This window comes from Hemitrygon akajei, chromosome 10 (assembly GCF_048418815.1).
Source record: "Hemitrygon akajei chromosome 10, sHemAka1.3, whole genome shotgun sequence".
Classification (NCBI taxonomy): Eukaryota; Metazoa; Chordata; class Chondrichthyes; order Myliobatiformes; family Dasyatidae; genus Hemitrygon; species Hemitrygon akajei.
This window is the reverse complement of record NC_133133.1, coordinates 159,966,337-160,038,425: the sequence shown is the minus strand read 5'-3', so window position 1 is coordinate 160,038,425 and position 72,089 is coordinate 159,966,337. Positions and strand designations below refer to the sequence as shown.

The 72,089-nt window shown below is 40.5% G+C and overlaps 1 long non-coding RNA gene across 1 annotated transcript; it reads right to left on the bottom strand.

The window, feature by feature from the left end:
* Positions 1–36,788: 36,788 nt before the first annotated feature.
* On the bottom strand, positions 36,789–56,481 carry LOC140734127 (uncharacterized). The gene is made up of 3 exons (XR_012100485.1): positions 56,381–56,481; positions 47,946–48,046; positions 36,789–37,304 (listed from the first exon to the last, which is right to left on the bottom strand). It is a non-coding gene; the product is annotated as an uncharacterized lncRNA (long non-coding RNA).
* Between the last annotated feature and the right edge of the window lie 15,608 nt (positions 56,482–72,089).

The window sequence follows — 72,089 nt, the reverse complement described above, 5'->3', positions numbered from 1 at the left end:
TACTTAGCAACTTCCCACTGATGTCAATGTGACCAGATCTACATAATCCCATAAAAATGATTTAGATAGTAAAATGCTGTTCCTGATTTAGTGACTAGAAATCAGTAAGTTGTTAATTTGAGGGGAAAATATTGATCAAGGCATAAAAAGTCATAAGCTGATTATCTGTTTTACTATAATGGTCATTCCAGATTACAGCTGAATATAACTCTAGCATGTAACAACAGGGATAATGTGTGAATTCCAACTATAAATTTGCTGATGATACAACTACTGTTGGTAGAATCTCAGGTGGTGACGAGAGGGCGTGCAGGAGCAAGATATGCCAACTAGTGGAGTGGTGTCGCAGCAACAACCTGGCACTCAACGCCAGTAAGACAAAAGAGCTGATTGTGGACTTCAATCCTCATAGAGGGATCAGAAGTGAAGAGAGTGAGCAGTTTCAAATTCGTTGGTGTCAAGATCTCTGAGGATCTAACCTGGTCGCAACATATCGCTACTGTTATAAAGAAGGCAAGTCAGCGACTATACTTCATTCGGAGTTTGAAGAGATTTGGCATGTCAACAAATACACTCAAAAACTTCTATAGATGTACCATGGGGAGCATTCTGACAGGCTGCATTATTGTCTGGTTTGAGGGGGGGGGGTGCGGGGTGGGAGGCTACTGCACAGGACTGAAAGGAGCTACAGAGGCTTGTAAATGCAGCCGGCTCCATCTCAGGTACTAGCCTACAAAGTACCCAAGACATCTTCAAGGAGCGATGTCTCAGGAAGGCAGCTACCATTATTAAGGACCCCCAGCACCCAGGGCATTCCCTTTTCTCATGTTTTCATCAGGTAGGAGGTACAGAAGCCTGAAGGCACACACTCACACTCACACACAGCTTCTTCCCCTCTGTCATCTGATTCCTAAGTGGACATTGAACACTTGGACACTACCTCACTTTTTTTAATATATAGTATTTCTATTTTTTGCACAATTTTTAATCTATTCAATATATGTACGCTGTAATTGATTTACTTATTTATTTATAATTATTACTATTTTATATTTTTTTCTTTCTTCTATATTATACATTGCATTGAACTGCTGCTAAGTTAACAAATTTGACATCACATCCCAGTGATAAGAAACCTGATTTTGATTGTTTCTGATTGTGTGTGCGCGCGCGCGTGCGTGTGTGTGTGGTTTTCATATGCTGCTTGCACTATTGTTCTGCATTGCCTCTGAGACGAACAGCAAATAAACTTGGCATCAGAGCAATGCCTTCTTGTAAAATATTTCAACAAATCAATACATACTACTGAACAATTTTTGTCCTTGTGTTAAATTCAAATCTAAAACCCAAAGGGACACAGCAATGACTGGAAAAGCTGCTGGGGGAATATAAATGATTACCCAGCACATTGCTTTTAAACTTTGGGACTAGCCAGATGGACTGCACATCCCACATTGAATCTTCCTTTTGTTGAATACCCAAATGAGTTTGCTTGTTTGAATGAATTAGAAATACAAAGATAGCATTACTGAACTGTTCAGGAATGCAGAAAGTACGAGCTGCAGTGAGAATCCCTTGCATGCAAACAGAATACACAAAAAAAACTCAGTCCTGAAATGATGTTAGTTTAACCCATCAAATAAATAAAATACCATATTGCCTATTTAAAATATTGTACATATAAAAACGATTCTCATTCATTTCTCTATTCTCATCTTTAAAATACGGAAATGTAAACCCTCATAGGAAATGAACACTGAAATTTACTTAGAAAAAATATCTGCTCTATTTATCTTTATTGTCCATTTATACACAGAGAATTTACTGTATTTTTACTGATTTTGTTTTGAATCTTGTACTCCTGCTTGTTATTTCCTTGTGTCTTCATTCAAGAAATCAGTGACATAATGCAAGTTACTGGAGTGCAAAAGCATTTGTACACAAACTGTATGTACAATGAGATGTATATTTAAAGTTCAAAGTAAACTTATTATCGAAGTACATATCTGTTCCCCTGGGATTCATTCTCTTCAAGTCAAGTTTATTGTCATTTCGACCATAAACTGCTGGTACAGTACAGAATAAAAACAAAACAACGTTCCTCCAGGACCATGGTGCTACATGAAACAACACAAAACTACACTGGACTATGTGAGACAGCACAAGGCTACACTAGACTATGTAAAACAACATAAAAACTGCACTAGACTACAGACCTGCACAGACCTACATAAAGTGCACAAAACAGTGTAGACCAGTACAATAATTAATAAAAAAGACAATAGGCACAGTAGAGGACAAATTACAATATAATAATAAATTATATAGATGCCAGTATAGACCCTGAGTATTGAGGAGTTCTTGCAAACATACTCAATATATCTATGGAATAATAACCATAACAGAATCAATGAAAAGCCACACCAACTTGGGCAATCAGTGTACAAAGGACAACAAACTGTGCAAGTACAAAGAGAAATAAATAATAAATAAACAAACAAACAAACAAATAAATAAATAAATATTGAGAACATTAGATGAAGAGTCCTTAAAAGTGAGTCAATTGTGCAAGTGAACATTTCAATGATGGGGCAGTGAAGTTGAGTGATTTGCAGTTATTCTCTTTGGTTCAACAGTCTGATGGTTGAGGGATAACAACTGTTCCTGAACTTGCTGGTGTGAGTCCTGAGACTCCTGTACCTACTACTGATGGCAGCAGTGAGAAGAGAACATGTCCTGGGTGGGTGGAGATCCCTGATGATGAATGTTGCTTTTCTGCAACAGCACTTCAGGGAGATGTGCTCAGTGTTTGATAGATAGATAGATAGATACTTTATTCATCCCCATGGGGAAATTCAACTTTTTTCCAATGTCCCATACACTTGTTGTAGCAAAACTAATTACATACAATACTTAACTCAGTAAAAAATATGATATGCATCTAAATCGCTATCTCAAAAAGCATTAATAATAGCTTTAAAAAGTTCTTAAGTCCTGGCGGTAGAATTGTAAAGCCTAATGGCATTGGGGAGTATTGACCTCTTCATCCTGTCTGAGGAGCATTGCATCGATAGTAACCTGTCGCTGAAACTGCTTCTCTGTCTCTGGATGGTGCTATGTAGAGGATGTTCAGAGTTATCCATAATTGACCGTAGCCTACTCAGCGCCCTTCGCTCAGCTACCGATGTTAAACTCTCCAGTACTTTGCCCACGACAGAGCCCGCCTTCCTTACCAGCTTATTAAGACGTGAGGCGTCCCTCTTCTTAATGCTTCCTCCCCAACATGCCACCACAAAGAAGAGGGCGCTCTCCACAACTGACCTATAGAACATCTTCAGCATCTCACTACAGACATTGAATGACGCCAACCTTCTTAGGAAGTACAGTCGACTCTGTGCCTTCCTGCACAAGGCATCTGTGTTGGCAGTCCAGTCTAGCTTCTCGTCTAACTGTACTCCCAGATACTTGTAGGTCTTAACCTGCTCCACACATTCTCCATTAATGATCACTGGCTCCATATGAGGCCTAGATCTCCTAAAGTCCACCACCATCTCCTTGGTCTTGGTGATATTGAGACTCAGGTAGTTTGAGTTGCACCATATCACAAAGTCCTGTATCAGTTTCCTATACTCCTCCTCCTGTCCATTCCTGACACACCCCACTATGGCCGTGTCATCAGCAAACTTCTGCACATGGCAGGACTCCGAGTTATATTGGAAGTCTGATGTGTACAGGGTGAACAGGACCGGAGAGAGTACGGTTCCCTGCGGCGCCCCTGTGCTGCTGACCACCGTGTCAGACCTACAGTCTCCCAACCGCACATACTGAGGTCTATCTGTCAAGTAGTCCACTATCCAATCCACCATGTGAGAGTCTACTCCCATCTCCGTTAGCTTGTGCCTTAAGATCTTGGGCTGGATGGTGTTAAAGGCACTAGAGAAGTCAAGGAATGTAATCCACACAGCACAACTGACCCCCTCTAGGTGAGAGAGTGATTTGTGCAGCAAATACGTGATAGCATCCTCCACTCCCACCTTCTCCTTATACGCAAACTGAAGAGGATCCTGGGCGTGCCTGGTTTGTGGCCTCAGATTCTGTATTGTCAGCCACTCCATGGTCTTCATCACGTGCGACGTCAAGGCAACAGGTCTGAAGTCATTCAACTCCTTTGGTTGTGGTTTCTTCAGTACTGGGACAATACAGGATGTTTTCCACTGTCTGGGTACTCTTCTCTGCTCCAGGCTCATGTTGAAGATGCGCTGTAGTGGTTCTCCCAGCTCAGTCGCACAGGCCCTCAGTAATCGGCTTTACCCGTGATGGGCCGTATTCACTACTTTTTGAAGAATTTTCCATTTAAGGACATTGGTGTTTCCATTCCAGGCTGTGCTGCAGCTAGTCAATATACTCTCCACTACATATCTATAGAAGTTTTTCAGATTTTTAGACATCATGCTAAATCTTCACAAACTCTTAGAGAAGTAAATGCGCTCCCATACTTTCTTTGTAATTACACTTACGTGCTGGGCCCGGGACAGCTCCTCTAAAATAATAACACTGAGGAGTTTAAAGTTGTTGACCCTCTCTACCTTTATTCCTCCAATGAACACTGGCTAATGAACCTTTAGTTTCTTTCCCCTGAAGTTAGCTTCTGGGTCTTGCTGACATTGAGTAAGAGGTTGTTTCTGAAAAATCCAGTTCCAGGAATTACTTAATGAGAAAGTGATAAATCTGATAAAATGGAAGTAATTATTATTTAATGGTGAAAATTAGAAATGTCACCTTCTCTATAATAAAATAAGATAACTCTCTTAAATGTGACTTTAATAATTATTAAATAATTTGAAAAAGAATAATGTAATTTACTAGGAATAGTACCTGAACACAGTTTTGTATGAAGAGAACTATAGAATCTCTGTTTACAATGGAGGAATTACCGTACGGTCCTTCAAAGATTAATTACATTTCAAGAATCTCACTTTATTTAGAAAATGTCAAGTCGGTCTAATGATACATCAAATGAAGATTGAATTATTTGCAGAGTAACAGAATATAGGAGTAAAAGCAAATGACTGTGTAAGCAGGTTTGACACAGCCCAGTGTTCATACACCAGTGATGTTGATGACTTACAGTAATTCTCTTAAGGCTATCTCTTTCCTGCCACAGTATGCAAAATTATGTATAATGTAGCTCGAGGAGTATATTAAAAAAAAACACCACGAGGTGACCCATTGTAGGATCAAATCCGATCAGAATAAAGAAGAAATTGGAAGAGGTGACAAAGACTTTAATGAAAATTTAGTATGTTAAAACTTTCAGAATCCCATGAAAGATGACCTTTATAGGGTTCTAGTGCTTTAGGAAAGCAAATTTTTCACTGAGAGAATTTTATTTGCACCAATAGAACATAGAACAGGCTTTATGGCCCTTGATGTCTGTGCAGACCATGATACCAATTTAAACTGAACATGTGGCCTTTATCCTGCAATTACCTGACTGATCATGCGTTAGTCCAAATGCCTCTTAAATGTTGTTATTGAATCTGTTTCCACCACCTCTGCTAGCAGCACATTCCATGCACCTATCGCTCTCTGTGTAAAATAAAACTTGCCTGATGAATCTCCTTTAAATTCTCCCCTTCTCACCATAAATCTATGTCCTCTAGTATTTAGCAGAGCTAATAGGACTTGATGTTTCAATCCCAATGGTAAAGTTGGCACTCTCGATGTTGGCAGTAGGCTTGGAATGGTGACGAGGAGGGTAGCTACGTCATCGGGGTCATCAGGTGGGCGAGGCTCCTTCTTTGACATTTCATTGATAAGCCCATGACGTCTCCAGAGGGCTCAACGGTGCTACCTGGCGTCCCAGATACACCCCCCTCAGTTCCGTACCCTCCTGTCTTCATCTTGCAGCCCAGTTGTTGTCTTTCCTTTTAATCCAAATCCAGTTGCTGCTTTCTTCTGCTGCATTTGACAAGGACTTGATTGCTTGTTGGAGGGAGACACCCCTCACCCCCATCTTCTTCAATAGACTGGTCGTAGATGTAGCAACGGATCCCCTGCATCCCACTTCTACAGGGAAAATCTTGGACTTCCAGCCGTTCTGAGCAGCTTCAGTTGCCAGTTCAGAGTTCTTGGTCTTTTTGCTCTCATAAGTTTCTTCAACACCATCTTCCCATGGTACTGTCAATTCCACAACATATGCCAGCTTGGCTGTTGTGGACCACACGACTATGTCTGGCCAGAGTGTTGTAGCCGCAATGTCTGGGGGAAACACAAGCTTTTTCTCCAAGTCCATGTCCATTTTCCAATCCCGAGCAACATGCAGAATGCTTATATCCTTCAATGTTAGTTGGTGCTCTGGAGGTTGGCCTGCTGGTACAAATCGTGTAATGTGGACATCTCCTGCCGATGTTTGTGGGAGAGCGTTTACGGTGGTTTGCCTCTGTTCCAAGATTGATGCCAGCTGTCTGAGAACTTGGTTATGCCGCCAAGTATACCACCCCTGGCTGAGGCTCATGGTGCATCCTGTTAAAATGTGCCTTAGTGATCCAGGTGCTTGACAAAGAGAGCAAATGGGGTCTTCTCCCCACCTCTGGTTCAGGTTCTGAGGTGTTGGTAGGAGGTCATAAGTGGCTCTGCTGACAAAACTTAGCTGAGATCCCTCCATCTCCCAGATGTCACGCCAACTGAGTTTCCTCTTTTGCAGGCTCTCCCAATTAGTCCATTGGCCCTGCTTGGCCATTGAGACGGCTCTGGTGTGTCGCTCTGCCTCCTCCTGTCTCCTCACCTCCTCCACCATGAGCCGTCTCTTCTGCACTAATGTTGCCTTGTGCCATTGAGGAGCCTTTGGGACGAGCCTGAGACCGGCTCTCCCATGTTGGACTTGGCCAACCACATCCCTGAAGTGAAGAGCAGACTTAGCACTCTGAACGGCTTCAGGTGGGGTCCACTTCCTCCCCGTTGCCACACGGGGGGCCGCAGTTTAAATAACAGTATCTTCAGATTCAGTGAGGGTAATGACCAACCTTGCTTTGGTACATTTGTATTCTTCCACAAGACTTGTAATTGGTAATTCCAATTTGCCATTCCCGTACAGTCCAACAGGACTTAAGCATCATGGAAGTCCAAGCCACTGTTTCACATACGTGCTGATCACTCTTTTGAGCTTTTCCACCTTGTTGATGGGGATTTCATACACTGTTGAAGGCCACATGAGTCTTGGGAGTATGCCGAACTGGAAGAACCACAGTTTGAGTTTTCCTGGCAGCAAGGTCTTGTTGATGCGAGCTATGTACGTGATGGTATCCTTTTTGAGTTGTTTAAATTGCTCGGTGTCCTTGAGCTTAGCATCATACCGTCGACCCAAGCTCTTCACTGGCATTTCTGACACAGTTGAGACAGGTGTTCCATCAATATGAAATCTTTGATCCGTGGCTTGACCTTTGACAATGGAGATGCTTCTGCACTTGCTGGGCTTGATCTTCATCCTCGTCCATGTGATGTTTTGACGAAGCTTTTGCAGAAGTCTCTTGGTGCAGGGGACAGTTGTCGTCAGTATTGTTATATCGTCCATATAGGCTTGTATTGATGGTAATCTTTGACCAAACTGTAGCCATTTTCCTCCTGCAACCCATTTTGAGGCTCTGAAAAAATATTGCCATCATCTATTCTAACTATGACTCTGGTAATTTTGTCCATTTCTATTGCCCCTAAGTTTCCTACACTCCAGCAAAAACAATCCACGTTTTTCCAACTTCTTATAGCAGATAATCTCTACTCCAGCCAACATTTCAGTGAACTTTATCCACACACTCTCCAAAGCCTTCATATTCATACTGTAACATGTTGATCACAGCTGCAGACAATTCCCCAAGGGTAGCGTAACCAAAGCTTTATACAAATACAATATGACTTGCTAACTTTTATATTCAATGTCCCAGTCAGTGAAGGCAAGTTTCCTTGCACCTTCATTACAACCCAATCCACTAGATTGACACTTTCAAGGAGGTGTGGATTTACAACCAATAGATTCAATAGTATAAGTGTCTTGCCATTTACTGAGTACTTAACTTTTCATTCGACCTCCCGAAATGCACCACCCCACACTTCTCCAGATTAAACTGCATCTTCCATTTTTCTGCCAAGAGTTTCAACTAAACTATATTCTGATGGTCCTCACTATCCACAATTCCATGAATGTTTGTCATCAAGTTTATCAATCAGACAATAAACATCTTATTTTAAATTATTTATTAATATTAAAAATAACAATGGCCCTGGCACTAATCCTTGCAGAACACTGCTGGTAACAGACCTCCGGTTAGAATAACTCTTTCACCACTACCCTCTGCTTTCTATGACCAAGCTCATTTTGAATCTGTCCTACTAAGTCATTGTGGATCCTATGTGACATCATCTGCTCGATTGGTCTTCTGAAACAAAGGAAGCATATTGGCTGTTCTCCAGTCAATGCTAGAGGAATGGAAGGAATTCACTGTGAACCCCTATTTAGAAAGTCCAGAGCGAATATGTGGACTGCTTTTGAATTATTGAATATTATTTTGATTAGTGGACATGTGATAAAGTTTAGAAATAATTAACTCAAGTGCTAACAGTCTATCAAGTTAATTGTAATATATTATCACTCAGCCAAGCATAGCCAAAGGTTTGAGGAAGTGATTTTTTTCGTGACAGTCATAAAGAATGGAAACGGAGTGGAGCCAAATTAGCTTCTGAACACGAATTCCAGGATGTGTATTTACAACTGAATGTATAATCACCAAAGATAAAGAGCTCCAAACTCTTTGGATTTTTATTGTCCTGAATTATTTTACACAATTTAAGGAGAGGTGGATTCATAACAAAACTGGAATACTTTAAAAATTAATGTATTTAAATATATTAAGATATCAAGAGATTTAAATGATTTCAACAGCCCAAAATACTTTGAGAACCATATAGTTCATACAATCAGTGCATAATTTAATTGCAAGGACTTTGTGCATGTTAGTTAGTGGAGAGGAATATTGATTACCATTATTATGACATTTACTATCATTGCAACACCCTCATCTATGGAAGTAAAAGTGAAATCAATAGGTGGATTATTTTTAATTAAAATCCAAATCTTTCAAAAATTAGCATTTAAATGAAGTTCCCCATTTTCCAGGCTGTTTTTAACAGTGCAATTCACATTTTTTCTGCTTGTTTTATTGACTGAACAAGCATATTGCAGTCACAAGAAGAGGTTGACTGGACTTGTGCAAACATGGACATTGCATTTTGTATTTATTGTTGGAGAACTGCTGTATCTGTATGTTGTACATGAACATTTGACATGGACAATATGAGTCCTCTCAGTTTCTGTCAGGTTCAGCTGTATTTCAAGAAACAAGCACTCACCTTTTAAGACAGAACCTTTTATATGTCATTGACTCCCACTATTAACCATGGGATCTGGGAACCCCTGTTTTAAGATAACAGAGGACATGAAAGGAGAGTCATTAAAATTAGGAGAGCCAAGTTGGTGGATAAAACAGTTATGTCTAAAAAAGCGGATTATGCATTTAAAAAATATTCTGAGGGTATTTTTATCCACTCCCTTAAAAATACATAGAAATGGCCAGAGGCTATGATAACTCAATTTCTCCCTACCATTGGAAATATCATCATTCAGGAAATACTGGAGCTGCAGTAATTTTAAATTCACCGCAAACTTTGATATTCTGACTTATCGTAAGGAAATACTTCTGAACATCCAACTTCCTGTCTCAAATAAGTTAATTATTTTATAGTTCCCTTATCTCCCACTGCCCACTACTTACTGTCGTAATCTAATGCAAATGACCTGTTCTAATAAGCAGAACTGTCATTTATTTTTGTATCTTACTAAACCGGATTGGCCAGCATTTACTGTCAATTGCAAGTTGTCCAGTGTTCACCAGTGATCTGTAACCTAGATCTATATTTAACGTTTGTATCTATTTGTTGACATCCACCTAAAGAAAGCTTTTGGCACAAAACCTTTCATACATCAAAGTACTGAGTACAGGAGTTGGGATGCTTTGGTGAAGTTGTATAAGATGTTGGTGAGACATAACTTGGAGTATTGTGTCTAGTTTTGGTCACCTACCCACAGGAGATATCTAAATAAGATTGGAAGAGCACAGTGAAAATTTACAAGGATGTTGCCAGGATGTGAGCACCTGAGTTATGGGGAAAGGTTGAATAGGTTAGGACTTTATTCACTAGAGCGTAGGAGATAGAGAGGAAATTTGATAGAGGAATACAAAACTATTTGGGGTATAGGCAAAGTAAAGGTAAAGTTCCTCCCCATGCCTTCTTTGCCATTTCTTTAGTGTCTGTTTTATGAGACCAAGTTGTAGCTCGACGCTCAACCCAGCATGGATGGAAAGCGTGCAGGGAGCTGGACAAATTCGAACCCTGGACCTCTTGTTCCGAAGTCCCAGTGCGAACACCACTACACTTCCTGCACAGAGGGGGGTATATTAGGGGTATAAATGCAAGCAGGCTTGGGTGAGACAAGAACTATAGGTTAAGGGTGAAAGGTAAAATGTTTAAGGGGAACATGAGGGGGAGTTTATTCACTCAGAAGGTGGTGAAAGTGTGGATCAAGATGCCAGTGGAAGTGATGGATGTGGGTTCGATTTTGATGGGAAATTTTGGTGGGAGTAGAATGGAGGACTATGATCCGAATACAGATCGATGGGACTAGACATATAAATAGCTCAGCATAGACTAGATTGGCCATAGGACTGATTCTGTGCTGTAGAGTTCTATAGTTCCATGACTCTATGACCTGCACCGAAGTAACGAGGCCTTTTGTAATATCTGGTCCTTGTTATACTTATCCATGAAACAACTGAATGATCTGACAGCCAGATAAAATACTTAGAATATACCATATCAAAGCTAATTAAAATAAAATAAAGCATTAAAAAATACCAAAAACTTAAAAAATAGAAATCCTACTTCAAAAATCAATTACAAACATTGAGCTAGAATCATTTCATTCAAAGACATATAAAGTAGCTCACACTTACAAAGGTCTGAGACAGAGCCTCAGAATCAAGGCATGTCCCTTTAAGACAGAAATGAGGAATTCTTTCAGCCAAAGTTTGGTGAATCTGTGGCATTCACTGTCACAAAGGACTGTGTAGGCCAAGTCCTTGGGTGTACCTGAGACAGAACTTGATAGGTTCTTGATTGGCAAAGGAGAAAAAATGGGAGAATAGGATTGAAAAATTATCAATCATGTCTTGATCTGCTGAATTGCCTAATTCTCCTCCTGTATCTTACAGCTTTATTAAGATGAATGAAAGGCAACACAAGTCAATCTGCAGATGCTGGAAATAAATAAAAACACAAAATGCTGGCAGAACTCAGCAGACCAGACAGCATCTATGTCTGAAACCCAGGGTTTTGGCCCAAAACGTCGTCACTACCTCCTCCCATAGATGCTGTCTGACCTGCTGAGTTCTGCCAGCATTTTGTGTTTTTATTAAAATGAATGAATATGCTTTCCTTAAAAAAGCTAACATGGGGTAAGTATAACAGGGAAATTCCTCAACAAAGATGCCGGAGAAATTCAAACTTGCACTGTGTTCTGCATAAAACATCCAACATCAACCATTGTCATGAAAACACAGACGAAATAAGAATCAGGTTTAATATCACCAGCATATGTTGTGAAATGTGTTAACTTTGTGGCAGCAGTACAATGTAATCCATGATAATAGATATATATATATAAAATAGTTAAATTAAATAAGTAATGCATGAAAATAGAAATTAAAAAAGTAATGAGGTAGTGTTCATGGGTTCAATGTCCATTCAGAAATCAAATGGCAGAGGGAAAGAAGCTGTTCCTGAATCGCTGAGTGTGTGCCTTCAGGTTTCTGTGCCTCTTTCCTGATGGTAGCAGTGAGAAGAGGGCATGTCCTGGGTGATTGGGGTCCTTAATGATGGACATTGCCTTTGAGGTATCTCTCATTGAAGATGTCCTGGATACTACAGAGGCTTTGCCCATGATGGAGCTGACAAAATTTACAGCTCTCTGCAGCTTACTTTGACCCTGTGCAGTCGTCCCTACTCCCACACCAGATGGTGATACAGCCAGTTACGTCCTCTGTAGAAAGCTGCAAGTGTTTTAGGTGACATGCCAAACCTCCTCAAACTCCTAATGAATTCTAGCCACTGTTGCACCTTCTTCGTAGCTGCATCGATATGTTGATAGAATCTCAGAGATATTGACACCCAGAAACTTGAAATTGCTCACTCTTTCAACTTCTGATTCATCTTTGAGGACTGGTGTGTGCTTGCTCATCTTACCCTTTCTGAAGTCTTCAGTCAGTTCTTTGGTCTTACTAATGTTGAGTGCAAGGTTGTTGTTGTGACACCACTCAACTAGATGGTATACTGCACTCCTGTACGTCCTCTTGTCACCGTCTGAGATTCTACCAACAATGGTTGTATCATCAGTAAATTTATAGATGGCATCTTTGCTGTGCCTAGCCACACAGCCATGAGTGTAGAATGAACAGAGCATCCCACTGTTGATTGTCTGCGACGTGGAGATGTTATTTCCAATCCGCACAGATTGTGGTCTTCAGTTAGGAATTCGAGGGTCCAGTGTCAGAGGGAGGTACAGAGGACCAGGTTCTAGAGCTTTTCAATCAGGACTGTAGGAATGATGAGACCAATTCTCAATCTGTGTAGAAACTGCATATTTGGTAGCAATAATCTTGAGAAATACTGGCAGTTCAGTACAGAATTGATGATATTGCCCATTCTGACCTATTAATATCTTTATCAAAATAAAGGAATTTTACATAGATACATTAATTCAATTGTAACAACTCTAATACATACAGTTTCAATATCTTTAACCAAAGTTATTTGGGAAAGACTAAATCTGAAATACTGTCCCTAACATGTTGAGAAAGGCCTCAACAGTTGACAACAAATATATTTGCCTTCTTTCCATCTCTCTAGAAAAGGCTGCCCTGTCCAATTGCAAAATGAAAGACTACATAACACTATTGGCTTCATTGGTAAAATATCAAAGTGGAAAGCAAGAATAACATTAAATATTTAACTTACCATTCAATATTTTCTTTAATTTTCCAACGCTCAGAGCAAGTCTGCATTAGGGATCCACAGAATTCTTAGAAAACTGGCAAAAGCACTGAGGTGCTAAAATTGTTCTTGATACATTTCTTGCTTGGAGAAACAGGTTTATAGCTTTTCCTGTAGTGTATTTGTGAAATTGAGAGCATCTAGATGCACATGATGGACTAAATGATGCCATTGTTGAATCAGAAAGACTTATCACATCATTTAGAATGATCTTGCAGTGGTTCTCACAACAGCATAGGGAAGATAAGATGATACTAATGGTACATGTGGACTGAGATCCAGTATCTTTTTACAATTCTTGGCCATGCTGATGTGTTGTTCATGATCCCATTGTGCTAATATGATTATTTTTCTCTGCACTTTAAAGTTGCTGACTAGGCTAGACGTCTCCCAGATCATAGCACAGAAGTAATTTCACTTTACTGCAAACAAACATGTTAGTTATTACTTATTTGAGATCTGTTGCCAGAATCTATTAGTACTATCAGTGTACCCCCAGTAAAATTCCAGCAATATCATTGATACTGTTTAAATAATTGATTAATTTACTGTTTATCTGACTCTTTTTAAAAACATTTACTATATGAAATGCATTCTTTGCCTCAAGACCTTCCGTCTGTTCTGCAGCTTCTAATTACATCCTAAGCCCTCTCATTGTTCCTGATACTGCTGCAGTCATGTGGTAAATATTGTGCTTTGAAATCTCCAATTATTAATTTGAATATCATTTATAAGAACTACACAGATGCTGTTTGAAATTGTATTGAGATTTGTTTGTAATAAACATGTTAACACATTTGCATAGATCGACAAATTAATGAGGCAATATGGCATTTACTTAAAATAGACTAATAAGCAAATTAACATCTCTGTCAAAAGAATTTCATACAAATAATTCAATAGTTGATTTGATGATCTTTTCTTGCAATTGCCTCACTCTGACTTCTAAAGAACAGCAATAAAGTCAGATAATCTGGAAACACTCAGCAGGTCAGGCAGCATCTGTAGATCAAGAAGTAGACTTTATATTTCAAGTCAAAGGATTCTGGGAGGAACTGATGGCCCAACTTTAGCCCATTTGTTTGTGAATCTGGTTGCGCATGGTGATAAGAAATGTTGCCTTGCCACAGTTTCTGAATTAGCTTCACTATTACATTAGAGTCATAGAAAAGTACAGCACAGAAGTAGGCCGTTCAGCCCATCTAGTCTTCGTCAAACCATCTAAACTGCCTACTCCTATCAACCTGCATCCGGGCCATAGCCCTCCATACCCCTGCTATCCACATACCTAACCTAGCTTCTCTTAAACATTGAGATCAAGCTTACAGGCAACACTTGCACTGGCAGCTCATTCCACACTCTCATGACCCTCAGAATGAAAAAGCTTCCCCTCATGTTCCTCTTTAACTTCTGACCTTTAACCAATGACTTTAGTTGTAGTCCTACCCAACCTCAAAGGAAAAAGCCTGCTTGTATTTATACTATCTATACCCCTCATAATTTTGTAGACCTCTATCAAATCTCCCCTCAGTCTTCTACATTCCAAACCTGTTCAATCTTTCCTTATAACTCAGATCTTCCAGTCCCAGCAATATCTTGTAACTTTTCGCAGTACTGTTTCAACCTTACTTACACCTTTCTTGTAAGTGACCAAAACTACACACAATACACTGAATTATGCCTCACCAACATCTTATACAACTTCAACATAAATCCCATCTCCTGTACCAAATACTTCTGAGTTATGAAGATCAATGTGCCAAGAGCTTTCTTTACGACCCTATCTGTGTGTGCTGCCACTTTGAATGAATTATTCCTAGATCAGTTTGTTCGACTGCAGTTTTCAATGCCCCGATATTCACTGTGTAACATCTATAGTGACTGGTCCCACCATAGTGCAACACCTCCCACTTGTCTGCAGTAAGTTCCACCTGCCATTTTTAAGTCCATTTTTCCAGCTGCTCTGATAGCCTTGCTTGTGTCCACTACACCCCCAATTTTGGTGTCATCTGCTTACTTGCTGATCCAGTTAACCACATTATAATCCATATCATTGATATAGATAAGAAACAACATCAGACCCAGCACCGGTTCCTGTGGCACTCCACTAGTCACAGGTCTCCAGTCAGAGAGGCAACCATCTACAACCACTCCCACAAAGCCAACGTCTAATCAAATTTACTACCTCATCTTGAATGCAAAGAGACTGAACCTTCTTGACCAACCTCCCATGTTTGACCTTGCCAAAAGTTCACGTAGACAACGTTCACTGCCTTGCCTTCATCAACTTTCCTGGTAACTTCCTCGAAAGACTCTGTAAGTTCGGTTAGACATGACCTACTATGCACGAAGCCATCCTGATGATCCCTAATCAGTGCCTGCATGTCCAAATACTCATATCTGGTCCCTTTGAATACCTTCCAATAACTTTCCCTCTACTGATGCCAGGTACACTTGTCTATAATTTCCTGATTTATTTTTAGAGGCTTTCTTAAACAGCAGAGCAACATTAGTTATCCTCCAATCTTTTAGTACATGACCTGTCACTAAGGATAATTTAAATAACTCTGCTAGGGCCTCTGAAATTTCTGCACTTGCCTCCCACAAGGTTCAAGGCAACGTTCTTCAGGCCCTGGAGATTTATCCACACTAATTTGACTTACGACAGCAAACACCTCCTACTCTGTAATCTGGATTAGGTCCATCTACAGACTATGTGTCCATCTCCAAAGTAAATACAGATGCAAAAAATCCATTTAAGATCTCACCCATCTCTTTTGGCTGCATGTAGAGATTACCATTCCAATGAGCCAGAGGACTAATTTTGTCCCTTGCTATCCATTTGCTTTTAACATATCTGTAGAATCTCTCAGGATTCTGCTTCACCTTGTCTGCCAGGGAACCACATGCCTTCTTTAAGCCCTCCTGTTTACTTTCTTAATTTTCTTATGCTCCATAAGTACTTCATTTGCTCTTACCTGCCTGTACCTGCATGCACCTCCTTTTTTTTCTTAACCAGAGCTCAATATCTCTTGAAAACCAAGGTTCTATTATCCTTACTTTTTATTCTGACAGGCACATGCAAGCTTTGTACTCTCAAATTTCACTTTTGAAGGCTTCCAACTTACCAAATACACCTGTGCCAGAAAACAGCCTGTCCCATTCCACACTTGCCAGATCCTTTCTGATACCATCAAAGTTGGCCTTTCTCCAATTTAGAATCTCGACCCATGGACCAGATCTATCTCTTTTCCATATTTGCTTTGAAACTAATGGCATTGTGATCACTGCATGAAAAGTGTTCCCCTACACAATCTTCTGTCACCTGCCCTGTCTCACTCCCTAATAGCAGATCAAGAATTGGAGACTCTCTCGTTGGGACTTCTATGTACTGATTAAGGAAACTTTCCTGAACACATTTGACAAATTATCCCATCTATTCCTACAGTATTGGAATCCCAGTCAACATGTGTCAAGTTAAAATCACCCACTATAACAACCTTATATTTCTTGCAACAGTCTACAATCTTTCTATAAATTTGTTCTTCTGAACTGCTGGGTCCTCTATAATATAGCCCCATTAACGTGGTCATTCCTTTTTTGTTTCTCAGTTTAGCCCATAAAGCCTCACTAGATGAGTTCTCTAGTCTGTCTGACGGAGCACTGCCGTGACATTTTTCTTGACTAGTAATGCCACCCCTTCCCCTTTAATCCCTCACACTCTGTCACACCTAAAACAGCAGAACCTCGCAATATTGGGCAGCCAGTCCCACCCCTCCTGCAACCAAGTTTCACTAATGGTTACAATATCGTAACTCCATGTGTCGATCCATGCGCTGAGCTCATCTGCCTTTTCTAAAATACTTCTTCGATTGAAATACATGCAGCTCAGGATATTAGTCGCACCATGCTCAACCTTTTGACCTATGACTTTGCCAGAGGTATTAAAACATTTGGCTCCACAGACTCTCCACTATCTGTTCTGGTAGTCTGGTTTCCATCCCCCTGAAACTCTAATTTAACCTGCCGATTGCAGCACTAGCAAACCTTGCTGCTAGGATATTGGTCCCCTTCCAGTTTGCTATAGAAATCACCATAGAGGAGTATTGCAATCACAAACAAGAGAACATCTGCAGATGCTGGAAATTGAAGCCACTGCTGGAGGTCCTAGCGAAGGGTTTCAGCCCGAAATGTTGCCAGTTAACTCTTTTCCATAGATGCTGCCTGGTCTGCTGAGTTCCACCAGCATCTTGTGTGTTGCATAGAGGTGTATAGCTCCCCATGATTGTTGAAAAATAAACTATGCCCTGCAGTACTTATATCTAGCATCTACAGAGAACTGAATTGCATCCTGCAAGCTTCCATATTTCATAAGGACAAGCCCCAAATCTGCTTTACAATGCAAGTCTTGAAAGAATCCAGCTAAATGTAATTCATGGACCCTATTATATCTCTGCATTTGGATTGAAGCATAAATATTATGCAGTGAAAATATATCATTTTCCAAAGGTGACGCAGGCCAAATGAAACTAGTGCAAAGTCACTGTATAGAGAGAACTATGTTTCTAAAATAAATACTTGGTTTCCATGAAAATGGTATTTATAGGCACATGAATAATGCAGTCATTACAATATAAAAGTAACTACATGATGCAAGTTGACAAGAAATTCAAAAGTATTTTTGATGTTTTACAAAGTAAGTCACATGCTTTAAGATGAATCAGGCTTTCTGAATGGCTGCAACAAAATCTAAATTACAAATGCCCTTTCAATCTAGACAAACATTGGGAATACTATAATCACATGATTCTGATACTAACTTACTAGGGTACAAAAAGGAATAGCTGTACATAAATGTAGAACACTTGGTTTAAAATGTGCATATGATATTAAATTCTTTGCCTCAATCATCTCCCTGAGAAATGATGAGCAGCAGTGAGCTGAAAATAGGCTGGAACTGGCACCAGCAGTGAAATATGACAGCTTGGTACATGCCTGTTCTAATTAGAGAAAACCTTGGTGTGCATTAATTACACTGTTATAATCACCTTCAAGCATATAAAGAAACTTCAGATGGCACTGCAGCTGACCTCCATTTTGTGTGGAGTCACAAAAATAGACTTTGACCTTAAATGCCAAGTCTCTTCAGAGAAATATTTAAGCGTACAAATGTCAGCAACCTGACTGTGCCTGCTGTGGTGCTGATTCCCCTACTGTAGCCATCAATTGTGATTTACACATCGGCTCATTCTTCCTTTCACAAAGTCATGTTCAAACATTTTCCTGATACCTTCAGATGTCGCAATTGATTTAGTTTCTGCGTCTGCTCGTGATAAAGTATATCATATTCTGAAGCCACTTCGCATGAAGGCATTTATTTTAATCGTTCTTCTACTCTTGCAAAACAATAACTCACCTTTGTTACTGGTTCTACTAATGGAAACAATCTTTCACCCCCTCCTTTCAAACCCTTCATAATTTTAGACACTTTTGATTCATTACCTCCTTAACCTTGTGCATTGTTTAAGTTTCTTGCACTAACTGTTCCTTTTTGTGCCATATACATCCTAGTGGATCTGCATGGCATCTTTGCATTGATTCCAATGCCTATTCAATCCCACTTATCTTTAGATTCATTGCTTATCGACTATTTTGACCCTTGCTCCAGAAGGAGCCTTAGTAGCTTATTGTAAGGTGACTAATATCTCATTAAGATGGTCACAAAAGCTGATTGACTATTACATCAACTTGTAGACCTTTGGATGTACTGTATTTTAGCTGGTCCATATTACCCTAGCATTCATGAGAATTAGGTCTGCAATCAGCCTCCAGCCATGATAATTTCTTCCAGTTGATCTACAAAACAGTTATTCTTCCCCTTTGTTCATGTTTCTCTTTGCTTTTCAAGGTGGCTGGTGTCCTGTCTGTATCTGTGATCTTTAGCTGCAGCTCAAGCCGCAGTTCTTGTTTTCAGACTCACTGTGCGGCCTAGTGTTTTGGTATCTCCAATTGCAGCCTGGCAGATGTGTGCCTTCATGGTGTGGCTTCGTGAATGACCTGGTCCATCAGCGATGTCACCGACTGAAGTGTCATGGGAAATTGAAACATCAGGACAACAGGCTATTAGAAGGCCCCCGCACTCGAGCAACATCTCTCTCTCTCCCTCGATGGTCTGTGAGAGTCTGTTGGTACTGAAGTCGGTGAAGTTGGACAAGCAATGCAGCAGATGTAACATCAAAGCAGCGAGCTGTTGGTCTCTCTCTCTCTCCCTCACTAATGAGAGACACAGAGTGTTGGGATGGACTCTAGATCATGGTCTCTTTGGGGGGGGGGCTTTACTATTGCTTCCATTGTGGGTGATGGGGGTGGGGGGAGTTGATGCTTTTGCTGGAGCAAGTAGAGGTGGGGAAAGGTGGCTTTTACTGCTGTTTGTGCATGGGGAGAGGGTGCTTTGGGGTTCTAACATTTTTCTGTCATTTATTCTTCAGGATTTTTTCTGTTTCGTGGAGGTCTGTGAAGAGTAAGGATTTCAGATTGTATACTGTATATATTCTTTAATAATAAATCATTGAACCATTGATTACTCTGTGAAGAATAGGCAGAATAATCAGCAAATTTAATCTATACTTTTTCATATTGATGTTATGGTGCCAATGTTGATAGCATTTGCACTTGTCTGCACACTGCCCAAGAGATTTCCAGTTAGATGGGTTGGCAATCAATAGATCTGTCTTCTTTGATATATAATTATTCATGCCCAGGAATGTTGCTGAGACTGATCTTTACTGCACTTTCCCTCCACAACCATTTGTAACTTCAATCTATATTCAAACAGGTGTTTGTTCTTTGGGCACTGATAGGATTCCAACCTCTGAAAAAGGATTTTGTGCTTTCCTGGTGCATATGGTGAATAAACCCTCTCGGGCTTCCAGCTGGGTACAGGCATCAATTTTAACTGACATTTCGACAACAAAGTCTGCTATCTTCATCAGGGATGATGCCTGGTAATGTCTAGTCTGATGGTGTTTATAACCCCCGTCATCCACCCCTCCTGATTGGTTAGTCCTCATTCAATCATTGCAAACAAGGTGAGACAGCAGAAAACTGACTGGATGAGAACTAACCAATTAGGAGGGATGGATGACGGGGGTTATAAACACCATCAGACTAGACATGCCCAGGCATCACCCCTGATGAAGATGGCAAAGTTTCTCACTGATACCTGTACCCAACTGGAAGCCTGAGAAGAGTTTATTCCACTTTCGGTTTATTTTCAGAGATTATACAATATAATTGTAATGCATTTATAGTTATAGATTTGCCCAATCTCACAAAATGTCTGCAATCTCTTGCCTTTTTAGCTCAGTAAACCTGCTTCCTAAACATTTTCTTCCTTTCCTTTCGATCCTTCCCACAATCGTAGAACATATAACATAGAAAACCTACAGCACAATACAGGCCCTTTTGACCACAAAGCTGTGCTGAACATGCCCTTACCTTAGAAATTACCTAGGGTTATCCATAGCTCTCTATTTTTCTAAGCTCCATGTACCTATCCAGGAGTCACTTAAAAGACCCTATCGTATCCGTCTCCACCACCGTTGCTGGCAGCCCATTCCACACACTCACCACTCTCTGCATAAAAAAGACTTACCCTTAATATCTCCTCTGTATCTACTTCCAAGCAGCTTGAAACTGTGCCCTCTCGTGTTAGCCACCTCAGTCCTGGGGAAAAAGCCTCTGACTATCCACACAATCAGTGCCTCTCATCGTCTTGTACACCTCTATCAGGTTACATGTCATCCACCGTCGCTCCAAGGAGAAAAGGCCGAGTTCATTCAACCTATTCTCATAAGGCATGCTCCCCAATTCAGGTAACATTCTGTCCTGATAAACCCCAAAAGTGTAATTTGTTAAACAGTTAAGAATTTTTTTACTACCCGTTTTGAAATGCATTGAATTAAAATATCTCAAGCAATGACAACTATTTAAATAGATTTAAAATACCATAAAAGGACATAAGTAAAGGCCTTAAACAGAGAAATTGATAATTAATTGATAAAAGCCTGGCTTGCTTATTAGTTAGGAAACCTCATTACTTCCCTTGTCTTAAATATTGATAAGCCAGACAGGTCCAAATTAATTTGTTTTTCCTCTGAATCATTCCCATTTTACTCAGACAATTTTATCCATCCTTTCTTTTAAAATTTGTAGCTTTGACACCTGGATTTAACAGCTCCAACTGGTAATTGAAGATAGCTGTTAGATTTAAGAGCTTTTTTCCCGTGAATCCAATCCTAACTTCTTTATATTTGCTCTTACCTGTTTCAGCTTTGAAGAATAGTTATTTGCTGTTAAGCCTCTTTCCCTTCATTATTTCCATTCTGCTTGCTACAGCCGGACTCTCCAAAACCTGAGTCTACTGGGCTGATATTGAAATCATATGTAACTGACTTGAGGTACAAGATTTAGTTCTTTATTTAATATTCATTACACAATGATTAAAATATAATGACAAGGCTCGAAGAATCAGCATTAAGCTAATTCTGAACATCATGGAAGGGTTACAGAAGTGATTGTGCATCACAGTAATTCATGATGTGTGCATGGCAATGTTAGATCGTGCCAGGTCTACCAGAATAAAATTCCTCAATACAGCATAACAACTCATCATGTAGCTTCAGCAAATATAATGAAGAAGATCATTATATATTTATTAAGCAGTGAATTTGTTAACAAATAAATTGATCTTCCTGCAGCATTGTTGATGGTCTCAAATGTTATGACTCTCTGTCTATCTCAATTACAACTAATCACAAGCATCCAATATGAATTTGATTCTTTCAGCATACGATAATTTGAGGCATCAGGTCCAAGATACCCATGATAGAAAGCAACAATGATGTTATTAAATAGACTATTCAGTTTACATTCATACATTGTTAAGTTGACAGAGTTAAAAGCTATTGTGAGACCAAAAATAATCATGCAGTGGATGGTGTTGCTCTCTGCATTTTTCTTGGAGTTGTTGGGTGGTGAGATCCCATCCACTTTTCTTCTAGATGGATGGATTCCACACTGTGTTAGGGGAATTGGGAAATCTTCAGCTCCTGAGAGGAAGCAGCTGAGGATGACACTGGGAATGATTTTTGCTGCAACATACAACAGAGAGATTCCTCTGTGATGACCACAGTCAGATTTATCTCCTTTCATGAAGGTGGTCATAATTATGGCATTTCTGATGTCAGCACTGTGATTCGGGCTTGTTGTTATAAATGCATCCCATGTTTACTTCATAATGGTTTGCAAACATTAAAACTAATCAGCGGGTCTACAGCCAATCTCAGCAATAATTGGTGTCAAAGGTGACCGCAGAATTGCCCCATTATTTCTCTCAGCCTTTGTTACTGCAATGTTTTCTGCAATCAAAGTTCAGAACTATCCTTCAGAACTAGTGGGAAACTTATCAACCAATAATGACCACACACCAGAACCGAGGTTATTGAACATCAGTAATTAAGCTACGATGCACTGATGACTGTTGTGTTTTTGTATGTGTTTGGTAACTAAGCTCCAAGGCACCAACAAATTGTTCACCAAAGTACACAAGAGGATAGGCCTTATACTCATCTAATGGGCTGGGTTGATCAGGCCCAAACTATTCAAGTGTCCAGGAGATGTGGTAATAAGCGTACAAGCAAAACAAAGTAATTAAGCCTAATTTATCATAAAAATAGAAAGCATAAATAAACCATACAAAATACTACATAGTAAGTCACAAAGGTTTCCACAAAGAATTCAGGACTCATATTCTTAGTCACCAGACTGAGTTAGTGGCATGAGAACAAAGGTTCAGAGAGTTTGTGTCTCTTTGTGTGGCGGTTGTTGGTGGACCTCCCAAATTCCAATTCACACATGAAACCACTCTGGGTCTTAGGCACCTATCAGAATTCCCTGGCCTAGTCCAAAGTACTGAGAGAAAGGTACCCCAACAAATACGAGTTCCACAAGCTTAGAGCAAAACAGAGACAGACAAACTTGTCATGAGCCCTGCAGCTTGCCATAGAGCATTGTGCTTCTGGGATTTTTGAACACTAGCATTGTACTTGTATTTACTAATCAGTATCTTAACTGGTGTTGGTAAGCCTTTGTGTTTTCAGTTTAATCGCTCTTTGACTCTTTGACCACATGATCAACGTGTTTGTCCCTCCCCTCCCCCACCTTCTAACTCTGACTCCTCAGCTTTTTATTTCTCCAGTGAAGGATGAATTACCCAGTGGTGTCACTCACTCACTCCTCTGAGGCTCATTTTCTGACATTTATCTTCTTGTTCCTGTATCTTCCTGGGGATACTGCCATTTCTCCGCAGTCCTTTGTAGGTGCACCATGACACAAACCCTCTGAACCTTTGTTCTCATGCCATTAATTCAGCCTGGTTTCTTTCATTCAAACAACTCATATTCTTTAATAGTGTTCATCATACCTTTATAAATCAATTAGATACTTTAATAGTCACTCCCTATCCATCAATGATTTGGACTTAACATTCCATTAGTACAGGGATTCCTAACCTGGGGTCCATAGATTCTTTCGGTAATGGTAGGGTGCATGGCATAAAAAGTTTGGGAACCCCTGCTTTACTTACAAACATTACTATTATATACAAGTGATAAGCTCAAATCCAAAAAGAATCCATCAAGCCAATTTGACAGACAGAATCCATCAACCTAGCTCTCAAAGTGACCAACAGTCATTTAGTCATTCATAGACTTCCTCATGTTAATGGTGCCTAAGACCAAGAAAGTATCCAGTATCAACAAACATTAGCTATTAACAAATCTACAGAGTTTAACTTGTACAGACACGCTCCATACTGTGCCCAAGCTCAAAGAATTAAACCGTCATTTTCAACTGTTCAGACATTCAGTGTTTTACAAAATTTAATTCAACACAACTCAACAACAAACAAGCCAAGGTCTTGAATCAATCTGCTACTGCAATATCACTCTAACCATCAACAATAAAAGTTCCAAGTAAGTCCAGGAAAAGTTGGACCACTTCCCATACCTTGGTAGCCACCTCTCGGCAAAGGCAGTTATTGATGATAAAATTCACTATTGTTTTCAGTACAAAAACATATCTTTTGAGCAACTGAGAAAAAGGATATTAAAATATCAAGACCTTATGCATGACACAAAATTCATGGTGTATTGGGTAACATGAATACCTATGAGCTTCCAAGAGGTTAATAAACTATAGCAGACACCAGGAAAATGCCAGCAATGTTGTCTCTACAAAACCTTCAAGATTCTTTGAAAGGGTAAATAAAGCCAAGTCAGCATCCTCTTCCAGGCCAAAATCTCCTGCAATGAGGCCCTAGTTAATCTGGGTCACCACACTGGGTGGGCCTCATAATCTGTATGCACACAAGCATAGACCTCAAACAGACACAGAGGCAGGAGATTACTTGGAGGGAAGAACAAAGGTTTCAAGGCTGTACTCAAATCTTCCTTGAAGATGGTGAACAGCCTCAAAAATTCCTGGACCCTCTATCCCATAACCATTCAAATTGGAGTTATTGTTACAAGTACCTATACACAGTATAAGCTTGCCTTGCATCCTGTTCTTGCATGTCAAATTATTATATGGTGCATTGAGCTAGAAAGGATAGAATAATAAGGCAGAAAAAACAGTGTAGAAGCTACAGAGAAAGTACAGTTCAGGTAAACATTAAGGTGCAAGTTCACACCTATCTTGTTAGGTCAAGGGTACATCTTATTATACTAAGGAATCATTTAGTAGTCTTATAACAATGGGGTAGAAAATGTAATTGAGCCTGGTGCTACGTACTTTCAGGATTTTTTATCTTCTGCCCAATGGAAGAAGGAAGAAAGAATGTTTAGGGTGAATTGGGTCTTTGAATATGCTGACTGCTTTACTGAGGCAGAGAGAAGTATAGATTGTCTGTAAATGGGTGACTGATCTCCATAATGTGCTGAGTTGTATCCACAACTCTCCGCAGTTCCTCGTGGTCACATGCCAAGCAGTTGTTACACCAAGCCATTAAACATCCAAATATTATACTTTCTGTGGTACATTGATAAATATTAGTAAGGGTCAACAGGAACATGCCAAATTTCTTGAGCCTCCTGAGGAAGTAGAGGCTATGGAGAACATTTGGGATAGTATTGAGAACCTTGCAGCCATGCTGTGGGACAATTCAGATGTCCTATGTAAGTAGCAGAAAGACTGCATCACTCACATTTATATGTAAGAATTTGTCAGAAATGCATATTTAACAAGCTATCATTACACATCTTCTGTCTGTTGCAACAAATTCTTTTAAGATACTTCATTGTCTGTTGAGAGACACTAAAAAGCTGATAAAATTGGTTGCAAGTTGTCTTTTCATCCTGAGAAAAATAACAAGTCTAAAAATTAAGTAAATCCATAACTCTACATCCTTCAAATGGAAGATTTAAATTAAGAGCATTATTTTGGTTTTTTTCAGTTCTATTACAATAAATTGCAAGCACTATAAATCACAAATTACCCAATATTAGTTTGTAAATACATTATCATTTTTTATAAAATTGGGCACATTAGGGCAATAAAATGGCAATTAAATCCTTGATCCACAAAGGAAGAAACATCATTTTTGTTAACCTATTAAGAGAATTTTTCAGTGAAAATAAGTTATCATCTCCAGTAGATGCTCCAGGTAACTATATAAATATTGTATCTTATGACAAGAAGCAATTTAATGACGCTAACCCAGAGACATCACAGATAAATCTGTTACAGTAGTACAAACTTCTGGATACAAATTACAGTAGAATTCTGTCAAGTCCAATTGATCAGCAGGGGAAAAAAAAGTACGTAATTGATTACAAGTCAAATCAATGTACAACAGAGCAGATTTTATTAACAGCGACTAAGCCCAGAGTGATTTAAAAATTGATAGTGATCTGAATATGTCTGACTTTGCAAATAATTGGTTCAACTCAGATATTCATGAAAAGGTATTTGTCTGGTGAAAAATATGCAAAGCATAAAACGTACATCCTTATAGCTTGGTAAGTTGTTTACAGAATAAGTAAACAGCATGAAGTGCGGATTGGATGTTCAATGTGTTTCAATAGCTGGTCCAATTCAAAAGGTGTCCAACGGTAATGATAAACATTGCTGCTCCAGTGATCTTTATAACTTCAATGCAACCTTTCCATTTTTCCAATCTCCAAAGTGATTTATTTCTTCGGTCTCAAAGTAAAAATGAATAATGTTCTTGCTTACAACTGAAAGAAGCAGAAAAAAATAAAATCTTTAACTGGAATATAATGATCATTTTATTGTCTGATCAGGGAAGCAGCAGATTAATTTAAAACTCAGAGGTCACAAATTAATATCACACAAATATTTAGGAAGAAAGAAAAATAGTATGCTTATTTTCTTGGGATAACATGATAATTCTTAAATTGACTGTTAAAAATTCTGATGCAAATTCATGCTGGTTAATCATTAACCTTTTCATGCAGGAATAAGCAAGAAATGGAATTCTTCGTTGCTTCTATTTAATATGTGACTGAACTCCAGTGGTTAGTTTCGTATCTGGTAATGGATATGCTATGCTCCATTTCTGCTTCTGGAACCAAACAGGGTTCAATGAAATAACTCAAATACAGCTTGTATTGCAAGTTAATTATCCGAGCTTGAGTCTGCCTTGCACCTAGGTTTAAAATTGAGGAATTTTTAATATATGATTTTAATGAAAAAGCAGAAATTGCTCATTTTATTGCAATACTTTTTAAATACTGTGACAACACTGTGACAAATTCTGAGTGAAATTTCTTTATGTAACTGTGTGGCATGGTAGCATCACATTTAGCACAATGCTATTCCAGTGTCAGCGACCTGAGTTCAGTTCTTCTTCTGTCTGTAAGGAGTTTCCACATTCTCCCCATGGCCATGTGGGCTTCTTCTGGGAGCTCTGTTTTCCTCCCATATTCCAAAGACGTACAGGTTAGTAGGTTAATTGGTCACATTGGTGTAATTGGGATGGAAGGGCCTGTTATTGAGTTGTATATCTAACTAATAAAAATAACCTTTGCTATCAGATTAGTGTCAATTGAAGCAGAATAAACATTACATAGGGCCACCACATGTTGCATTTTCCAGTATTAAGAATTGCAAATTCAGGTTTTTTTTCTGGAGTAGAAATGTTACTCTTCTTTGGGAATCATACAGGTTTGGAAATTCAACTGCATAAAACACAGAATTGCCAAGCACCCTAGGACATGTTGTAAGTTTATGACATGGAATATGTTTTCTTTCTTTAAGTAGTATTATTTGTATAATCAAAACCTTAAAATCATGATGTGTTGGCACATGGCCAAGTGGTTAAGGCGTTGGTCTAGTGATCTGAAGGTCGCGAGATCGAGCCTCAGCTGAGGCAGCGTGTTGTGTCATTGAGCAAGGCACTTAACCACATATTGCTCCGCGATAACACCAGTGCCAAGCTTTATCGGCCCTTGCCCTTCCCTTGAACAACATCGGTGGCATGGAGAGGGGAGACTTGTAGCATGGGCAACTGCCAGTCTCCCATACAACCCTGCCCAGGAAACCTGCCTGTGCCCTGGAAACCTTCCAAGGTGCAAATCCATGGTCTCTCGAGACTAACAGACGCCTATAAAAAAAATCATGATAAGAAATAAAGGGTAAGACACACACACTTGTGTTCTTCTGTGGTTTGTTGACTCAGAATGGTGTTCCTCCAGAAAGACTGACTCTGGATGAGGTAAACCACCATAACTGTAATTATAGTCTGGAGCCAGGTGTGGACAGATGAGGTATCAGTCCACAGTGTACAGAAAATAACTTCCCCTCTATTGCTGAAAGAGGAGAAGGGAGAGTGCATCATTTTAAATGTACTGGAATGTGCAAAGGAGATCTGTTGAAACGCCAGTGATTTAGAAAGCAGGGACAATGGAAAGGCCATAGACATGTGCAGCATCTTGACAAACCAACATAAACTTCACAACCACTTTACCAATTAGTGCAGGCAACATTCAGAGCAGACACAGCAACTGAAGCATTGCATCAGCATACCCCAAAAGGTGCTGTCTATCAGAATTTTAAAGTCTACATACTTTTCATTAAACGTACGCTTTTCATTACTGTGTAATTGTATGCCCTCTTATGCAGGTGCACACATTAAAGGAAAGCAATCAGCTTATGCATTGGTGCAAAAATAACATCAATTAATTCATGTCTTAATCAGCTCACCCTCTACTCCTCTGGCATTTAAATACACTGAAATCATCTCCACCAACATAGCATCCAGTTAAACTTGCTGTGCCAATATGCATGCCAATCAAGGACCAAGAATGAAATTTTGTCATCCAAAGAGCGCCTACGGTAACCAAGTAGTGGCTCCATTGGGCAGAGCTTCATTTTAATAAGTGATGTCCATTCACATCACTTTTTCCACATTCAACCACTAGAAATGACATTGAACAGTGATTTTCCTACAGATCTTTTACACTTCCAAATAAAGCAAGAGACAAGATCTACAATGTTATGAAAGTATTTTAAAATCAATGTATTATTTTCCTTTGTCCTTACCTGACCTTACAGCTTTGCTCTTAATCCAATGACATTTTAAATTATATAATGTCAATCATAGTAGATTCTGTTGGAGAAGGTACTTCTGATCATGAAGGTTTCTTTTTGTCCAAAGAAATAGACTTGAAAGAAGTGGAGGAAAAACTCAACATCGTGCCAGGTTCTCAGTTCATTGGAGTGGACACGTTAAACAGTAATGCTGAGGTTCTGCTATCAGACTGCTTGTTTGAGGTTAAAGTGAGGAAGGTCAGAATGGATACTGAAAAGGTAGCAAAAGATGAGATCAGAAGTGAGAGTAGAGTCAAAGCAAGTGAAATTAATAAATAATTCAAATACTTGTAATACTTCACCTCTTAAATGAAAAGGATTTCTGTTGAAGTGTCTTTTATGAAAACAGTTAACAACTGCACACTTAACACTTCTTGAGAAGTGACAATATATTTGAAATCACAGTATAAATAAGGGACTTTTTTCTCATTTCTCTTCAGCTCCATTCCTTCAGCTACTCTGAGTAAATGTTCATGCCTAGAAAAGAAAGAATGGCTGCTACATGTTTTATCCAGAGCTAAAAGGTGTACAATCTTTGGTTTCTTTTACTGAGGCTAATCAGAATAATGTCACTGCTGGAGTCACTACTGGAATTTGTGAATATCTAGGCTAGTAGTAAAAGGCAGCATGACTTTCTTAAAGGCAAATTACAGTGTTTAACGTTACTGACATGTTTGATGAGTTAACAGAGAACTGAAGTAGTAAATGCACCAAATGCTTATATGAACTTACAAAGAATGTTTAACAGAGAGCAGCAGACTTATTGGCAAAAGTATGGAATTAAAGCGGCAATGGTGTCAGAAATACAGATGTTCCTCAGGAATAGAAAGCAGAGAATGGTTATTTTCCAAAACTATAGAGCAATCTCCTGGCATGAATATTAGAATCATTACTCCGTTTGCTGCCCTGGATTTGACTAGGCAGTTTAGTTTCAAAATCTGTAAATGATTCTTAAATCAATAATGGTTTGAACATTTCAGGGCCTTGAGGAAATCACCTGCTCTCTGGTGAAATGGGCAGACACATAGCAGGTGAAATTTAACTCTGAAACTTGATTGGAAGTGTGAGGAGAGATATTACGGACCAAGCACAACAGTTTCAGAGGAGGTGCCGAAACAGAAAAACCTGCACAGAAATCTGTAAAGGGAGTTAAAGGGAGATGAGGTTGCCGCTCAGTAAGCTCAAAAGATCATTGGCTTCAGTAACAGGAAAAGTGGAAAAGCAAGGAAGGTGCTGATTGGCCTTATGGAAATGCCTGATTGGGCTTGGCTGGATGTTCATTTCCATGTACTACACTTCAAGGAGGATATCAGGACCTTGGAGAGGGCACAGTAGAGACGGATTCCAGGGCTGAGAGACTTCTGTTACAAGGAAAGTTTGAAGGATGTGGTGTTGCAACTTCTACAATTGAGAAGGTTGAGAGAAGATTTCATAATCATGTTTTGATAGAATAAGAGAAATTACTTTAATGATACGTATTTAAGGTGATTGGCAGATTTAGCCAGAGTTGACATGAAGGTAACGTTTTCTTTCATAGAGCAAGTAAGAGATCTGGAATGCATTGTTTGAGCCACAGGTAGAAGAAAATTCTATAGCTTTATGCAAAGAAAGATTTCAATGGATATTTGAGAGGTAAAAATTATGTGACTTTTAGAAAAATAGCAAAGGAAATAAAATTGTACTTGTATTTATTCAGCCCCATTTCTTATCCAAAGCCCTGTTCAGTGATGGAAACACTTCCGAATGTAAATCGGGTTGTAATGTAATAACAATAACTACTTTCTGCACTGCATACTCTCACACAGAAGCACAAACCAAGAAAACAGAGACGGCAGTAAGATATTCGCCCTCAATTCCAATAAATGATCCTTTGTCTGAATACCACATTTCTGCTTTGTCTTCAGGCCCCTTCGAGCTCAAGCCCCAATCTGAAATTAAGCAGAAACTGTCTGTTTTGGTAAGGTTAACTGAAAGAAAAATATTGATCAGATCCCTGGGATAATTTTGCTGCTTTGAAATGGGCAATTGTATTTTTTTTCCATCCATCTGAGAAGACAGATAGGGAACTATTATCTTGTCCAAAACATGTGTCTTGGAATGGTTTTCAAATCCACAAATTTAGGACTCAAAAGCATAGATCCTGTTAATTGGGCCCTAGCTAACATGATAACAGTTTGGGATTAATTGAATCACCCTACCTAACAGCTGGCACAGACAAGATAGTCCCAAGAGCTGTATCAATGTAGGATTCATTGAAAAACCCACCAAATTCGTGTACTATATTGAATTCTCCTTTGTAATCCATTGGTGAACTAATCATCCAGCTTCACACATGTAGTATGGTTTTATACTTGCACAGATATTTATCAATGTTGTCCAAATGACTTAAAAGGAGTTGTTGAGCATTACATCACTGTTTTTGATTATACACATAATACTTCTTAAAGAAAGAAAACATTTCCATAAGAAAAACCTGGAAACCAAGAGGAGACCCATTTCAGTACATTGGGTCATTATGGAACATCTGTTTGCCTGAAAGTGTTTAAGAAAGGAACACAGACATCTGGCTAATACCTTTGAGTTTACTGGTGCTTACCAGTAATTCATTGTTGTAGCATTAATTACTTAGAGTTAGTTTTAAGGGATTCTGTCCTCCCTTTGATTAAAAACAAGGAATCTGGAATCTCATACCATCCCTGCTGAAAGAGATAAAGAGAAATTCTGACAAACAACTGGAAATTGTATCTTAAAGGGTGTGCTGGAATTGGTGGCAGTTGAACCATTTTGGCTACTGTTCCGATGCAATAAAATTAACCTGTGGCTGAGGACTGTGTGAGACCTTGTGCTAGTCTCTCAAGGCCATGAGTCTCCCTGCAGTGAGATATCTTCGGACCATATCTTAAGTCATCAGTGGATTGGATGTTGGGCAACACACTACCCAAGATGGGGAGCAGAGGGATCTGGTGCCTTTCTCATTGACTAAGAAGTGGAGCGATGGATATGGTCATGTAGAATGGGGAGAAGAGGGATCTGGTGCCTTTCACATTGACTAAGAAGTGGAGCGATGGATATGGTCATGTGGAATGGGGATAAGATGCCTGGGCAGCATCAAGTGGGCTGAGAAAGGGAGCTATCAATCCAGCAACACATCAACAATGAAGGGGTGTCTCGAACGATCCATGTGACCTAGACAAGGGGATCAAGATGACACCACATCCTCAAGCACCCAAAACAAAGCAGTTTTGGGCCCCTAATCTTGGAAATGATGTGCTGAAACAGGAAAGGGTTCAAAGGAGGTTCACCAAAATGATTCCAGGATTGAATGGCTTGCCATTTATTTGATAGCTCTGGGCCTGAATTCACTGTCAAATCAAATCAAGTTTACTTTATCATTCAAACCTTATTTAGATACAGCCAAACAAAACAGCATTCTTCTGGGGCCAAGGTGCAAAACATTCAAAATGTCAAGCAAACATTCAAAAGTAGCGATCAACAGAATTCAAGATATCAAGCAAAGAAGGATACTCACTCAAATATATATATAGTCCAAAACCCTAAGCAACAATCTCTAGCAATCAATGATGCAGTCTCCTCGTAGTCTACAGACACACACAATACACCTGTTATTCCACTGCTTGAACACAGGAGGGCAGCACCAACAGGCAAGGCCAGGCCCCAGCTGAGCTCAAATACACTACAGCACTTCCATGTCATATACCTGGTCTGCAGCAGCAGGCAAGCCCCAGGCTTGAGGACTAGCTCCCACCACAACCGAGGCTACACATCTCCCATGTCGATGGTCCGTCCACCAGACAACAGTCACTATCTAACTGAGTCTTGTGATCGCAAGTGAAATGTCCAAGAAAATCTCCCAGGGTTTTACCACAGCAGCCCTGATGCTTCCGAGTAGCAGGCATCAACACGGTCTGCAGCCAGGTCAGCTTCTCTGTACCCAAACCGGCCCCTCCAACACATCGGCGTTCTCCTCTGATACCCCAACGGGCTTCTTGGACACCTCGGCTGGATTTGCTGCCGACCCCAGTCCAGCTGCTCTGAACAAACTGTTCACCGCTGAGCTAGCCTTGCAGTGCCCAGTGTTCTTGGAGTAGAATTGTCTTTGGGTCATAAAAACAAATTTTACAAAGAAAAAAAAATCATTTTTTGTTGTCCACCCGAGAGGCTGCTGCTTTTGCACGTGCTAACATCTTATCAGAAGTAGAATTCAGAAAAATGAGGGGTGACCTCATTGAAAGCTATCAAATGGTGAAAGTCCTTGATAGAGTGGATGTGGAAAAGTTGTTTCCTATGGTGGGAGAGTCTAAGACCAGAGGACACAGCCTCAGACTAGAGGGGTATCCTTTTAGAATGGAGATGAGGAGGAATCTCTTTAGCCGGAAAGTGGTGATTTTGTAGAAGTCGTTGCCACTGGCAACTGTGGAGGCCAAGTCTTTAAATATATTTAAGACAGAGGTTGATAGATTTTTGATTGGTCAGGGCATGAAATGATACAGGGGGGAAAGTAGGAGATTGGGGCTGAGAGGGAAATGGATCAGCCATGATGAAATGGCGGAGCAGATTTGATGGGCCAAATGGCCTAATTCTGCTCCTATATCTTATGGTCTGCTTCACCATTTGGAATTATTTCAACATCGATTTTGCAAGTACACAATGAGTTTCAAAGAGATATCTGGGTTATAAATGCCGCACATTTTATTTGATGGTCATATCTTCCACGGGTTTAGCTCTGCAGAAATGTTGTTTGCGTATCCTCAATTGTTTAAACTCTCACAGGTGCTGTAATTTTTCAGGTATGTCATTGAGGAGTAGTCTTGCAGCTTGTGACATGAGGGACTTGTATTTACTTCCGAATTAGTATCAGTACAATACAAACAGAAGGACATATATTGATGGTGATGCAATTCACAGCCGTACGACTCTCAAGGTATTTTGAATCAAGACCAAGTTTCTGTCAAAACAAGCTAACAGGAATTAGATTGCAGTGATAAATTGTTGTCTCCATTACAGGACAAAAAATTTCCATACTACTTCCAATATCAGAAACACATTGTGTGGTCGAAGTGCTCAACCACCACTTCTTTATACATCATAACTTCTATTTGTCTGGAATTGTTCAAAGTGATAAAAGCTATTTTACAAGAAATATTTACTTTTTTTTTTAAGAAGTGGGAACATTGTGCTGTTTTCTTGTCCAGAAGAAATGCAGTGGCCTTAAAATATCCATTGACCCAGTGATTCCAAAACAAGAGCTTTAATATGGGACATGAAACCATTGATGCTTTCCATCACTTCTCTCACACCCAGCATTCTATCCCCCTCTCTATTACAATACATAGCCATTCATTATATAGAACAGTACAAGAACAGGCTCTTCTGTTTATTTATTTATTGAGAAACCGTGTGGAATATGCCTTTTAGTCCCTTTGAGCCATACCACCCGGGTATCCCCTGAGTTAATCCGAGCCTAATCATGGAACAATTTACAATAACTAACTAACCTACCAATCGGTACACTCTTTGGACTGTGGGAGGAAATCGGAGCACCTGGAGGAAACCCACAAAGTCACGGGAAGATCATACAAACTCCTTATAGGCAGCAGTGGGAATTGAACCCGTGTCAAGTGTATTGTAAAGCGCTGTGCTAACCACTATGCTACCACACCAATGCAATACCCATATACCTCCATCCTTTGCATGTCACTGAGCTTATTTAAGAGCCTGTGCATTGCAGTCACCCACTACTCAGTACTCTGCAGACTTCCTTTGAAATCAGCTCCTCCCACCACAAATGCCTATCTTCTAAGACTAGATATTTTGACCCTGAGGGAAAGATATCAGCTGTCTATCTGTGCCTCTCATTATCTTACAAACTGTCAGATCGCCCCTCAGTCTACATCAGTCCAATGAAAATAAACCAAGTTTGTCCAACATCTCCTGCTTTGAACCAGGCAGCATCTTGGTAAATTTCTTCTGCACCCTCTCCAAAGCTTCCACATCCTTCCCATAATAGGTGCCCTGATTTGAATGTAATACTTCAGAAGAGGGCAGGGGAAGAACCATAGTTTTATAAGGCTGTGGGGCATCTTCCCAACCTTCAAACGTAATGATTTGACTAATAAAGTCAAGCATTGCATATGGCGCATTTCCCACCCTTTGCCACCACTTTGAACTCTTCAATACTGTTAAGGGTCTCCATATATCAATACTGTTAAGGGTTCTGCCATTAACTGTATATGTCTTTATACATTCCATTAATGCACCTATTGTTAAGATACTGATTTTCAATGCCTTGATCCACACAGCTAGTTACTTCTTCTTCAATGTAACTCCATACTGGAGAAACGTCTTGGCTAGTGACTGACTAGAATTACTGAGTTGATCTTCTATCTCTCCTTCTAGATGGGATCAACAGTCTCCCTCTTTCACTGTTGTTCAAGTTGCATAATCATCTGCTGTTTATACACTCAATAGTATTTGATACCAATTTAATCTGATGATTAGTACCTTTCATGTTCTATTTTGTAATCTCTTTCCCAGCACCCTATTATCTCCAACCATTTCCATCTTCAACTACAAGCCTGATCCTGCTTAGCTGCCTTCCCTATCATAAGTACTGGCCTTCATAAGACAAAGAAGCAGAATTAGGCCATTCAGCCCATTGAGTCTGCTGCATCATTCCATCATGGCTGATTTATTTTCCCTCTCAGTCCCATTCTTCTGTTTTTTCCATGTAACCTATTGAAGCCCTTACTAATCAAGAACCTATCAACCCACCCTTAAATATAACCAACACCTACACAACCTCCTGTGGCAATGAATTCCACAGATTCAACACCTCTGGCTGAAAGAAATCTCTGCTCACCTCTGTTCTAAAGGAATATCCTTTTTTCCCAAGTCTTTACATTCTCTTCCTTGATAATAACTTTTGGAAAAATTCTCTCCACATCCACTCTATCTAGGCCATTCAATATTCAGTAGCTTTCAATGAAAACCCCCTCATTCTTCTAACCTCCAGCAAGCACAGGCCTATAGCCATTAAGCACTCCTAATGCTTTAACATTTTCATTCCTGGATCCTCTCCAATGCCAGTCCATCCTTCCTTAGATACGAGGCCCAAAAATGCCCACAATACTCCAAATGTGGTCTGACCAATGCTGTAAAAAGCTTTGGCATTACATCCTTGCTTTTAGCTTCTAGTCATCTTGAAGTGAATGTTAACATTGTATTTGGCTTCCATATTACTGACTCAATTTGCAAGTTAACCTTTAGGGAATCCTACACTAGGTCTCAAGTCCCTTTGCAACTCCAATTTCTGATTTCACTCCCCATTTGGTAAATAGTCTTCACCTTTATTCATTCAACCAAAGTATATGACCATACCCTTCCCTATAATATAGTCCCTATAATATAATATAAAATTCTTTGCCCATGTTCCAAACCTGTACAAGTTCTTCTGCAGACTCCCTGCTTCCTCAATACTACCTGCCCCTCCACCTGTTTGCATCATCTGCAGATTTGGCCACAAAGCCATCAAGTCTGTCATCCAGATCATTAGCATATGATGTTGAGAAGTACCAGACTCAACCCCAGCCTCTGTGGAATACCATTAGCTGATCAGCAAAGGCTCCCTTTAGTCCCACTCTTTGTTTTCCTCCAGTCAGCAAGTCTGTCTGTGCTAGTGTCTTTCCTGTAATACCATGGGTTCTTACCTTGTACAGCAGCTTGAAATTCAGCCAATTCCAAATGACTATAATATTAAGAAATTGCTGAGTGTTTTGGGAAGAAAGGCCTAACCACATCCTGGCCATGGTGCTGACATTCTGACCTCTAGGACCAGCCATGCCCACTGGCTGCTCCAGAACGGCTGCAAAAATTGCAATTTAGAATGTAAAACAATCAAATCTGGCAAATTACCATTCTCACCGTCATTCAGTTAAGTGATAGAAAATCGATCATCAAATCATCGAGGCGGGTGCAGAGGGCGAGTGAATGTTCAGCGCCATCTACCTGCCTCTCGCTCAGTGCTGCCAGAGAAGGTGTCCGCATAAGGCAGGCTCTTGATCTCTCCTCCCAAGGACACGTCCTTGCATTTGAGTGATCTCTCATTCCCTTGATGCTGTTGGCAGCTGGTGTCAAAGCAAGGTTTAATTGATGTAGATTGTAGATTTGGACTCAAATTCAGCTTTGTGATGTGTTTTAGTTTCTAGTTCTAGCTCTGGGTGCTCTTTTTTGTTACTACTTTCGGGTGACTTTTGAATCATGCAGCCTGCAAATAATGAACACTGAGCCGAACTGTACTGAAATAAGCCTTTTGATTTTGTGCTGTGTATTCTGTGTTTTCAGTCGTTTTTTGTTGCCATTTGCACAGTTTTTTTCCCACGTGGGGGAGGTTTGAAGTTCGATGTTTTTCTTTCAACAGGCTGGTTCAAAGGCATGGTTCTTCTTTGTTTCGAGACTGTCTGTGGAGAAGATGAATGTCAGGATTGTAAACTGTATAAACGCGTTGATAATAAATGTACTTTGAATATTTGAAATAAACCTTATGTATTATCTTTATGGAGTTTGGTGAGATTTACAATACAGAAATAGGCCTTTCATACCAACAAGTTTGTCCTCGAGCCCATATTCATTATAGCCTGCTTCACCTTATTTATGAATATTTCAAATCGAACATCAAGGGGTAGGTTAATGGAGAGACTCACGATGTCAACAACATCTTCTGACATTTTGCCAATGATTGTATGGGTCTATGTTTGGCCCTAGTTTATTAATCCTACTCTTGGTAAAGAGGAGCATTTTCTAGTAATGCTGATGTTGTAGTTAGACTGGAACAGCTGAGCTATTAGCTTGCATTTCATTTGGAGCTCCTCTAAAACCACTTGATTTCAATCCTTCCTACCACTTTGATCCAAATGTCAACATAATACTTGCTTCTCCAGGTGGAATGGCCATTGAGTTTGACACCAAGTCACCAATAGCAACTAATATTAAAGAGGATGATTAGTTTTTCCAAAATCAATTACCACAGCCCCAGGATATAACTGCAGGGATATCTCTAATGGTGGCCCAGCCCTAATGATCTTTAGTTGCTTTGTTAATTATATGTCTTCCATAATGAGGTCACAAGTGGGGATGTTCATTAACTTCATTTAGTTACAGTCACCGAAGAAAAATATTCTCAGAGACAGCTGGACAATGTCCAGGCTCGCTTTGTCAAGTGATCAACTTCCTCTGAAGTGATAAATTTGATTTGTGGCACATCATTGGTAGAAAGCAGTCATTCCAGTAAGGGATAGTCTAGCCACTATCCTATGCATTCAAGTATAAGTGTGTGACATTATTCAATAAATGTTGCATAAAATTCAATAACTTCACTAAAAGAGAGCAAAAATTGGATTGTTGTTACTTTCTCCGCAAAGAGCTCGATACATTGGCAGTACAGGAGTAAGCAAACTTCTCTTTGCCAGCAATCTTTAGAGACATTTCTATTTAATTCAAATAGATTGTGCAGATCTGGCCATCAAGGCACAAGTCAATTGCATGATATTCTGAAGATCACTGCAATCCTGCCACTGAGGTGCCAAGAAATGAAAATCCCAAATTTAACATCAATTTCATCAGAGCAAACTGAGTTACAGCATGTAAGTTGAAGTGGAAGCAATGCTGAAATCTGAACTACATGTAATTTTTATGTGCTAAATGCAAAAATAAGTGCTGCCTTTTCCAGCACTGTCATCCTTCATTTCACCAAGCCAGCCATCATCAAAAGACTATTCAATATGTGAACCATTGTTCATCTTGCTCTGTCTGTTCTATTGTCTGATTCATTGCTCTGTTCTGATCCTCCTACTCCATACATAACAAAATGTGTCTCTGAAGTAGCATATCATGATATGAACTATTCTTCCAGTCAACCTAAATGTTAATCTCAACATTGGTAAAACTAGTTATTGATTTGCTTCAGTTAACAGCGTGCGGCCAACCTCTCAATCAGCAGTTTACTGAAAATGTTAGATTTGGGTCCATGTTTGTGCATCGGTTTTCTTTGGATCCAGTAAATTGGTTGATTTTGCCAGCTTGAGAGAATTGCCAGCAACCACATCCTTTCTCAATGCTGCTGTTTAATGTCAGAGTGTCTTGATTAAAACAAGAGAGTTAAAAGGTATGGTTCCAGTTAATTATAATCTAATGCTCCCCAGTGGCTAGTTGGTGAAGCTACTACCTGATAAAGTATTGAGCTCAATGGACCAAGAAGCTCCTAGATTCAATTCCCATCTGTGCTGTGTCAGCTGATCCTAGTCACGACAGAGGCGAACGTGCCACAATTGTTTCACCAGTCTACAGCCAGTGAGGAGGGTGATAACGTCATTGAGTAGCATCAAGTATCCCCCCCAAAAATTCCGTAGGACAAATTGTGTGAGGATTAAGGGTCAAGAGCACTTCTACTGCTTCTCAGTCAAGAAGATTGAGTGTGGACAATTCAGTTTAATGAGGGTGGTTGTTCAATTGCATGCAGCTTCCGTTTATATAGCATTAAATCATTTCTTCTCCCAAGATAGCAGTCTTGGCTCGGTGGCAGCACTCACTTCTGAGTCAGTCAGTCATGGATTTAGGCCACACTCCAGAGACTTGAGCACATAATTTAGATTGGCATTTCAATGCGGTAATGAGGATGCACTGCATTGTTGAAAGAGGCTTTTACTATATGAGATTTCTTTCTTCTTCCTTCCTCAAATACGTTCCAAAAATTCAGTTCCTCTATCAGTTGATCTCCTTCCTTTCAGTATGGGAATGAAATTCTTCTATGATGACTATATTACACTTTGCTACAAGTTAACTCATCCCCATATTTGTACATCACTGCATCAAAACGCCTCTTTATTGTCCTTTGTTATTTGTGCACTCCAGGTGTTCTCAACAGCTATACCACAATGAGATCCTCCCACCCTCCTTCAGAAATTATGCCTTTTGTCAATATTGCCATTTCCTCATCTTCCTCTCTTCTCTCATCCATTCTATCGATCTTATAACCTGAAATAGTCATTCTCTAGGTGTAGCCAAATCATTCTATTGGCTACTTTATATCCATCTTTCCAGTAAGATTGCAGCACAGTCAGATGCACAGCCTCTCTGGGGCCAACCAGAGGCGTTTTTGGCTTTCTTAAACATCTATTTATGATGGCAAGACAATGCTAGACATTAAAAACTTCAAGCTCTGCAGGTCTAACCCATCAGCGAGTTGCTCGTTGCCAGAGGAACTGGACTTGGTGCAGACCATGTTGCTGCCTGCTACAGAAAGGCATTGAATTTGGTGCAATGTGCAGTCCAAAAGCCAGTGGTTGTCTTGGATGTTTTTCCTGGAATTGCAAGACTTTCAGACCTTGGTGATGTAAAATACTGCAGTCCAGTTCACTGATTTATTGGCAAGACCGGCAGCAGGGAGCTGTGTGGCCTCGGTTGTAGTGAGGACTAGGCCTCATGCCATGGGCTTGCCTGTTGCAACAAGCCAAGAGGAAAGACGCCGGAGGTGGTGTGGTGTGGCATCCACACTAAAATGGGAGCTAGCCCCTTCCATCAGTGCTGCTCTCCAGTGCTCGCTCCGTGGAAGACAAGCTGGATTACATGCATGTGTGCAAACGCATCCATTCGTCTGCAGACTGCTGAGAATTGCTTGTTCTTGATGACAACACCCATGCAAATCAACTTACAGGACATGTCACTCAGGGATCTAGGTTGTATATATATTTTTAGAGAGATTGTCTGTATGTTTACTGCTATCTTATACGTGCCATATGTGCCTTGTGCTGTGTATAATTGTTGGTATTGTTTTGCACCTTAGTCCTGGAGGAACACTTATTTGGTTGTACTCATGGGTATTCATGTATGGTTCAATGTAATTAAACTTGAACATGAATTTCTAATCAAATTTGTCCTTTTAGCTTACTTTACCTTCAACACATTTGCCAACCTGGCTCAGGGCTTTTGCTGGACTCTCAGTCAGACTCAAAGGGACAGGCAACATTCAATACACCCTAGGAAAAGTATTTGCCTGGCCTGATCTTTGCAAGTGTGACTTTTACTTTAGTGGTACTGAAAGCTACACCAGGCTGGCATACCAAATACTGGAATTGCCAATACAATGCAAGAACAGCTCAAGAGAGATCCTGTAAACAGAGAAGCTTACAAACATGAGCTAAACTACCTAATGCATACCCCTTTCTTCCTCTTTGAGCATCTTGGGTTGAATTCACATTGTTATAACAGTAACATAACCACTTTTGTCACAAACTGATTACAAAGATGGTGGTGACATGAAGGTCAAGAGTTTTAATGCTACTTCATTTTCTTGTTGGGTATATTTATTTGTAATATCATTAAGGAGAAAATGTGCTCAATGGACTCAGCTGCATTAAAGAGTCTCCGAGCATTTAAATCACAATAACACCATTTTAAAAACAGCCTATTGATTTGAATAAACTAAAAGCAACTGTTTTACAGTTGTATTGGTTATTTCAGAATGAATCACAGTGGCCCTGAATCACTGTTTCTGAAGATTTTCATTTCTAAAGGATGGTGAATGTAAATTACCATTGATCAGAGTCTGCATCAGATTCTTTGGCAAGTAGGGCAGTGGAGTTCTCATTGTGCCGCTGCAAACTAGTTTTTGCTTTTCAATTGCAATAACTGTGCAAATCCATGTGTGTTTGCCATTTGTCTTTTATGCAGTTTCATTCTTTCTAAAAATCAGTTCCTGCTATTTGTTAAGTTGCAGTACTTACTGGCTTTTATTAACTTAAAACATTTCATCAGGATTTAGCTGCTAACCATTCTGAAAGACTTACTGAATTATCTTATGAGTCATAACATGTCTTACGAGGAAAGGTTGCAAACTAGAGCTTTTCTCTTTGGAGGGGCAACTTGATAGAGTTACATTTTTTAATCAAAATCAATTTTATTCATAATAAAAATATTTACAAGAAGAAACCATTCAATGCCTTTTCATTCTTTACATTCATAGTTTCTGTACTGTTCTATTACATTCATACACACCAATAGCACTACTGCTACTCAGGTGGCCCTCTGCAATAATTGAGAGACTTCCTCACCCAACCCGGTCCCTCCATTTCCAGTAGCAGAACTTCCCTACCTGTCATCCTTTCCTACCAAGACCTTGCACTATGTTCCAGTGCATCCCTCAGCTTGTACTCCTGGGGCCTGGAGTGTGCCAGTCGGCGACTTTCCTCCATGGACATCTCAATGCACTGGCAGACCATCAGGTTTCATGCCAAACCAAAGAGCGCTCTTCACCATGTTGATGATCTGCCGGCAGCACTCAATGTTCATCTGTATGTGTGTTTATGGGAATAGCCTATAGGTCGGAGAATGCTCTGTCACACAGCTGCTCAGGATGAAGCATGACATCTTTCTCCATACTCTCTTTCCAAACCCACAGTCTGCAATGAGGTGAGCTACCATCTCACCCCACTAGAGGTGTACAAGATAAGAGGTATTGATAGATTGGACAACTTGCCCCTTTTTCCCCAGCAATGGCTAACACCCAAGTGGAGGAAATTTTAAGGGAGAGTTCAGGGGCAAGTTTTTAAACACAGAGTGGTGAGTGCCAGGTATGCACTTCAAGGTGGTGATGGTAGAGCCAGGTACATTAGGGACATTTAAAAAACTTTCAGATAGTCACGTGGACAAAGGAAAAATTGAGGGCTATTATAAACACAAGAGATTCTGCAGATGCTGGAAAGCCAGAGCAACTCAAAAGTCTGGAGGAACTCAGCAGGTCAGGTAGCATGTATGAAAATGAATAGACAGTCAACATTTTGGACCGAGCACCTTCATCAGGATTAGAAAGGAAGGGGGAAGATGTCAGAATAAAAAAAAGTGGAGGCAGGGGAGGGAAGACAAGCTAAAATGTAATAGGTGAAGCCAATGGATGAGCAAGGTAAGGGCTGGAGAAGAAAGAATCTAAAAGGAGAGGAGAATGGATCATGGAAGAAAGGGAAGAAGGAAGGGCACAAGGAAGCAGTGATAGGCAGGTGAGAACAGGTATGAAGCTAGAATGGGAAATAGAAGAGTGATGGGGAGGGAATACAGAAAAAAAATACTGGAAAATAAAAGAAAAAAGAGTGGCATGGTGTGCTTGTTGAGGGTTATTGGCTGTGTAGGAGGAAAAGGTTAGATTGATTGTGGAGTAGGTTGAAAGGTCAGTAAATGTCATGGGATGAAAGGTCTGTACTATGCTGTAATGTTCTATGTTCACTAGAACTTTTTGCATGGGTAGAATGACGTGAATCCGTGATTTACTCTGACCACAAGGCATATTCTCTCAACTCAGCCCACAGGACTCTCAAAAATCTCCTCAAAAAGCAATGGGAAAGAATTTTTTTTCTCTGCTGCATCCATTATTTGCAATACAAGTGATTTAGCAAGTCTTTGCTTAGTTCCTTTTGCAAGTCATTTCACGGCTCAAACCACCCCAATCTTAGAGATCAGTAAAATAACTTTTAAAATTTGCATGACTGCAACAGAGTGACATTGATTCTTGCTGCAGTCAAGGAAGGTATGTGGATTACCAATATTGGTGAAAACATGAAGTATTAGAGAGTATCAATGTTGATGAGTTTCTTTGTCGCAATGAAGATAATTTCATTGGATTGCAAGGGTATGTGTGAAACAGGTCTTGAACCCTGAACTCTATTTCAGGAAGCAGGAAGGTGTTAGATTATTATTATATCAAACCTGAATCAATGGTAATTTAGGTTTCATGGAAGGGAATAAGTAAATATCAAATTGTTCTGGTAACACACACACCCGAACTTTAGAAAAGGCACTTATCAATTTGTATAATATGCTTTTCCTTGCCAACCACTGAGGTACCAAGAACAATAATGCTGCTTACTTGCGCAACAACGAAAAAAGAGGGTAAATTGAAAAATTATACTATATTTACCACTGGCATATACCTACTTGGTGGTATTAAGATTTCTATTGACCTGAGCATACACTAAATATTGCTTTGTATGATTGTTAAAACACAAAACCATAGACAATTATTACAAGTTCACCCATCCCATGTTTAGCTTATTGGTCTATTTGTCTTTGACATTGTCTTTAAAGAATTTTATTCTTTGTTCATGGTCAAGTATACGCACCTGGTTTTGTGAGGCATAACATTCTTTCAATCAGCTGGAACACTCATTTCTCCCAGCTGCCATAAATGTCATGGCAATGAAATAGCAAATTAGTTTACAACTGTAATTTACAACTATAACGGTCAGAAATATTTTATCAAGCTACACATTTAAAGATATGTAACTTATTTCAATTGTAAAACCCAATGGTCCCTTACATAGGAATGTGCTCAAGGAAATAAATTGAACTTCTATGAGGTTGGCACAGATGCAACTAACATTTTGTACCCATTTATGGATGCTGTCCGCCTTGGAGAAGGTACCTCACTGAAGCTTTTGACTCCATCAACAAGGTGGAACACCGGAGCACTCTCCTCAACTACAGGTACCCACAGAAATTCTCACCTCATATCCACTTATTTATTGAGTTACAACACAGAATAGGCCCTTCTCACCTTTTGAGCCGCACTGCTCAACAACCCCCCAATTTAATCCTAGCCTAATCACAGGACAATTTAGAATGACCAATTAACCTACCAACTGGTAAGCCTTTGGACTGGTGGGAGGAAACGGAGCTCCCAAAAGAAGCCTACGCGGTCATGGGGAGAACGTACAAACTCCTTACAGGCAGCAACAGGAATTAAACCAGGGTCTCTGGTAACATAAAGCATTGAGCTAAACTCTAGGCTACTGTGACTCCCCATATATTTGTTTCATAATGGCATGCAAACCACAATCCTAACCAATCAGTCAATAACAGAACCAATTTCAATGAACACTGGGGTCAACTGAGGCTGCATCATTGCCTAAACAATTTTCTCTATTCTTCTTGCCATAGCTTTGCATCTCTTTGCTAACAAATTTTCCTTGAAAGTGGCCCAAACTATTAGAACAAGTGGGAAAGTATTCAAATTATGTTAATTTGACTCCAGCCCCAAGGTCACCTGACTTTCCGTAGTTGAGCTGTATACTGCAGCTAATGATTTTGTATACACTTACAGGCCTACAAGCCTAATTGATAGTGATATTTGCACTTTGTGTGTCATTGGGCTTTCTTCTGAGGAAAGTATGACCTGTACAAAAAGGGAAGTTTGCACCTGAATTGAAGGAGGAACGATGTTCTTGGAGAAGAATTTGTTAGGTGGGTCAAAGAAGGATTCCTGACACAGTGTGGATGGGCCAACTAGAGGAGAGGCCATACTGGATCTATTACTAGGGGATAGGTCTCTCGGTGGGTGAGCAGTATGGAGAAAGTGATCACAAAACCCAGACCTTTATCATCCCTTGGAAAAGGATAGAAGTAGACTGTATGGGAAAGTATTTAATTGGGGGAGGGAAAATTATGATGCCTTTAGGCAAGAAATTGGGAACAGATGTATTCAGGGAAATGGACAACAGAAATGAAGAGGTTGTTCAGGAAGCATTTGTACAGGCTTCTGGATAGGTTTATCCCATTAAGATGGGGGAAGGATGGTAGGATGAAGGAACCGTGGTTGACAAGAGAAGTGAATCATCTAATCAAGGGGAAGAAGGAAGCATACTTAAGGTTTAAGAAGCAATGATCAGACAGAGCTATTGAGAGTTATAAGGTTTGCAAGGAAGGAGCTTAAGAAGGGACTTAAGAGAGGCAGAAGGGGACCTGAGAAGGTTTTGTCAAATAGGATTAAGGAAAATCAGCAAGGTATTTTACACACGTGAACAACAGAAGGATGACTTGAGTGAGGGGTAAACCAATTAGGGATAAAAGGAAACATGTGCCTCAAATCAGAGGAGGTAGGGAAGGTCCTTAATGAATGCATTGCTTCAGTATTTATCAGAAAGAGGGAGCTTGACGAATGTAAGGTCAGTGTAGAGTAGATCAATATGCTTGAACGTGTTGACATTAAAAAAAGGATATGCTGGAACTTTTGAAAACATTAGGATAGATAAAGTCCCAGGACTGGACAGGATATACCCAGAACACTATGGAAAGCAAGGGAAGAGATTGTTATGCCTTTAGTGAGGATCATCGGCATGTCATGCCACACAAACCTGATTGAATTCTTCAAGAAAGTGATGAAACAAAACAATGAAGCTAGAGCAATGGTTGTAGTGTATATGGATTTTAGTAAGGCATTTAACAGAGCTCCCCAATGTAGGCCAATTCAGAAAATCAAGAGGCATGGGATCCAGGGAAACTTGGCTGCATGGATTCAGAATTGGCTTGCCCACAGAAGGCAGAGGATAGTAGTAGATGGAACATATTCTGCCTGTAGGTCTGTAACTAGTGGTGATCCACAGGGATCTGTTTTGGAATCTCTGCTCTTTGTTATTTTTAAAAATGACTTGGATGAAGAAGTGGAAGTGTGCAGATGACAAAGATTGGAGGTATTGTGGATAAAGAAGGTTGTCAAGCTTACAACAGGACATTGACAGGGTGCAGAGCTGGGCGAAGAAGTGGCAGATGGAGATCAATCCAGAAAAGTATAAAGTGATATACTTTGGCAGGTTGAACTTGAAGACAATACAAAGCAAGATTCTTAGCGGTGTGGAGGAAGAGGGATCTTGAAGGATCTCTCAAAGTTGCTGCACAAGTTAATAGAGCGGGGAAGAATGCATGTGGTATGTTGGCCTTCATTAATCAGTTTATTGACTTCGAAACCCATTAGATAATGCTACAGCTCCATAAAGCTCTGGTTAGACCATACTTGGAGTATGTATTCCATTCTGGTCACCTTATTATAGGAAAGATGTCTAAGCTTTAGAGGATACATAGGAGATTTACCAGGATGTTGCCTGGATGTCTTATGAGGAAAGGTTGAGTGAGCTAGAGCTAAAGTTCTTCTCTTTGGAGTGAAGGAGGATGGCAGGTGACTTGATAGAGGTGTACAAGATGATAAAAGGCATAGGCAGAGTAGACGGCCAAAACCTTTTTCTCTGGGTGGCAATAGCCAATACGAGAAGGCACCATTTTGAAGTGACTGGAGGAAAAGATCGAGAGGCATGTCAGAGGGAGGGTTTTTTTTTTAAAAAGGGAGTAGTACGTGTGTGGAACACACTGCCAGAGTGGTGACAGAGGAAGATACTGTGTATCCGTGTATTAGGTACATTTAAGAAACTCTTAGATAGCACACGGATGAAAGAAAAAAAAAGGACTGAGAAGTTAGGGTTAAATTGAATTTGGAGTAGCTTAAAAGATTAGCACAAAATTGTCAGCCGAAGGGCATATATTGCACTGTGCTATACACTATGATCTATATTGTTCACTGAAGCAAATGAGAGGATAAGCCTTACCGTCTACACCCATTAGAAAAACATTTTCTACTAATCTGTACAACAATAAAGGTTCATAGTGAGACTCTATAAAATATGCACTACTTTTCACATCCCAGGGACCACCTCTCAAGCATTGATCAAGAAATTCACTATTCTCAGTGAATAAATTGTTCAACTGAGAGAAGGAAGTGGGAATTTCAAGGCCTCAGACCTGAAAGCAAATCCCCAATTCAGTGTACTGGGCAGCAGAGATCCCTACTCTCTAAGTTGCCCCTGAAAGTGGCAGTGACATAATAATATGTAACTACATTTCCTCAAAGTCCGCCAAATTCGCCAGAGGGACAAGAAAGATTGGTGTCATCTTTCAGCCCAAACTCCTCAGCAATTCTAACACTGATTCTATCATCAGGCTTTGTGTTTCACATTCCTGAAACCATACTCTCAGAATTGCTACTGTATTCTGAGCTCTGCCATGGGAAGGGATCTCCAGACGGACAGAAGAAAAGATTCAAGTATGTGCTAAAGCCTCCTCGAGAAAATAGTGGATCCACAACAACTCCTGTAAATCCTTGCCCCATCACAACTCAAGATGGAGGAGGAGCATTCAGTGAAGTATTGAGAACTTCAGAACTACACCTCGGGAGTACACAAGTCCAGAGTTAGTAGTGGAAAGATGCACCCAGCTCTAAAACGTCCACCTACCCTCTGCAACAGGGTCTGCTGTCCCATCTGTATTTTCATTTTGGCCTTATCAGTCAACCTGGAACCTTCATAACTGGAGTGGGAGCATGTCATCCACCAACCTGACAAAATAGGAAGAGTAAACATAACAGATTAACCATATAACAATTACAGCACAGAAACAGGCCATCTCGGCCCTTCTAGTCCGTGCTGAACATTTACTCTCACCTAGTCCCACCGACCTGCACTCAGCCCATAACCCTCCATTCCTTTCCTGTCCATATACCTATCAAATTTTACTTTAAATGACAATACCGAACCTGCCTCTACCACTTCTACTGGAAGCTCGTTCCACACACAGATTGTAGAATATAAGCTTATTTTATATAGTGGAGAGAAGATTAAGAGTTGATTTGATGCCAGTGTGCAAAATCATGGAGAGTCCAACCAAAATAAGCAAAGAAAAAATTGTTCCATTAGCAGTGCTGCATAGAACCGGAGGGTACAGATTTATAGGTGCTTCCTAAGTGAACCAAAGGTTTCATGAGAAAAGAATTACTCACCAGCAAGTAGTTACAAAAGGGTGATGGAAACAGATTCAATCCTGGCTTTCAAAAAGACATTAAGCAAGTTCTTAAGAAACAAAATTGCTGGGACTTGAGAAAGAGGGAACATGACTGACTTGTCTCTCATAAAAATCTCAAGGGTCAAATGGCCTCCTTCTGTGCCATCAAGATTTTATGATTCGTAGCTGGCGAACAGCCATTCCAGATACTGTACATCTCATTACTCAGTGATCTTTCTATACTTCTTCAAAACTCAAATTTATTCTCAGCATGGATAAACTGGTGCCAAAAATGTTCTGTGAATGTTTAGTTCCTCACCTTAAATAATAACAAGGAAACCTTTCTGCAAATGTTACATTTCTGTATACGCTATGAGAATTTTGGTTAGTTTTTACACATCTTTGAATAATTTGATATTCTTTCATAGATTTGTTCTGCCGTACAGGTTAGAACCATTTGAAGGCCATTCACAAGGACTTAAAATTCTAAATAAGAATAATGTTCAGTGTTTAATGTCTATGATTATTTTTAAACCACTTATTGAATTTAACTATTTAATATATATAATTTCTGTACTTGCTGCAAAGAACAAATTTCATGACATGTGCCAGTGATATTAAACCTGATTTTGATTCTACTTCTAACATTTCATTGTGAAGTGAGCATAAATTCTGGAGCAAGCATATAGCCAGTTAAACGTGCAGTCCAGAAAAAGCCTCCAGCCATTCTCTGACCTTCCACAAGGTGTGCATTTTTCTACCTTCTGCAGCAAAAATCAGTGAAGTAACAACAACCTTTCATACTCAGGTCCCCTGAAAATACTAACTTTGTTGCATTTGGTGTCGACAAATTTTCAATGCAGTTCCCAATGATAAATAGAACATAACACAGTACAGCACAACATAGTCCATTTGATTCATGATATTGTGCGGACTTTTAACCAACTCCAAGATCAATCTAATGCTGCCTACCCACAGAGCCCTCAATTTTTCTTTCATCCAAGTGCCAAAGTGTCTCTTAAAACTTGTTAATATACCTGCTCTACCACCATCACAAGTTCTAGAGTGAGAATATGGAAAAGGGAATTTGGCCCTCTGGATTCACACCATAAGACATAGGAGCAGAATGAGGCCATTCAGCTCATGGAATCTGCTCCGCCTCTCTATCATGGCTGATTTATTATCCCTTTCAACTCCATTCTCCAGCCTTCTCCCCATAACCTTTCACACCCTAATCAATCAAGGGCCAAACAACCTCGACTTCAAGTATATCCAATAACTTGGCCTCCACAGTTGTCTGTGGCAATGAATTCAACAGATTCAACAGCCTCTGACTATGAAGTTAATCCTTATCTCTGTTCTAAATGGAGTTCCCTTTACTCTGTGCATTCTGGTCCTAGATTCCACCCACTATAGGAAACATCCATTCCACATCCACTCTATCTAGGCCCTTAAATATTTGATAGATTTCAGAGATCTCCCCTCATACTTCTAAATTCCAGTAATCACAGGCCCAGAGTCATCAAATGTTCCTCATACATTAACCCCTTCATTCCCAGAATCATTCTCATGAACCTCCTCTGAGCCCTCTCCAGTGCCAGCACATCTTTACTTAGATAAGGGGCCCAAAACTGCGCATAGTACTCCAAGCACAATCTAAACCTATTATAAAGCATCAGCATCACATCCTTTCTTTTATAATCCAGTCCTCTCAAAATGAATATTAAAATTGCATTTGTCTTCATTACCACTGACTTAACCTGCGAGTTGACCTTTAGGGAATCCTATACCAGGACTCTCAAGTTGCTCTGCACCTCTGATTTTTTTTGAATTTCCCTCCCTCCATTTAGAACATAGTCTACACATTTATTCCTTCTAGCAAAGTGTTAAACCATACACTTCACTACACTATGTCCCATCTGCCACTTCTTAGCTTAGCCCATTCTCCTAATCTGTCGAAGTCCACCTGCTGACACCCTGTTTCTTCAACGCTACCTGCCCCTCCACCTATCTTCATATCATCTGTAAACCTGGCCACAAAGCCATCAATTCAATCCTCCAGATCACTGATGTATGACATGAATAGAAGCAGTCCCACCAATGAGGCCTGCAGAACTTCACTAGTCACTGGCAGCAAATCAGAAAAAGGCCACTTTTATTTCCACTCTTTACCAGTCAGCCAATCTTATATTTGTACTAGTATCTTTCCTGTAATATCCTGGGGCTCTAACTTTGTTAATCAGCCTCATGCATTGCACCTTGTCAAAGGCTTTCTGAAAATCTAAGTAAAAAACATCCACTAACTCCTTTGCCTATGTTGCCTGTTATTTCGGCAATTAATTCTATCTGGTTTGTCAGGCAAGATTTTCCCTTGAGGAAACCATGCTGACTATGGCCTATGTTATCATGTGCCTCCAAGTACCCTGAGACCTCATCCTTAATAATCAACTCCAACATCTTCCCAACCACTGAGGTCAGACTAACTGGCCTATAATTTCCATTCTTCTGCTCCCCTCCCTTTTTAAAGAGTGACATGACACTTGTAATTTTCCAGTCCTCTGAAACAATTCCAAAATTTAGTGATTCCTGAAATATCATTATTAAGGCTCCACAATCTGTTCAGCTATCTTTTTCAGGACCTGTCAGGTTGCAGCCCATCTGATCCAGGTGATTTATCTACCTTCAGACTTTTCAGTTTCCCAAATATCTTCTCCCTCAGTAAGAGCACCAAAATACCACTCTGCCCCCAAACACTCTCAAATTTCTGGCATACTGCTAGTGTCTTCCACAGTGAAAACTTACCAAGTTCGCCTGTCATTTCTCAGTGCCCCATGACTACCTCTCCAACATCATTTTCCAGTGGTCTGATATCCACTCTCACCTCTCTTTTACTCTTTACAAGTCTGGAAAAAAACTTTCTGTATCTTCCTTTCTATTATTGGCTTGCTTACCTTTGTCAGGAAATGTAGAGGCGGCTTGGCCCAAACACAGAGCAACAGAGACAATTTAGTAGCCAGCAATCACTAACAATAATCCGTAAAATAACAATCCACATGGGGCCGCAAAAAAAGAATGACCAGATTCTTATCACAACAAGGTGTGAAGGTAATTGATGTCTAGTAGCAGCTGGTTGGTTCAATAGATGAACAAGAACTGTGGATGACAGCTAAGTTGAAATAGGCTGCAGGTGATGAGTTAGAAACAAGTGGCAGGTGACTCCTGCCAGTTGGGTGGAATCTGTGAGGTGCCTGCCTGTGCAGGCCTAGCAACTCCAAAGCTCAAAGTACATTTATTACCAAAGTATATACAGTATACTATATACAACATTGAGATTCATCTCCTTACAGGCAGCCACAAAGCATAGAAACATAATAGAACCAATTAAAAAAAGAGACCATCAAACATCCAATGTTCAAGGAAAAAAAATCTCACATAACTGAGTCCACAGCTGCAAAGCCAGTCATCACTGCAGCCGATCCAGCAGCCTGTTAGATGCAGGCCACAGCCTCAGTTCAGTGCAGAAATGAGCAGCAAGCTGAACCAAACTGTCCCTCTGCTCTGTCCCCGACACAATGACCTTTTCAAACTTGCCTGGCACTTAAATCATCCACACCTCAGATTGCATTCACTCTCGGACCCAGGCCCAGCTGCTTCTTTGGCCCATAGCCAACCTTTGCAATTTGGCCTGGTGCTTAAGTTGATCAAACCTCAGGCTGTTCTTTGCTCTCAAACCCAGGCCCTGTCATCTCAATATGCACTCGGGCCTGGGCCCCACCGTTTCGATTTAGGCTGTACCCGACCTTTCCAATTTGGCCCAGTGCTTACATCAATCAAAACCCAAGTTTTACTTCATTCTCCGGCCTGGGCCTTGACACTATTACCTTGGTTCTGCCACATCAAATCACCTTGAAATCTGCTCCAGCAACAGCCAAACATTGATTCATTCCTCCCTCTCAGGCCCTTTGCCTTGATTTGGCTAAACACACCATGCCAGAACAGTCCTGCACCTTTGAGATTTCAGTTCACATCTCAACAATGCCTGGTCATACAGGCGGTTCAAAAGCTCAACTCCAGAAGGGAAGTTACAGGCTATCGATTTCAGTGATCAGATTTCATCTTTTCTATCCTTAAGGTTTTTTAGTTGCCTTCTGTTGGGTTTTGAAAGCTTCCTAATCCCATTAACTTCCCAATGATTTTTGCTATACAATTGTATAAGCAGTGCAGCAAGCCATAGAGCATTGGGCTCCAAGGTCTCTAGACCATCTATATTATTAATTGTCTGCTTAACTAAAGTCGTTAAGCTCTAGTGCTTCCTGTTTAACCTTGTCAAATTTATTTTGACTGGCACGAGTTTTCAACATACTGTGATTATTTAAAACAGACTCCTGATTAGCACTTATCGTAGGGTCTTTGCTCAGAGAATGATTTGTCTTACTGTGTTGCTCAATGAAAACACAGATGTTCTGCTGAAATTCCTATGAATAAACACTTGTTTCCATCTTTACATGGGAGCCTGCTGTTCATCCACACCTGGGTTCACTCATTGCCACTGCACACCATAGCATGTAATATAGCAAAGGTTAGTGGGAAATTTGAGGTCTGGGAAGCTCTTATGCCCTCTCTTTTGCTTTTATGCTGTCTTTGACTTTCCTTATCAGCCACAGCTACCTCATCCTCCCTTTAGAATACTTCTTCATCTTTGGTCTGTATCTATCCTGTGCCAACTGTGCCTGAATTGCTCCCAGAAACTCCAGCCATTGCTGCTCTGCTGCGATTCCTGCTAGTTTCCCTTTCCAATCAATCTTGGCCACCTCCTCTCTCATGCTTCTGTAATTCCATTTACTCTACTGTAATAATGATACATCTGACGTTTGCTTCTCCCTCTCAAACTGCAGGGTGAATTCGAGCATATTATGATGACTGTCTCCTAAGAGTTCCTTTACCTTAAGCCCTGTATTCAAATCTGTTTCATTACACAACACACAATCCAGAATTGCCTTTTCTACAGTGGGCTAGCTACAAGGTGCTCTGAAAGGCCAACAAGTAGGCATTCAACAAATCCCCTCTCTTAGGATCTAGTACAAATCTGATTTTTCCAATCTACCTGCATATTGAAATCCCCATGACTATCAAAACATTGCCCTTTTTATGTTTGTGTTCTTTATCCCATTGTAATCTATATCCCACATCCTGGCTACTGTTTGGAGGCCTGTTATAACATCCATCATGGTCTTTTTACCCTTGCAGTTCCTTCACTCTACCCACAGGATTCTACATCTTCTGATCCTATGGCACCTCTTTCTGAGGATTTGATTTCACTTTTTACTGAGAGAGCCTTCCCACCCCCATTGCCAACCTGCCTGTCCTTTCAATACTATGTGTATACTTGGATGTTAAATTTCCAATTATAACCTTCTTTCAGCCATGACTCAGTGATGCTCTCAACATCATAGCTGGCAAACTCTAACTGCACTACAAGATCATCTAGCTTGATCTTTATGTGGTGTGCATTCAAATATAACACCTTCAGTCCACTTTCCATCATCCTTTTTGATTTTGTTCCCATGTTACACTTCAACTTGTCCTACTGACTGCAGTTTTGCCCTAACATCTTCCTGTCCTTCCTCACAGTCTCACTACTCACTGCATCTACTGTAGACCAACTGCCCACCCTCAGCCCTATCACTCAGCTCCTATTCCCTACCTGCTATATTAGGTTAAACCCTCCCCAGAAGCTTCAGCAAACCTACCCGCAGGGATATTGGTTCTCTTGTGTTCAGGTGTAACTCATGCTTTTCTCCAGGTCATACATTACCCTGAAGAGATCCCAGTGATCCTGAAATATGAAACCCTACCCCCTGCATCAGTTTCTCAGCCACATATTCATCTGCCAAATCAACTTATTCTTACCCTCAGAAGTGCACGACACAGGCAGTAATCCAGAAATTACTACCCGTGAGGTCCTGCTTTTCATCTTTCTACCTAGCTCCCTATATTGTCTCTTCAGGACTTTCTCCTTTTCCTACCTATGTCACTGGTACCAAAATGTACCACATCTTCCGGCTGTTCATCCCTCCCCTTTTGAATGCTGTGGACTCAATCTGAGACATCCCTAACCTTGGTATCTGAGAGGCCACTTTTCATCCAGGTGTCCCTTACACGTCCACAGAAGCTCCTGTCTACTCCTCGAATTATGAAATCCTGTATCCCTCTTCTTCTCCCTTTCCTTCTGAGCCACAGAGCAAAACTCAGTGCCAGAGATCCGGTCACTGAAGCTTCTCCCTGGTGGGTCAACCCTACAACAGTATCTGAAGTGGTATATTTATTATTTAGGGGAATGTCTACAGGGGAACACTGCACTAGCTGCATATTCCATTTCCCTCTCATGACAGTCAGCTGCCTGTCTCCTGCAATTTACAGGTTACCACCTCCCTGTAGCTTCTATCTATAACCTACTCATTCTCCCATATGAGCCGAAGGTCGTCAAGTTGCAGTTCCAGTTCCTAACACAGTCTCTAAGGAACTGTAGATGGATGCACTTCATGCAGATGTAGTTATCAGGGAGACTGGAGGTCTCCCAGAGTTCCCACACCTCACACAATGAACATACCACTAACCCTAGATCCATGTCAATGCACTTGCTATGCACTAATAGACAAAGAAAGAGAAAAAAAACTTACTAGAAACTTACTTCGAGCCTCCGCCTGTTCACACTGAACCCTATTGAGCCAAAGCCTCCCACTTTAACACTGGTCCACTCCAATAATGGCTGCTTTGCTTAAATATCACTTCATTTTATTGGCCCTTGCTAAGTTGCTAGTGACCCGATCAACCTGCCACTCTGCAGACAAGTCCCAAAAGGCCCTGCTCAGTTTTGAAATCTGGCGCGTAAACTCCACAAGGAAATGTCTTCGACTCTCTCTGCAACTTCCTGCTCCTGACAATCCTAGAGTTATTAATTCATTCTTCCTACCTTCCCATCAACTCCTTGTAGATTTTACAATCCACCTACTCTGGGGACAATTTACAAAGGACAATTCTCCAATCAATCAGCATTTCTTATGGATGTTGGAGAAAACCAGAGAACCCAGAGGAAGCTCACTTGCTCACAGGGAGAACATTCAACTCCAAACAGGCATGGTTAGATGTGAAGATTAAAAATGTTTCACTAGAACTGTGAAGCAGCAGTTCCATTCTGGTGCTGCCACTAATGATACAATGCTGACTACAATACAGTGTACCTCAATACCAGACTTGTTATAATTCTTCCAGGCTCACCTTTTTGCTGGGCTTAAACACATCATTTATCATTGTAACCAAGGACTCCATGGTGAATTCCAGGCAGACAAAATACAAAGGAGTTGAAACAATTTCCTGGTTGATCCACAGGAGGAAGTTCTTGATACAACCCAAACAATGTCAGTATGATTTAATTAGCACGTGTTTGAAAACAACCACAATTGATCAAGAAGCTGGAGATGCAAACTACCTTCACACTTGGTTTTAGATTAACATGGACTATTATAAATTATCACGTTGTAAATAAGTACATACATAAACAAATATCTGGAATTTAAATATTATCTAATTTTATTTTAATAAAACTACATAACTTGTCACTTTTTTTTACAAAAATATCTTTTGATGAGCAGTCCTGTACTTTACCCTGCCTATTATTTTAACAAGTTGCATATTATATTTGCAGCCAATGAGCAATAACCAGGAACAATTATCTTGAAAAAAATTATAATCATATCAATAAAGTTTAAATGAAAAGGCAATACATTTAAACGTATTCATTTTGAGTCCGTGGGCCATCAGACGATTTAGCATAACTGCAACATATCATGAGTATCTCAAGTAAAGTCTACTTTCTCAACAAAACTCTTACTCATTACAGTGAAGAGCAACCCTCCCAGACATTCCATTTCTTCATGATTCTGAATTGCAGTGAAAGGAATTTCTGTCCATCGACTTTAAGAAGAGGGCAGGCTGACAACAGCTTTGACCTACCATACAAATCTTAACATTTCTCAATCAGCATTAATCGTGACATCATCTGATTGTATTCTAACTTGCAATAATTGATTTTGGTTCCCTGGTTACCAGAATTTTACTGCCAGGAGTCTTGACTTTAGCAGGACAGGGTTGCTGCTTTGAGTTGCAGAGTCTATAAAAACACCTCTTTTATAATAACAAACTTGGTTGACGTGGAAATAGCAGTCATAAGGCATAAATTCACCTGACAGCATTTACATACTAAGAAATAAAATTATATATGGTGGGATAAAACTCCACTATAGCAGATTTTCCATTAGTAATTTCTTCTACCTCAGGGAAGATAGAAGATGGTAAAATAAATAAAGGTCTTTCTGAATTGCTAAGTGCTCCAGGGAAGTATTGAACATCTCCCTGCATTACATGGGTCTTGGTAAAGGCACACAGCTAGGCACAGTCTATTGCAATGGATCCCATATAGACTGTCACACACTGTTAGGACTGAGATTGAAAAGATGACTGGAAATCCAAGAGAACAAAAATTTATTTAGCCCCATTTTAAAGCCAAGTGCAAGATTTGTTGCTATTCATAAGCAGCTAACCAACCTCACCCCACTGTTGTGGAGTTATTTTAACCCTTTAGTCCTCTGTTCTTCACTTAACTACCTCTTCCCCAAATCAGAGCTCCCATTGTGCCTCAGTCCATTCACTTTTACCTTGGATTCATCCGTAAACTTCAAGCCCAAGCTTTAAGGTATGAGTGAATACCGGTGGTGCATTCTTACCCATGACTGAATATATTTCAGTGATACACAGAGTCACTTCATTGCATAATGTCTCCCTTCGATATTCAAATAGAATCGATTTCTGAAATTAGGAAATTTCTAGCAGTGAAGATTTGGAATTTGTTCATTATTGTCACTTAAGATACAGTGAAAAGCTTTTTGATTTCAGTGACTTTCAGACAGATCATCCCATACATAATTAAACTGATGTAGTAGAAAGGGAAACAGAATGAATAATACGGTGTTACTTTACAAAGCAAGAGCAGTGCAAGTAGACCAATAAAGTACATAGGCCATTATGAGGTTGACTGAGACCAAGAATAGATCATTAGTGCACAAGTGCCCATTCAAGAATCTGATAACTATGGAACTGAAGCCGTCCTTGAGCTTGGAGGTATGTGCCCTCAAGCTTTTGTTCCATCTGCTCAACAGGAATAGTGGAAGAGAGAATGAGCAGAACACACAGAATGCTGGAGGAGCTCAGCAGGCCTGGCAGCATCAATGGAAAAAAGTACATTGACATTTTGGCCCGAAACATTGACTGCACTTTTTTCCATAGATGCTGCCTGGCCTGCTGAGTTCCTCCAGCATTTTGTGTGTGTTGCTCAGATTTCCAGCATCTGCAGATTTTCTCTTGTTTAGGAAGAGAGAATGACCAAGGTTAGAGACATCCTTGATTATGTTGGCTGCTTTTCTGAAGCAGTGGAAAGTACAAACAAGAATAAATTGAGGGAAGTCTGGTTGTGATAGTCTCTGCTGTGTTCACAACTCCCTGTAATTTCTTGCAATCTCCATCAGAGCGGTTGACATAGCAACCTGTGATGTATCTGGATAGCATATTTTCTGTGGTGCACCTGTAAAAATAGTTAAAAGTCATCGGGGCAGTCCAAACTTTCTTGACCTTTTGAAGAAGAGAAACATTGGTGTGGTTTCTTGCCCATAGCTTCTACTTGGCAAGACCAGGACAAATTGTTGGTGATCTGACATCTAAGGACTTTCAGTTCTCAGCTATCTCCACCATTGACTCCACCTTGCTTCCTGAAGTCAATGACCAGTTCCTTTGTTTTTCTAACATTGAATGAAAAGTTGCTATCTTGAAACTGTGTCACCAGATTCTCTATCTCATTCCTATGCTCTGTCTCTTCATTGCGTGAGATACAGCCCACTACAGTGGTGTCATCTCTTACAGCAGAATTAGGGCATGAAGTCGTCAGTGTATAGGGACTATAATAAAGGGCTGAGGACACCATTTTGCAGGGCACCTGTGTTGAGGATAATCATTGTGGAGGTGTTGCTGCCTGTCCTTACTGATAAGGGGTCTGATAGTCAGGAAGACAAGAATCCAGCCACAGAGGAGAGGTACAGATTCCTAGGTTTAGTAGTTTGAAGATGAGTTTGTATGAAAACATGATATTGATTGTTGACCTCTGCTCAATAAATGACAGACTAGCATTAATGTCTTAGATATCCAAATGTTCCAGAGGTCTGTGTAGAGCCGGTGAGATGGCATCCGCCATGGACCTTTTCTGGCGGTAGGCGAATTGGAGTGGGTCAATGGTGTCTGTGAGGTTTAAGTTGATGTGTGCCATGAGCAGTATCTCGAAGTATTTCATAATGATATGTGTCATTTCCACTGGGCAATGGTCATTAAGGCATTTTATCTTATTTTTCCCTGGCACCAGGATGACAGTGGTTCTTCTTAAAGCAGGGTGAAACCTCAGAATGTATTACGGAGAGGTGAAAGATGTCTGGTAACACTCCTATCATCTGATCTGAGCAGGAACCATAGATAGGGACAGGATCTCCAGAAGGTCGGGCAGTGTCCGTGGAAAGAGAAACATATCAGATACATGATAGTTTGTCCAAACCAGGTGAGAGTGCAAATCTGAGCAGTACCACCAATGAGTTCATTTTGATTCATTTCAAGCAATGTGCAGATCATCAGCAAGTTCCATCCTTGATAGCCATTGTCTATTGTTTCTGGAGAAGGTCCTCTGGTTGTGTCTAAAGTATCTCCATCATTTAGCCTCAGTGGTGGAGAGGGAACAGACTTAGATTTCCAGTCAAATAGGTTGCCTTACCTTGGATCGTGTCAGGTTTCGTGAGTTTTGGAGCTGACGTGGTGATTATTCCATCCTACTCCTGACTTCTGCTTTATAGATGGTAGAAAGTTTTGGGAAATTGTTACCAAGAAGCAGGTTCGTAGATTCGGTGGGTGAGACAGAAAACTCTGATTATGAATAAGCACCTGAACCATTTATTTACAAGCAGTAAAATACTCGACTAAACATCTAAGTCAAACAAGTATTTAGCTAAGTCGCCCTGAGTTACAAAAACTGTGAAACTAAACATTCAGTAACATTTCAAACTCAATAGGTAGTCTGTTAAGTCTCCAAAGGTTACACAACTACAAAACTAAACACGGAGCAAACAGGTCCTCAGTAATGTGTGCATGTTGGCTCTCCTCTATCGGCAGCACTGATCATGATCTCAGTGTGAAGATGAGCCCCTGGAGACAAAGGAAAAGAGTCTGTCTCTCACACATGCTATTCTTAAACCCCTGAAGCCGTAAGCTACTGTCATGGCGGACAAGGCAACCAAAAGGAAAGAGCTGCTGCAGCCTTTGAACAGGGCAATTGATGACCAGCATGGTGGAAGCAACTTTCAAAAGACAGCAAATTAACCCTTCACATTATATCCACCCCTCGGAAGAAGCAACCCCATGACAATTCAGCTTTCAGACAAGTATGGCCCTTACAAACATGCCACTTACTCTAGGCCCAATATTCTTGAACTTCCGGTAATGACCCCACCTCTTTATCATTCCCCATCCCTTTTTCCCTCTGTCACCTCATTTCCTTGCTCGCACATTGCCTCTCTCGAGTGATCCTCCCCCTTTTCTTTCTTTCTTCCATGGCCTTGCATCCTCTTCTATCTGAATCCCCCTCTCCAGCTCTGTATCTCTTTCACCAATCAACTTCCCAGCTCTTTACTTTATCCTTTCCCCTTCAGGTTTCACCTATCACCTTGTGTTTCTCTCCCCTCCCGCCCCACCCCAACTTTTAAATCTACTCCTCAGCTTTCTTTCTCCAGTCCCGCTGAGAGGTCTCAGCCCAAATCGTCGATTGTACTTTTTTCCACAGATGCTGCCTGGCCTGCTGAGTTCCTCCAGCACTTTGTGTGTGTTCCAAAGTTTCTCAGGACAGATTTGCCCAGTGGCATAGGGACCTCCTAATTCTTCCATGTATTTTTCTCCTGATAGTCTTCGTGTAATCAACCATCCTTGCCTCTTGTGATTTCCTATTCACTGGCCCACATCAAGACAAGCCACAGCCAATTTCTGTGAAAGATAATAGTTGAAAGCCCAAAGATTCAGGAATGGAACAGTTAAGTCTGCAAAGAGCAGGTTGTTCAGCGTCACACTTTACTGTGCCACTCAATTGGATCGTATCTGATCTGCAACTCAGCTCCATTTCCACCTATTACTTGACACTGTTACAAAAATCTATTGAACTTAGTCATAAAGACTCCAATTAGCTGAAATGAATATGGCCCTTACTGAGTCAATTGGAACTGTCTTGATTGAGGATGATGGAGTGTTGAAATGGGTGTCCAATTTTCAGATATCTCCTTCATCAAAAGGTGCAGCTTAATTAGGCCCAGCTATAATTTTAAGATTATGCCCCTTCATTCTTGTTTCTGTCACCATGGGGAAAAAGATTTTCCATTTGTAACCTAACAATTCTGTTCACAGTCAAAACCCTTCGATCAGGTCACCCTGCATTTCCCTGTATTTAAGGGAACAGCAGCCAGCTTATTCCACCTATCGCCACAGTTTAACCCTTGAGGTTTTGGGAATGTATGCTTCCCAGGGCAAGAAAATGGCAGCAGGAAGTATGAAGGAGGAGATGAAGGAAGTGGTGATGGATGGGACAATCGGAGAAGTCCGTACAGAAACATGGGACTGTCGGGTATGAGGAGGATGGAACTGGTCAAGATTTTGACCAACCCACAGGCAAAAGTTTGGGATGCTGCAGTGCTGAAGGTGGAAATGGGGAGGCCAGCACTGAAAACATTGACAAGTATTTCAGTGATCATGAAAGAATAAGGAGTGGCTAATATTTTAAGGGCAAGAAAGCCATTGTATTCATGGATTGAGTGAAGAAAAATGATCATATGTTCAGGTCAAGTACGCTAAGGCTTCAACCCTGTAATCTTGTATGAGCTGGCTACTGGACAGAAGTTGCAAATATAGCTGGAATCCAAGGTGCGTGACTTCAGCTGTTAATAAATTAATTCAAAATGCCAACCCAATCTCACAGTTCTTGCTACGTGTAACAATCTGATCACTTAATTCAATAAAGTTACATTCAAAAGCAATTTAATTGTACAAGCAATTCACAACAGTAGATTACCAAGATGTTGCAAATGTGGCAAGGAGAATTTTTAACGTTTTGATTGATTTGCTGTGGGATGCTTTAGAAACACATCAAAGGAGAGAGAAAATGTTCTATTTCAGAATCTGTACCTAATGTATGTTTCATGTATAATCATTGGCCCTGATAATGCAGGACAATCAGTCAGTCTGTATAGTGTCTACCAGCACTTGTTAGCAACCCTTATTACATGCTTGTTCAAATAATTGTGTTCCCTTATATGCGGAGAATCGTTATTTCAGCATTTCTTGAACGGATGGCCACAAGTTAACTTAGATGTATAGAGTTGATTATTATGCCATAGCGAGGCTCTTCAGTATGCAGTGGCATCAACTCTGAAAGTTTCTTTTGTCTCTAAATCCAGACATGTTTAACATCTTAGGCAGTCCTCCTGGATTGAAAATTGCTTGCTTCCTTCCAGTTCCATTGGCTCTAAGATGGCTGGTAAGTCCGATGTGGACTAGCAAACACTGTCACATGTGGGACAAGAGGTGTTTGATGGGACAGACGGGTGATTACATAAGAGACACAAGAGACTCTGGATGCTGTAATCTAGAGCAAACGGAAACATTGCTGGAGGAACTGAGTGGGTCAGGCATCATCTGTGAGGCAGAGCCATGGTCAATGACATGAGTCAAGGTCCTGCATATTGCTAGAGGAACTGAATGTGTCAGGGCCCATTGGCCTGGTCGATGCTTCAGGTCAAGATTTTGCATCAGGATGGCAGTGGGGTGTTTGACGAGCCTTCTACCTGATTAGATAGGTGCCTAGTTTGATTGGGGGTTTACTCCTTCAACCATTTAGGCTGGGCTATTAACAAATAGATAGATAGATAGATAGATACTTTATTCATCCCCATGGGGAAATTCAACTTTTTTCCAATGTCCCATACACTTGTTGTAGCAAAACTAATTACATACAATACTTAACTCAGTAAAAAATATGATATGCATCTAAATCACTATCTCAAAAAGCATTAATAATAGCTTTTAAAAAGTTCTTAAGTCCTGGCGGTAGAATTGTAAAGCCTAATGGCATTGGGGAGTATTGACCTCTTCATCCTGTCTGAGGAGCATTGCATCGATAGTAACCTGTTGCTGAAACTGCTTCTCTGTCTCTGGATGGTGCTATGTAGAGGATGTTCAGAGTTATCCATAATTGACCGTAACCTACTCAGCGCCCTTCGCTCAGCTACCGATGTTAAACTCTCCAGTACTTTGCCCACGACAGAGCCCGCCTTCCTTACCAGCTTATTAAGACGTGATGCGTCCCTCTTCTTAATGCTTCCTCCCCAACACGCCACCACAAAGAAGAGGGCACTCTCCACAACTGACCTATAGAACATCTTCAGCATCTCACTACAGACATTGAATGACGCCAACCTTCTTAGGAAGTACAGTCGACTCTGTGCCTTCCTGCACAAGGCATCTGTGTTGGCAGTCCAGTCTAGCTTCTCGTCTAACTGTACTCCCAGATACTTGTAGGTCTTAACCTGCTCCACACATTCTCCATTAATGATCACTGGCTCCATAGGAGGCCTAGATCTCCTAAAGTCCACCATCATCTCCTTGGTCTGTTCTCAGACCAATGGAAGCCAAGTTCTCAGTGCCACCCCAATTTCTCTTTCTCCATTTTGATCAGTCATGGCCAGGTATTTCCACAATTCACTGGATGTGTTACACTTCTTAAAGGATGGGAACATTCTTCAATCCTTTCTTCTGTCCAACTGATAATTTCTTGCAGAACAGAGCTCAGAATAGAGCGTCTGTTTTGGGAGTCCGGTGTTGGTTATGTGAATGGTGTGACCCACCTATCAGAGCTGATTTCTGTAATAACTAGGACCTCAATGCTGAGACTATTGGTCTGAGAGAAGCCACTGACATTGGTTCACTTGTCAGTGGATTGGAGAATTTTCCTGAAGCAGCACTGGTAAATTGGCATATTACTGTCACATGTACTGAGGCACAATGAAAAACTTTGTTTCCATTTACAGAAGAAAGTCTGCAGATGCTGAAAATCCACACAAAATGCTGGAGGAACTCAGCAGGTCAGGCAGCATCTACGGGAAAAGAGTAAACAGTTGACCTTTCTTCAGGATTGAGAAGGAAGGGGAAGATAACAGAATAAAAAGGTGGGGGGAGGGGAAGGAGGCTAGCTGGAAGGTGATAGGTGAAGCCATGTGGGTGGGAAGAGTCAAGGGCTGGAGAAGAATGAACCTGATAGGAGAGGAGAAAGAACCATGGGAGAAAGAGAAGGAGGAGGAGAACCAAGGGGAAGTGATGGGCAGGTGAGAAGAAGTAGAAGGTCAGAGTAAGAATTAGAGGAGGGGTTGGAGAAAATTTGTTTACCAGAAGGAGAAATCGATATTCATGCCATTAGGTTGGAAGGTACACAGATGGAGTATAAGGTACTGCTACTCCTCCCTGACGGTGTCTTCACCTTGGCACAAGAGAAAGCTCTGGACCAACACAGCGGAATGGAAATGGGAGTGGGAATTGGATTTGAAATGTTTGGCCCACTTGTGGTGGATGGTGCAAAGGTGCTTAATGCAGTGTCCCCCAAGTTACCACGGGTCTCACCAGCGTAGAGGAGGCTTCACACGCAAAATGCTGGAGGAACTCAGCAGGGCAGGAAGCATCTATGGAGAAGGGTAAACAGTCAACATTTTGGGTCAAGACCTTTCATCAGGACTGGAAAGGCAGTTCAGAGTAAGAAGCTTTGGGGGAGGGAGAAAGAAATACAAGGTAGTAGGTGACAGGTGAAATCTTGAGAGAGGAGCTGGGAAGTTGATTGGTGAATGAGATAAAGGGCAGGAGAAGGGGGAATCTGATAGGAGAGGACAGAAGGCCATGGAAGAAAGGCAAGGGGGAGGAGCACCAGAGGGGGGTGATGGTCAAGTAATGAGATAAGGTGAGAGAGCGCAACAGGAATGGGGAATGGTGAAGGGGGGGTGCAATGCAAAATATAGTGCTTCAGGCCATAAGATGAAAGGCAAAGTAGATTGTAAGGCCAAGAGTTCATCTTCTCAGACAAGAAGTCCATTCAATAATCTTATAACAGCAGGATAGACACTCTTGAGCTTGGCAGTCTGTGCTTTTGTATCTTCTGCTTGATGGGAGAGGGGAGAGGGAAGAGAAATAAGGGGGGTCTTTGACTATGTTGGCTGATTTACCGAGGCAGAAGAAGTGTAGACAGAGTTCATGGAAGGGAACCTGCTTTCTGTATTGTGTGATCTGTGTCTGCAACTCTCTGCACTTTCTTGTGGACTCAGGCATACTGAACCATGATAATTCCAGAAAGGACACTTTCTACAGTGCATCGATAAAAATTGAGGATAAATGAGGATGTGCTAAATGTTTTTAGCTTCCTCAGATGGTAGAAGTGCTGGAGGGCTTTCTTGGCCATGGTATCTACGTAGTTGGAGCAGAACAGGCTATTGTTCATATGTACTTTCTTTCCAGTGCTTTAATATGCCTCTTGTGTGTAATCCATTTCTCAGAAGTATACAGGAAGGCAGAGATCACCACTGTGCAGTGGCTCTGAGCTTTCCATCTCATCTTCCAACAGTGTATTCCTCGGAAGGCCAGGAGCTGCTCTGGTGCAGTAAAGGTAATGGGAATTTCATCAATGCTCAGCCTCACTGGAATATTAGAGGTGACCCAGGTCTTGCATGGACTTTGGCATTTATTGTATGTTTTAGGGGGCCGGTTGGTAGAAGATCTTTGTTTTGTAGAATTTAAGGATCAGCCCCAATTTCTTCGGCATGTCAGTAAATGAGCCAACATTTACTTGGAGCTCAGCTTCCCAATGTGCACATGTGCAGCCATGATCGAAGGTCCATAGCTCAGTTACTGGAGATGATGTGACTTTGTTTCTGCATGGGGCTGAGGTGGATTGAACAGATTCTCAATTGTCCTGAGAATTAGCTCCAGCCTAGCAAAAAGACTTTTGGAGCGAGACAACATTTTGGTGATCAATATTTGAGAAAAACATTGGGGCAATGATGCAGTCCTGCTTGACACCAGTCTACATGGTGCAATCATTGCTCGTAAGCCAACATGAAGCAGGTATGGAATGGAAGAGATAAGTACAAGAGATTCTGCAGATGCTGGAAATCTTCAACAAAATACACAAAATGCTGGAGGCACTCTATAAGTCAGACAGCTAATAAATTCCTCAATCCAGCATTTAGTGTATGTTGCTCAAGATGGAAATGGGTTCCCTCTAGCAGAAAATTCCTTCAGACTTGCAAGGTCAAAGGCTTCTGTGAAGTCAAGAAAGGCTATCTGTATCAAATGATTCCATGCCATGCATTTCTCTTGAGCCACAAGCGACATGTATTAGCGTTAAGAGGAATACATCTCCATATTGTGTATGTATCATAGTGGCCTGCAAGCAATGGTTTTAACAGAGGCTGCTGACATAAGGCCAAGACCCATATACCAAATGCATGGGAAGGAGGCCAGGAAGCTGCTTCATTGGCCATTCTATTGGTATTAATGAAGGAAAGTAATAGTTACTTTTAGTAAGGATATAAATAAGGTGTGAAACAGGATTTGAGTAATTGACTTTTTCCGTTAAAACATTTCCATGATTCAATGTCAATGCATTTTACCAAATTAGAGGAACAGTCCTACTAAAGTGTTGTCCCACTGTGCTTCTGCTCTAGGGCAACTTTGCAAAAAACATCATAAGTAATCAGTGATCTATGAAGGTGACACTCCTCAGACCTAAACTTCTAATGAGAAACAGAATTCCTTTATCCCCCAGGTCCTCTCCAAGACAAACATCGTGCTAATTTGATTAAAATTGCTGCCATTCCTTCATTATTGCTGGGTCAATATCCTAGATATTCCTACTTAAACACCGTTGTGCTATCTATTTTGCCAGAATGACAACAGTACATAAAAACAATAAGATATGTATGATACAGTCAGGCCTTCCAGTAACATAAAAATTCCTGTAATAAATAGCTAACTGGTAATTTTTTTCTATGCAATTTTTAATAAAATGCAGGAGACTTTTACACAAATATGGTGATAATTAAAGAAATACAGTCTTCTGAATTTGTTACCTTCAATCTCTTTGGAATCATTGTTATTCTTTGCTGATTGTGATTTAACTCTTACTAACAGAGGCAAACTATAATTCAGGCTATGGTGTTGCACTGCCACCTACTGGATTATTCAAGAAATGGTCTAATCAAAGATGCGGATTAAATTCCATTTCACTATAAAACAGGCACATGCATCCAGTCTAAAGAGTTCCTTCAAAGATTATTCTGAATTTAGATGTGAAAAAGTATTATTTTATTTTCTGATTTTATATCATTGCAGATAATTGTCATTTAGTTCTTTCATCACTTCATTTTACATCACTTGCGTTATTAGCAAAGTCGGTGTTTATTAGTATCCCTAATTAAGCCTCGTGATGACTCTTCTTGAACTACTGCAATCTTTCTGTTGAAGTTATTCGCATAGTGATCTCCGAGACTGGGTTCTGAGATTTACTCCCGAGTCAAGGGAAGTCTGCAATTGGCAGTGTTCCCATATCCTTTCTGGTGGTAGATATTGTAGGTTTTGGGAAGTGTAGCAACCTGCAGTATATTTGTAGATGATGTGCTAGTGATGGCAGAAATGAATATTTAGGATGGTGGATATGGTGCTAATCAAGAAGACTGAGGTTTGTGAAAACTGCACTTCTCCAGGAAAGTAGAGAATATCTGAACACCTAATTGGTGGGTAGTTTTTGAGAGGCCACAATTTACCCAGGAACTCTCTTGGTCATGTAGACACAGTATTTATGTGGTTGATTCTGCTGAATTTCCAGTCAACGTTTTTCCAAAAACTTATTTTGCAGACTTAATGATGACAATACCATTAAGTATCAAGAGTGGATGGTTAATTTTAGACAGATTAGTCTCTGAGATTACCTGATCTAATTTTAGTCTTTGATAGCATTGTCATCAATGATGCCTGCAAAATTATGTGCATGGTTGTCAAATCAGACCGTCTGAATGTTGTCTTGGTCTTGCAAGCATGGGCTGCTTCCTTTAACGAGAGTTACAAATGAAATTGAACGCTATGCAATCAAATCCCAATCTGCCTATTTCTGACTTTTTTGGAGAGAGTGTCACTGATTAAGCAGCTGGAGAAGGTTGTGCTCAGAACATCTTCCTGGAGAACTGGGACAGGAGAATCCTGAAGCTGAGATAACTGACTCCAGCCATCTTCACTTGTGCAAGGTACGACTCCAATTAATTTAGTGTTTTCTCCTTCATTCGCATTGACTGCAGTTTTACCAGAGCACCCTGTACTCTGTCACTTACTGCTTGATGTCAGGGCACTCTCACCTTGCCTCAGGATCCAGCTCTCTGGCCCACCTTCAGACTAAGGCTGGGGTCCTGGTGGAACCAGCGTATTGTCAATGAGTGAGTTAATAACATCTTCCATAATTTCAAATTTCTAAGTAAAATTTATTATCAGAATACATACACGTCACCACCTACAACCCTGAGATTCTTTTTCCTGCAAACATACTCAGTAAATCTATAGAACAGTAACTGTAAATGGAATCAATGAACAACAAACTGCAAAAGCAGATATAAATTGCTGATGGCTGAGAGGAGACTGATTGGGTAGTAACTCGGCAGATGGCATTTTTCCTGCTTTTTGAGAATGTGGCACACCTGGGCAACTTTCCATATCATCACATAGATACCAGTGTTGTAAATCTATTAAAATAGCATGGCTTATTCACAAGTACATTTTCAATATTACAACCAAAAGTTCGCTGGTCTCGTTATGTAGTGTACTTGATTCCCCTGTCCCTGCTCTACCAAATTAGGTACAGAGGCAAAGCTAGCAAAGCAACAGCCTTCCCGTGTCAAAGACCTGGGTTCAGTATTGCACTCTGTGTATTTGGTGTTCGCATGTTTCCTCTTGAATGCACCAGTTTCCTCCCACATCACAAAGATGAGCAGGTTGGTAGGGTAAATGGCCACTGTAAGTTGTCCCTAGTGTGTAGTGGTAGAATCAGAGGAGAGGTTGATGTGAATATGTGAGATTTTTAAAAAGGAGTTAATATAAATTTGGTGCAAGTGGGTGGGTGATGGTTGGAATGGATTTGAGGGACTTGTTTTCATGCTGTATCTCTTTATGGCTCTATGATACCAAAATAGAAATGATCAAGCTTGCATTTAAATACCCATTTCCTTTTATTAGTCTTTGCTCTTTCAGTGTTCTTTAGTCCTTTTTACCAGTATGATCCAGTATGGACAGTAAGTTGCAATTCTGTGATCACTAAATTATTACAATAAAAGAACATGATCCTTTATAACAGGAGGAATTGAGTATAGGAATAAAGAGGTCCTTCTGCAGCTGTACAGGGCCCTGGTGAGACCCCACCTGGAGCATTGTGTGCAGTTTTGGTCTCCAAATTTGAGGAAGGACGTTCTTGCTATTGAGGGAGTGCAGCATAGGTTCACAAGGTTAATTCCCAGAATGGCGGGACTGTCATATGTTGAAAGATTGGAGCGACTGGGCTTGTATACACTGGAATTTAGAAGGATGAGAGGCGATCTGATTGAAACATATAAGATTATTAAGGGATTGGACACACTGGAGGCAGGAAGCATGTTCCTGCTGATGGGTGAGTCCAGAACTAGAGGCCACAGTTTAAGAATAAGGGGTAGGCCATTTAGAACAGAGAAGCGGAAAAACTTTTTCACCCAGAGAGTGGTGGATATGTGGAATGCTCTGCCCCAGAAGGCAGTGGAGGCCAAGTCTCTGGATGCATTCAAGAGAGAGTTAGATAGAGCTCTTATAGATAGCGGGGTCAAGGGATATGGGGAGAGGGCAGGAACAGGGTACTGATTGTGTATGATCAGCCATGATCACAGTGAATGGCGGTGCTGGCTAGAAGGGCCGAATGGCCTACTCCTGCACCTACTGTCTATTGTCTATTTAGATTCAGAGCTGAGTTTCTTGACTGACCATTTGTAATTTTATTTATTATTTAGACATGGTTTAGCTGAGTTGTTCTCCGATCTTGGCAACTTATTTCCAAACGTTTCATCACAGTATGAGGAACTATCACCAGTGCGCCAATGACGTCACCTCGTATCGTGATGGAACGTTTGTAAGTAAATTGCCAAGATCGGAGAACAACTCAACCCAACCATCAACTACCTGAGCTACATATTTTCCGAAGTATTTAGACATCCTGGTGGGCAAATGTAAACCATTCCCACTTTTCCTGCAGCCATGACATAACAATCCATATGGTAATAACTCTAAAAACTTTTGAATAAAAATAAGGCCCCTGGTTTATTTTTACAACTTTTCTAGTTTGAAGTGATTTTTTTATACTGCACAGCTGAAATTTGACTTTAACCAAAGTGGAATATGACAACACCTCAAATTGCATCTCTTACGCACTCTGAGAAGTGACTGAATCTTGTATACCTGACACGATTCCTGCATCATTTTCTCTCCAGTTGATTTTACAGTCAAGGTGGCACTTGCCTACAATGCTCCTTCAGTCAACGTCTTCTGGATAGGTCATGAAACCATATATTTCAGTCTTTTTTTTGTCTTTTAGGTTTGTTTTTCATCCTGAATGTAATTCTGGAACTATTAGGGCCTGCAATTTGCAAATTGAAGATCATTTGGATGTTTCAGTACTCAGATTCTGTGAGGCAGAGGCAACATACACAAAACTTGTGGCAAGAATTCTGCGGGACAGAGCGTGATCCGATGTTTGACTCCATTTCACCAATGAAAGCTTCCATTGTTTGATGATTAAAGCAACAAGAGAGATTGAAACATTGAGGTGAATGCGGAACATGAACGCTGGTGTCCTGCCTTTTGATCACTGGTGGAATCACTCTACTGCCGTAGGGGGAAAGGCTCGCTGTTGTGCCCAGAGAATGTTACCCAGGTTTTCTGCATTCTGCATATGGACTTGGGCTATAAACCTTTATATCAGTCTGATAAATTTTTGATATTCTGTGTTTTGCACCCAGTTTATCTCGTTTTTATGTGTGTGAGGGAGGGAGATTTGGGGGTTGATGCACCTGTTCCATTTTTGTTCATTTTTTGTGTGGGGAGGAGGGACTTGGGGGTTGATGATCATGCTGCCATTCTTTTCTTTCTTCATTTCATGGCTATCTGGAGAAGAAGAATTTCGGAGTTGTATAGTTTGATAATAAATGAACGTTTGAACCTTGATTATTCATTATGTTTTGGATCATTATGGGAGAATTCAGACAAATTATTCTCACATTGATCCTTTGGACCTCCCACGGGCAACACTGATCAGCCTGCCTTCTGAAACCCGGATTCCAATCCCCCAAGTTCACTCCCAATGCCTAGAATTCATGCCCCCTACCTTTGAGCACACTCCCAATTGTCCATCCTCTCTCTCCTGATCCCACAATACAGACACCAGTCACCACAACTATCCCCTTTCCAGCCAAGTACCCATTCTCTGTACACTGCTTCCATCCTTGGCCCTTTCCCTATTGATGCCATGGACATCACATTCCCACCCAACACCAATATTGCATTCAGACGAGTCATATGCTCCCTAGCCCTACCGCAGTAAGTCCCCCATCCCCATCCCACCTTCACTCCCAAACCTTGGCTATTTACCTTGCTTACCGCTTTCATTACATTGGAATTTTTCCTCTCTGCAGGGTGTTTTTTTCGATACTTTTTAATGATTGGTATGAATGATGTATAGAAGTTGTTGCTTAGTAGTTTCTTCCTTCCCCTTCAACCTCCCTCCTGAATTCTGTAACATTATCCCTGTTGCTACCACTTACTCTGTGCTTTTATGCAGCATTGGGAGTCATTGTTGTTTCCGGTAATTGCTTGTAATTTTCCTCTTTGTTTTCCATTGGTATGTTGAAATTGTTCCTGTGTGTTTCCAGTCAAGATGTGAAAGATTTATCAAAAATTAAATAATGTATGAAAGCCGTAAAAGGAAGTTAAGGCTCCATTAGTAGCCTCAAGTTGACACCATTAGCAGAACTTGTTGCAGTTCCAGCATCAAAAGATTGCAGACTGAACATGAAAGTATTTTGGTTACATTTTAAAACACTTTAATTTAAATTACTTGTTCTTTTCTCAAGCAGTCTCTCAGGATTGAGGGTGACTCACTGCCACTTAAGGTTTGCTGATTCTGAAGTGGCTAATGAGAGTAATGTGGGAAGCTCAATCATCTTCCACAGATGGGGCAGGAGGTAGCTGATGGAATGGGTGAGAGTGTAGTCTGTGAGACAGTCCACACCTTCTGTCTTTATTTCTTTCCAATGCAGTGCATAGCTCTAGAGGCCTGTGACTAGTGTATCTCAGGAGCCAGTGTTCGGTCCATTGTT